Source organism: Eptesicus fuscus, chromosome 7 (genome assembly GCF_027574615.1).
Source record: "Eptesicus fuscus isolate TK198812 chromosome 7, DD_ASM_mEF_20220401, whole genome shotgun sequence".
Lineage (NCBI taxonomy): Eukaryota > Metazoa > Chordata > Mammalia > Chiroptera > Vespertilionidae > Eptesicus > Eptesicus fuscus.
In genome coordinates this window covers 95,962,408-96,034,496 of record NC_072479.1, presented here as the reverse complement: position 1 = coordinate 96,034,496, position 72,089 = coordinate 95,962,408, and positions in this window count along the sequence as shown.

Sequence of the window (72,089 nt, the reverse complement as noted above, 5' to 3'; positions counted from 1 at the left end):
CATTATGCAGATGACAGAGTGAGAATTTCACGGAAACAGCATGAAAGCATGCACCCCACATGCATGAGTACAACCCTTCAAGCTGGTGAAGGCAGTGTTATGGTTTGGGGCATGTTTTCCTGGCATGATTTGGGCCCTTTAATTCATGTGGAACAACGTCTGAATAGCACAACATACCTAAGTATCATTGCTGATCAAGTTCATCCTATCATGTTGATGGCTTATCCCAATGGAGATGGCTTCTTCCAACAATACAATGTGCCATGCCACAGTGCTCGTATTGTGCAGGAGTGGTTTCAAGAACATGAGGGAGACTTTACCTTGCTTAGGTGGCCCCCACCATCACCAGATCTCAATCCAATTGAGCATTTGTGGGACGAAGCTAAAAGAGCCATCAGGCAGCTGGTTCCACAACCATCAAACCTCACAGAACTGGACAGTGTTATTCATCAGGAATGGTATCAGATTCCTCGCATCACCTTTCAACATCTCGTGGAGTCAATGCCAAGAAGAATCGCCGCAGTATTGAAGGCAAAAGGTGGCCCAATGCAGTACTGATGGGGTGGTCATAATAATCTGGCCACACAGTGTGTATCTTCTTTTTATATTTTTTCTTTGTTTATCCTCTTACTCTACTCATTTACTATGTAATATAAGATGTGATAAAAGTGGCATTTAAGTTACAGAATATTAAAACAGAAATATGAGTCAGCTACTAATGAAAGTGAACATAACCCAAAGATGAATAAAGTATATATTCTCTTGGACAGGTTTAGCCTGTTTTCATTTGTGTGAAGGATATTTGCATTATGTTATAAGAAACCATGATTTTGCCATTGTTTTTATTTGGAAGTTAAATACAAAACAGAGAGAGAGAGAGAGAGAGAGAGAGAGAGAGAGAGAGAGAGAGAGAGAGAGAGAGAGAGAGAGACTAAGTTAATAAGGGTTGCACTATTCTGAACTGTTTCATTGTCAACTTGGTTAATCTCAAAATTCTCTTCTTTTCCTGTCCCTAATCTGCATGGTTCCAGGTTAGAGTTGGCCAAAGGAGGAGCTTGTTTAAGACTTTGAAGGCAGAAGTAATGGTGGATAGATAATACAGTATGTATTCAGGTATGGTTCTGGGGAAATGCAGAGGGCCTCACTCATCTTTGCTCAAATCCAGTTCTTATACTTGATTGCTAACCCTCTGAAGTTCTCAGCGATGGGCCCAGAGAGTCGGTAGTACAAAGGCATCAACTTCTATGGACTCCTAGAGGCGTTTCCCCTTTGCTGTCCACTGCAAAGGCTGAATGTACTTGGCTTCTCAGAGCTCCTGCGAGTACCAGATCCGTCATCTGCACCTGAGCTTCAGGTGGACTGGTCGGTGGCTCTTCCTTTGAAGCCCTTTTCATACCTTTAGCTTCCCAGTTTCTCCCACACTTGTGAAAGGTCTAGTTTCCATAATAAACCATTTAGTTTCATAACATTCTCTGTTACTCTGCATCCCTGATTGAACTCTGACTGATAGACCTACAATCTAGAAGGATGCTGGGATTCTTTTCCCAGCCTTACAAAGGGTTCAGCAATCTGGAGAAAGGGGTCCAAGGACGAAAGATAATTTTGAAAGGCATTCAGGGTCAGAGGATCTTCAGCTAAAGGAACTGAAGACTCCCCTCCTTGACTCAGGACCCTGCTTTTATTAACACAATTTGTCCTAAGGCAAGATGGAGATATACACTTCAAAGGGTAAGGTTTCAAAGGGTACAAGAAACATTGTCAGTTTGGGGAACAGCCTACAGCTGTTCAGGTGGTTGGCCAACAGGAGGCAATAAAATGCCCTGAGCTGTATGGCAGCAGACAAGTAAACTACATATGTGGCTCAGCCCTTGTCGAGCCCCCCAAGCTTCACCAACCTTTTGGTGAAACTCTTGTAATTATTACATGCTGGAATTGGTTCTTGGCAGAAGGAATTACAGAAGATGTTCCCATAATAGCAGTCATGTCCCAATATAAGAGAAGCAATGAGGTTCTGAGGTTACCAGTAGCTGTTAGCTATGGGAGTGCAAAAAGAAGTGGCATTTTGTTGGGGCTAAGAGGGTTATCTAGAAATAGACTGAGTCCCTTGAGTCCTCCATTTAAAAATATCAGTTCTTATTTTCACTAAAGTTTTTCATTACTGTTTATCTCCCATCTTATCACTGGCATTTTTTAAATATTAAAACATGCCAATCATGCCCAGCATATCCTAGACAGATACATGATTCCATGATTAAGCTGTGGACTCCGAAGTCAGAATCCTCCAAAGAGCCACTCACGGCCACCTGAAACTGTGGACTTTCCCTCTCCATTCTCATCACAGCCCTTCCAGCATCTGACGATGGTGCTTATATTCTACCTTGGTCTAGTTTACAGCCGATTTTCATGAAGTTCTAGAGCTGTGAAATTCTCATTCATTTCTGGACCCCTTTTAATTCTCTAGTAAAGTGTTACAACTTTTTGTGGCATATTCCACTGATCGCAGTCAAAGAAACTAGATCCCACATGATATAAATAAAAAGCCAACTTTTTCTTAGCAAAAGACTTTATAGGTTTCCAGGCATTCCATGACTGTATCAATCATTTATTTTATGTGTTCAGGATGTAAATGTTGCAATAGTGACATTGGGAATACATTGGACTGCTCTGGGTTTTAACGTAAGGAAAGAGAAGTTCTATGTAGAGCTGGAAATAGTCTTGGGCACATGGCATATAAATTTACTTCTGAGCTTTAATTCCCAGCCTTGTAATTAGTGTCATACTTGCGGACAGACCTGGAGGTCAAGGGGCAATTAATTATGAGTAATTTTTCTGAAGTAGAAGCCTGAATCATCTTGTATCCAACTAATTGCTTCAATCCCCTGGTGTTACACATTCCACTTTTGAGAGCCCTGGATTATGCAAGGGCTCTCACCCCCTAAGGGGGCTTCGGAGGCAGGTGGGCTGGAGGACAGACAGAAGCAGACACATCCCAAGCCTCTGAAAGCATGTTTATGACCTCACTTGGGGTGAACTCATCCCTTGGGGTTCTTTGATTGCAGGCAACAGAAGCAAATCTCATCCAAAGCAAAAGAAGAACTTGGAGGAAGAAAAGGAAGTGGTTCTGAGAACATAAGGTAAAGCTGTGGAAGTGTAGTGGGGGGAGGGGGGGGGGGGCGGGGGCGGGGAGGTGTCTAGGGACCAGACACGAAGGGGCAAGCTCTTCAAAGAGCCACTCACGGTCTACTTGATTGAACTGCAGCCGGTACCTGTGAGTCACTCTGCTCAAGACTCAGACCCAGGGAGGAGGGATCATTAGGCTACCCTGGCCGGAGGCACGTGGCTGTCAGACCCTTAAGACTACACACTGGGAGAGGAATGGTTTCAAAGAGAAATCGGGATGTTCTGACTAGATTAGTGAGGTCACTGTGTCTGACCACTGACACTTTGTACAGGTAATTTGAGCATGTCCAGGGCAAGAGCTAGGGTGGCCCAAGGACAAGCCCCTTCTCTCAGTGCTATGCTTCCATCTCCCCTCACCTTACTCAGCAGCCCTTGGGTGTGGGGATTACCTGACCCAGATGGTATTTGCATTTCCAAGCGCCCCAGCCATTCCATGTCTGACATATGCCACACGAAGAACGTTATGAAACGGAAGCCACGTGACAGTGGGGACAAAATTTTCCAGACATGTCTCTATATCTAGATCCCAGTTACAAGGAGCCCGAAAACTTGCATTATCTAGGCAGAAAAATCACCCCAGGGGAGTTTTCTAAGACGCTCGAATTTCTTTGCTGCCCAACAACTCAATCCCAAATCCCTTATCTCCTGTCAAATGCATCTTTTGGCCCCAATCCGGGCTCTTATTTACATAGCTCCTCATGTTTGGAACAGCCTCACAGCCAAGCCAATGAGGCCATTTTCTGAGTCTCTTCAAATCCCCAGAGATTTCCTTCCAGAAGCTTCCAACAATGCCCCAAGGATACATGAATATGTCTGACTATTTGGTCAAGTGTATGCTCTGGGGGCATTTGCACACAGATTCATTTATCTGCCTCTGTCCCGTCTCCCATTTTAGATCCGAAGAGTCCGGAGGAGAAGGTCACATCTGGTTTGTCCCTCTGCCTCTTCCCACGGCAACACACAGAGTGCATGCTCCATCAGTGGTCACTAACTTACATAAATAATGTGGTGAAAAGGCAACACGTTGGGAGACAGAGAAGCAGCTTTAGCCCCCATTTTATAGCTTGCTAGCTGAGCGACCATGGGCAAGCCCTGCAGCCTCACCCAGCCTCCATCCTCTCATCTTTGCAAAGGTGGCCATGATTCATTCCATGTCTATTGCCACAAGGCTGAGGCCATGCTTGAAGGAGAGAGCCCACGTGAGAGTGGCTTATGCCCAGTTGGTGTTTGAGCATTGAGGGCATCAGTTTGATTCCTGGTCAGGGCACATGCCTGGGTTGCTGGCTTGATCACCAGTAGGCAAGGTGCAGGAGGCAGCCAACCGATGATGTTTCTCTCTCATGGATGTTTCTATCTCTCTATCCCTTACCCTTCCTCTCTCTGAAAAAAATCAATAAAAACATTTTTTTTAAAGACAAAGAAAGTAGCTTGCAATAGCTGTGGACAGGCCACATGGGTGTTAGTCTGCCTGGCATGTCTGCGACAATCAGAATGAAGACCGGCGAAGTTCAGCCAGCCCTGGCGATGCTGGCACTCAGCTCTCCCGGGACAGTGTCCCCCGTTTATGCCTTTTGGGGGAACACTTCAGCTACGAGGCCACAGAGCAGAGGCCCTGATGTTTTATTGCGAGCCCAGGAACAAGAACATTAAAAACAAGGCCTGCTGAATGCTGGCGGCGATGAAATACTTGATCTGAGAACATAAGGCGTCCGGCTCTTCCTTTCTCAGCAGTGTTTCTCTAATGTCCCTTTTGCCATCCGTCCCTACCATGGAGACACTTGTTCTCGCCCGGCCTGTTTCCTGCCTGGATCCCTGCCACCTTCTGCTGCCTGGCTTTCTCTTGCCTCCTGACTCCACTTTAGTGCCAGAAACGATGCCCCTTCTCCATTCAACTTGGAAGGGCTCCTAGGTTTCGCCCTGCCCGCCTTTTGTGTCTGCGGGAAGAGAGAGCTCTAAGATTGCCTTTCATTTCACTCCAGCGGTTCCTGTCATCCTTTCTTCCCCAATTTCAGATTTTGTTTGCTTTGCTTCCCGACATTGCCTCTAAAAGCAAAAGCTCGCAGTGACTTCTTTACGTCCTGCTTTGTTTCTTTCTTTTTTGTGTGTTGAACATAAATCAGTTTCTCTGTCTCTGGAAACTAAAAGCAACATGTAACCCCCCCACCCCCACCCCCTCCCCCCAGCACTGGGAGATGATTCTGAAGCCTTGGCAGAAAGTTCTAGGAGATTAACATGAAAAGGAACTCCCGTCTTGCAAACATTTGCTGGGGAACCCCGTCATTCAGTAATCACCCCCAGTGCTGCGTGTTCTGATCTCTTGGTCAAAAACTATGCAGGAGTTTTGCTCCAAGCTTTTCTCCTCCTAAACCTGGACCCAAATTCCTTTCTTTCGGACCATCTGGTCTCCTCATTTAACTTGGCCAAGCGCAGCGTGAGGACTCTCCCCCACTGTGATGGTACAAAGGGAAGAGAAGGAGACCTGAAATCAGCCTGATGCAGTCTCAGACTTCAATTCCATGCTACTTAAGGTGAAATAAACCATCAAAGTGATATATTAGGGAACGATGTGCAGCAAAGCCGTGTTCATTCAAAACTAAAGGCAGGGAAGAAATGGATTTAGAGTAAATAGTTCTGGTGCTTTGGGAAGAAATGGCTGGGAATTCTATCCTGCTGTGCCTCACTTCGAAGTAATAATGGCCAGCAGCATTTTTTCCTTCTTCTTCACAATCAACAGAGTGCTTTTACAAATGGACAGACATCAAAGAATAGCCTAAAACTAATATATATTGGACTCTTTCTATTTTTAAAGTCCTTTAGGGTTGGATACCTCATTGCATACTTTCCTAAATTTTAGAAGGTGGATAAAGTGGGATTTAGTCCATCGATCATTCACCTACTCAACTCATGTTTATTGGATGCCTTCAGTGTGCCTGCCACTATTCTAGGTTCTGAAGATAGGAAGCGTTGAATAAAACAGATGAAGTCTCTGTCCAATTAGGAGGAAAAGGAAGACAATAAGCAAATGTGGACAAATATGACTATATCAGATGGGATACGGTGGGGATAAAAGCAGGAAATAAAAATAAAGCAAGGTCAGGGGACTAGAGAGTCACAGGGGAGGTGTGTACGGTTTCCTATTGGGTGCTCTCAGATGCAGTGATATTTGAGCAAAGACCTAAGGAACTGAGGTCCCAGAAGAGCAGATGCCTGGTGGGGAAGAGGCTTCCAAGGGCTCCGAGGGAACCTTTGGGCAGGAATGTGCTTGGCTTGTTGGAAAAGCAGCAGGGAGGCCAGCGTGGCTGACGCAGAGTGAGCAAGGCAGAGAGAGGTAGGAAATGAGGTCAGAGAGGTAAGAGGGACAAGACATGTAAGGTCCTGTTGGACCCTGCAAAGGCCTGGGCGCCTAGCCTGAGTGGGTGGGAAGTCTTTTTTAAGCAGAGTAATGTGATCTGACTTACATTTTTAAAGGGTGACTTGGGCAGAAGCGGTGCACCTTCCCCTAGTGTCCATTCCCTCTTCTTTGCATAACAATGGAAAATCCAGCTTTCTTAGCTGGACACAGGACATCTGGAATAAAGACGATATTTTCCAGCATCGCTTGCAGGTAGGTATAGCCATGTGATTAAGGCTAGCCAATGAGCGAGAAGCAGAGTGTGACATAGTGCTTCAAAAAATCATGCCTGAAAGACAGGCAGTTTGTACCTTTTGACCCTTTTCTTCTTTTCTCTGCTCTTCATCCACTGCCTGGAATGCAGATGAGATGGCTGGTACTCTAGCTGCTACTTTGGACAATGAACACAAGGGTCACCCCTATGGATGGGTGAGTGGTGACTTGGAAGAGGCTGAAGTCCCCCAGGACTTGGTGGAGCAGATCCATAACTGCCCACACAGGCTGCCTCCAGGCATTTATTTTGCGTCTCTGTTTCTGGCAGCACAGCCTAGTCATCAATGGTACAATCTTTCTGTCCACTGTGTGAAAAACAAGCTATCAGGCGGACAAGGGCAAACACAGGGACAACCTCTATTTCATGAATGAGAACGCAGAGGCTTGAGAAGTGAATGAAGAACATTAGGATTGTGCTTAAAAGTGTTGGCTTTTAAAAGTCGGCAAAAACCTGCCTGTGTTTAAATCCTGACTCCAACACTATGGAGCCCATAACCTTAAGCAAGTTCCTTAGCCTCTCCGGGCCTTGATTTCCTTGTCTGTCGTATGGGGATGAGAACAATACTGAACGCAGACTGTTATGGTGAGTCTTAAATAAAATAAATTATGTGAAAAGACTACCAGGGCCTGACACACAATTGTACTATGGCCAGGAAATAACAGTCCTTCCAAGATGAGTATATACGTCACACACAATGAAGAGGAAATACTTTTGTTAGCAAGGGAAGGAGAGGGAGAGAGGAGAAAAGAAGCCTCGGCACATGAACAACTAGGATGGGCTCTCAGGTTCTCCGAAGGTCTCAGCTCACAGGAGAAAAATGTCCGTGGCAGCGCTGGACAGGTGCAGGATCTGAGGAGAGAAGGCCAGCAGTTCCTCCTTCAGCCGGGGTCTGTGATATTGTTAGTGCTCCCAGCTGTTCCCTTTCTGACACTCTGCTTCTCGCTGGCCTTCTCTGCCACCTCTTCTCTTCCCTCTTCCAGGACAAAAAATAGGCATAGTGAGAAGTTGGGTCAGTCCTCGGGTTCTCAGGCTGTTTTCCTCGGAGGGCCTGCATTTTTCAGTGGCTGGCAGGAAGCTGCGCGCCCGTGTGGAAAGCCCTCTCCATGTGTTTTTTTATGAGTGCTGGGCTTTGCAATGCCAAGCAGCACTTACATGTTTCCTTTTGGGGTAGTAGATTCTTTTCCTAATTATGTTTTGCTCAGGCTAATATTAAAAGGAATTGGCTTCCTCTGACAGCAGTAAGTGTAATAATAACAGGAAATGGCCCAGAATCACACAATAATAAAAATAGAGCTGGAAGAGAAGCAGTGAGATTCTTGAGAACATTTTTGCTGCCATTCTTTTTCCAGTTCATTCCATCCCAACCCATCCATCTAGCTGTCCATTCATTGTTCAGAATATAATGAGTCGATCCAGAAAACCACATTTATAACAGTTGGAACAAATAGGGAGCCTGAAAAAGTCAGCTTTTGTTATATCAGAAATTTTTGAAACATCAAATTCCAAAAATTAGAAAAGAGATATGCATGCCAGTTGCTATATAAAGACTGGCCTATTTTATACCGAATATAACTGTTTTGTAAGAAAGATTGAGTCAAAATAATACACTTCCTGCCTGGCTGGTATGACTCAGTGGTTGAGCGTTGACCCATGCACCAGGAGATGGTTGGTTCGATTCCCAGTCAGGGCATATGTCTGGATTGTTGGCTCAATCCCCAGTAAGGGCGTCCAGGAGACAGCCAATTGATGCTTCTTGCTCATCGATATTTCTATCTCTCTCTCTCTCTTCCTATCTCTCTAAAAATCTATAAAAACATATTATAAAAGTATAATAATAATAATACATTTCCACTAATGATATTCTACATTGAAGGCTCTGATAAGTCCTATAAAATAAAATAAAAAACTGGCAAAATATGCCTCACCTAGTTGAGGCCCAAATTTATTTAGCCATGGAATTTATTTTGTAATTTTTCAATGACTACTTAGACATTTTGGAATTAGGGTTAAAGAATACAAAGCTTTCATGGTGTTAGTTCTCAATGCAGTGTTATATTTGCATTCTGATTGCTGCCTCCTGGGTATTTCACCTTAACATAATGCTCCTTAGTTCTGTCAGCTTGTTATTTAGGCCTCCAAAAAGGAGGCTATTCTCTTAACAATAGTATATTCTGTTCATCAATATACTTAATTCAGCCAGAAATTTAGAAGGTAAAATGTCTTTCCTTTTTCAAGCTGATAACCATCACCTTGACCTTACCTGGCCAGTGTACATTCAGGAAGAGAGAATGGGGATGTCTGTGCTCCAAAGCACGTTCTTCCCTTCTCTCTCTGCACAGGAAGTCCTTGGTCTCATTTCTACCACAGGAGGAAACCAGTTCCCTTCACACCACACAGCCGTCTTTGTTACAGATAGAGATAAGAACTACTACCATCTCTTCACTTCCCTACATCTGAAGAATGGAGCATCCATTGGAAATCCACCTAGGACTGAGAGGATAAATGCATGGGAAAAGAGTCTAACCTGTGTGTGGATTAAATGAGGTGACAGGAGACAAGGCCTAGGTGAGAGTTCAGGAAAAGTTGATCTGAGCATGCTAGGTTGGCCCAGGTTTATCTAGTCTTTGTACATAGCCAGCAATAATCAATGAGTGTGTTTGATGGATGACAATTGCCAAACGGGATCACGCACAGTACCAAAGCCCAGCTAAACCCCAAAGGGGTCTGCTTATGGACACAAAGGCTTTTTATTAGGTGAGAGGTCCCTTCTGATCTCTGTTGCCAATTAGGTCCTCCTTAGACTCAGTCAGCACTTACTGATAGCAGAGATGCCATTGAGAGGAGACATTAACACCTTGACTGCTAACTGGAAATCAGGGGCTGCTCTGGTTGTCTGAGAGCATCTGCAGAAACACCTCTCTCTTGCTGTTCCAGTTAGGCCTTCTCCTCTGTTCCTGGAATGACACACAGCCTGGGTGACTGTCTAAAAACCCAGGCTCGGTGGGATCAGCCAGAGCTTCCAGGGCAAAGCTAATGAGCTCCATGGAAAGTTTTATACTAAAGCATTTATGTATTTTTTTTTAAATAATAATACACACATGTAGTAGAAAATCTAGAATATGACCTAAGGTTTTGGGCTCGACTGGAAGCCTCTGAGTATAATTGTCCTTCACCAAGGCTCCTTCAGGCTTCCTGTCAAGTTTCCAGAGCCTTGCTCTCAAAGCAGCAGTTCTCAGAAACCATGGTTTGTGGCCTACACTGCATGGACCACACCCTGAGGTGGAACTTCCAGGCCTCGTTAAAACATGGGTGTGCACGATTTCTAGAAGTATCTATGGAGACTTGATCCACCTGTGGATAGATGTGGCCTAAGGCCTTTAATCTTGTAATTAGAGGCCCTCTGAAAGCCTCACATTTGGTATAAAAAAGAACAAAGTTCAGAATTTCTGGGAGCTGGGTCATAATCATGAGTAAACTTATGAACATCATTCCACATCAAACCAGAAGCAAGGATACCTTGTAAAACATACTAGTAGAAGACAACGGCTCTTTATGATGGAGGCGGTCATTCCTGTATTCAGCGAATGTGTATCCATTGCTTGCTATGAGCAAGGCACTCTTCCAGGTGCTGGATGAAACAAAACTCACTGTCCGCATGGAAATTGCAGTCTATATCCAGAAAAGCTTCCTGGTGAAGGGGCATTTGAGCTGGAGCGGCCTTTCTATTGCACAGCTCCAGGGGCCACCATTCACATCACAGTCTATGTAAATGCCACTCCCTGGGTTGTGAAATGTCCAAACTATAGAGTCTTACAGGGTGACCGTGACTTGAGTCTAAAAGGACTAGGATTTTATTAAGTACAGAAGCAGAATGAGTAAGTTTACGGTTGTGACTATGCAAAGGTAAAGGGAAATAGTATGTGCAAAGGTAGCAACAATAATTTATTTAGAGCCTACTGTTTACAGGGCTCTAGGCCCTGGGGCTACTAGGAGGTAAATTCCTGTGACCTGCCATTACAAAACTGCATCACTCCTTCAGACATAGAGTCTTAGAAATAGTTACTGAGCACTTTACCAAGATCCAGGCTCTGCCATGAAACATGGGGATGTAACAGTGAACAAATCGGATATGGTTCAAACCTCATGGAATTCACAATCCAAAGGGGAAGACATTGAATGATTACAAAAAGAATAAGCATTTCAAATGTAAAGTGTTGTTCTTAGGAGCACTTAAAACTGGAAGGATATACCTATTTTGGGTAGTTAGGAGACTTTTGTGATGGAAGAGGATAAAAGAAAGTGACAAAAGCATGAGAGAGGGGAATGGATTTGGGTTATTTTAGAAATCAAATGTCCATGCAAAGACAAATCAGGAGCATCTTTAAGGAAAGTGGATGGCTACCAAAAAAAAAAAAAAAGATTTAATACAATTTAATACACAATCTTCTTGCTAGCTGTAGATATTAAGTGTCCATGGGAATGGGTCGGGTGGGAGGGGAGAGTTGATCTCAGTGTGCATTCTTCAGACAGATGACCTTGACAGGGTGGACATGAGTATAAGAATTACCAAATACTAAGGGAACTAAGGAAGAGCAATGGTCCATGACTACAAACATATGCCATTCCTGAGAGTCTGGCTTCTCTTGGAAACATCCAGGCAGAGAAATCCCACAAACACCCTCTATAAGGAGGGGAAGAGTGGTCCATTGATATACTTGGGAGCTGGGAAGAGGATACAATGTGTTAATGCAGAAATTATGGACTGGGCTGATTTTTGAGGTCAGCCTTCTCTGAGGATGTCTGACATATGATCCAGAAGCCAGCAGAATGCACCACATTATAGTATTCATCTGGGCAAATTAACCTCAAAGTACAGCCTCCCTCTGGAGGTTTGGGGAAGATGTTCCATAGTCAACATAAGTACAGCAACAGTGGCTTGGGTTCAGAGGAAAAGCCCAAACATCTTAGAGTAGTTCTCAAACTCCAGCACACGCCCGAATCACCAGGAGGGCTGGTGGAAACAGGTGGCTGGGCCCCACCCTCAGAGCTCCTGAATCAGCAAGTCTAAGGTGGAGGCAGAGAATTTATTTCCCTTACATGTTCTCAAGTGGTGCAGATACTGCTGGACCTCATTTCCATAACCTGCACATATCATGGGGCTTTTCAGGATCTGGCCCCAAGTCTCTTGTTCACACTTCTTTGCCACAGTTGGTTACCATGATGCACTTGACCATCCCACAAAAATGAGATTTCTTTTTCACGTGCTCAGAACATAAAGGAGGTCTCCTCTATATACAGCGTGGGGCAAAAGTAGGTTTACAGTTGTGAATATGCAAAACAGAGTTTATTCTTGGTATTTTTATTTATTAATGATTCTATTATTTTCCATATGGACAACTGTAGATCTACTTTTACCCACACCTGTATTTGTTTAGCCTGTTCCCTACTTCCTTAATGCTTCATTTCTATCTCATGAAATTCTTTAAACACCAGCTTAAATACTGACTTCTCCATCAAGTTCTCTCTGACCTCTAAACCACAGAATTAAAATTTTTTAATTCATCTAGTGTCCTGTGCACTAAACTCTGTGATAGATTATGATCTCCCCAAAGATAGACACCTTGTCATTCAGCCATCTATTCAATAAATGTGCATGAGGTACCCATTGGGTGCATGTGCCTGGACCCAGCTCGGAGCTGAAGCTGTAATGGGGAAGGATGTAAGCTCTCCGCCTCCCAGAAGCTTATTTCATAGGGAGAAAGACAGGTAAACTGGCAACTACAATACAGAGTGATCAGTACAAAAGTTGCTATGGACGCACTTGGGAAAGACATTTGTACAATGTTGGCTGATTCAGGAAAGACTTCCTGGAAGAAATGATTCCTTCATGACATGTGAAGGATGGATAGGATTTAAGGACAAAGATGTAGGAAGAAAGAATTGGGAAAAAGAAAAGGGTGACTCAGGCCAGAGATGAGAGAGGAGGCATGGCTGAAGAGTCAAATTTGAGGAGAGGAGGGATGAGAGGTGAAGCTGGGGAGAAGCTGGGGATGGTTTGTGAAGGTCCTTACATATCATGGGTAGCAGTTTTCATCCATTTGGGAGATAGAAACTATATGGTGTGTTAAGCAGAGGAAATTTTAGGCCATGAATTGATATCTGACATGCTACATCAGAAAATGTTAAATGAACCATCTCTTCTTCTTCTCAATGCATGCCCAAGAAGAAAAAGTACCACTTTCCCTAGATAATTGCTTTTTAAATTTAATTTTCCATGGGCTCTATTACATATAAAACAACAACAACAAAAACACCAGCACCACACCTAGCACTGAGTTTAGGGCATATTTTCCACCTAAAGCCATATTCCAGATTCAGGACTGGGCAAAGAACAACTGGAAGTTTCTCAAGCCAAGCCTCAAGGAAATCCATCCAACATTCCCAATTGCTACGAAACCCCAAACCTAAAAAAGGCAATTTGCACAGTGCCCATTATGGTTTCATTATGGAAGTTTCTGTACAGCTGCGGTCAGGGTCCTCCCAGTGCGCATGAAGTGATGAGTCACAGCAAATGAGGGAGCATGCATTATTCCAGAAGACTGACCATACAATCCATTTAAATAATACTTAAGAACCTTCCTAGGAAACATATGGTAAATTTAGACATATCTATTTGTATGGAGAAGGTCTTGTGGAATAGTAAACAATCTCTCATTGCCTGTGTTTTAAAGACTTAAAAGAAAACTTAAATGAACTCTATTCTACCCTTTCAAAATACTTATTTTGGTTATAATAGGAATCCAGTGATTTAAAAACTGGGTTCAGAGACTTCAGCCAATAGTTCACTTCCCTTATCTGGCTGAGAAAGAAAGTAGAGGTTGCGAGTAGGGGGAATAAGTCACACAATGCTGATGGTTAAAACCATTGAAATATTTGCAGGACCTTTGGATGTTTGAAAGCTGGCTTCTAACGGCGCTTTCTTTTGCACTTTGGGTCCTCCTCCAACCTGATGGTTCTCCTCCTCCTCCTTACCCTGCACTTCCTCCCTAATGCAGCCGATACTAAGGTTCCAGCTTCAGTCTTGTCCCACACCCTCCTTTTTATCTGCTGTCAAACACATCGATGGCTTCTACCAAATGTGAATGCCCAGCTTTTGAATACCAGTTCTGTATTTTCAGCTGCCTACCTATTGTAACTGAGTTATTCTGCCCAATCCTTTACCTCCTCTCAGTTAGGGAATAATACACCCATGTCCTTTGCCATGTAATCATGCAGGACATGCCTCTAGAGTGAGGAGAGTACATCTCCCACCGCTTTGATGGTAGGCATGGTCATGTGACTTGTGTTGGCCAATGGAATATTAGCGGTCATGAAACAAGGAGAAGTTTTAAATGAGCCTGCACGGCTTGGCTTGGCTTCTAGTGACTCTGCCATCATGAGGACAGGATAATACTTTATGTGGCTGCTGGTCCCAGAATGAGACATCTGAAGCAGAATTGAACCTTACCTGCAGCCTGGGGCCCTGCAGGGTTGCAGGGAGAGATTGTCCAGGTGCATGTGAGAACTTTTGGGGATGACAGATATGTTCACAGGCAATAGTATGGTGGTTACCTGAGGGGAAGAGGAGAAGGTAGTATGGGAAAGAGGGGGTCAAATATATGAAGACAGATCATATTTGACTTTGGGTGGTAAACACACAATGCAATATACAGATGATGAATCATAGAATTGTACACTTGATATCTATATAATTTTATTAACTAATGTCACCCCAATAAATTTAATAACAAATAAAGATTGGAAAAAAGGGGGACATCTTATCCGAATGCTGGAAATTGCCTTTTTCAACTTGGGAGATAGTTATTAGTCAGTGAATTCCTAATGCATCCATTTGGTTGTCTTCTGCTCTCAATAGTATTTCTTCATGATATGTCGGAGCATTTGGATGTGGTTGTAAAATATGACAAATAATATATCATCAGTGGTTATCTTCAACAAGTGAAGAAAATCATAAAGTACTGGGAATGAATCAAATTCCCAGCAATGGATGTGTTTATACCATTTGGATTTCTTAAGTAATCCTAACATCTAATCCTTGACATTAAAATCCATGATATTTTGGAACCAATTCGGAGTATATATCATTGAGACAGTCCGCTTGCACAAGCCACTTGAAACGATATTTTAAAATGGGTATTTTAGTGTCATGGAAAAAGGTTTTATTTCTTTTATCCTTCATTTAAAAAAAATGGTAAGAGCACATTCTCCCTCAAGAGCCAACATATTCTAGTGCCAAAAAGAGGATGTTATACTCACTGCTCAGCTGGTCACAAAGAAAAAGAAAAGGCTCATTTAGACTCATTACACTCATTAGACGTGGTTTGCTTGGACTTGGACTTTTCACCATTGTTTTTCAACCCCGACTCAAGAGCAGGTGGCACAGCGTTGCGCACAGTTGCTGCACAACTTTGGGGAGTAACAGTGCTGTGGTCTCCTGAGCACAATGTCAATACTGCTTCTTGGAGTGGTTCCTGCCAGTTCTCTTTGAATCAAGCAGTGTGTGAGCTGGCACTGGGTTCGAGCCCTTTTATTTGCAGAGTAGTGTCACTGCTACTGATCTAGCCACCTTTTGCAGCCTGCACATGAATCCCCAAAATAACTGTTAACCGCCTAGGAGATGTCTTCTCCCGTGGCAGGGACTTAAACGATTAAATGGAACAAGATGTCATCTTGCACTTCTCCCTCATGCGGTCCTGCCTAAAGGCTGTGAGCCGTTCATACTCTGCATAGCAATAGTCATCCAACAATAAATAACAGCAACTTCTCCACCACGAATAAGAAATCCGAAAGTGTCCTTGGTTGAGGGAACCTTGCCAAAGCCTCAATCTGCTATTTTCCAGGGCATAATATTTTTTATTAACTTGAGGCCAGTCTTAATAACGGTCTTGGCCACAGGGTGACTAAGTTGTTTTGCTTCCAGGAATATGAATTGGGATGATGCTTCAAGAGTTTTGATCTCTTCGCTGCTTTAACTAATTCACCAATTTTGTGTGGAAAGCATTATTTTGTCCTTGTTCTGGGGAAACTCAGTGTTTAACAGTTATACCACGAGGCTTGTCTTTGTTTAAAAATTAAGTTGTAATAGATGGTGACAGGAGTTGATTTGACTTTGGGTGGTGGGCACACGGTCCAATATACAGACGTTGTAACATAGAAACCCTCACCTGAAATCTATATGTTCATATTGGCCAATGTCACCTCAATAAATTTAAATAAATATATATATATATATATATATATATATATATATGATAAAAATTAAGTGAAAATATTTTGGGCTTTATGTTTGTACTCTACCAAATTTCAAAATAGATAATACCCTGGGTATTAGAGATTAATACCTTTTGGATATTTATCTATTTCTTCATTTTGAAAGTTGGAATTCTTTAGGTATAATTTGCTTATAGTAAAATGTACCCTCAGATATTCATTTTGATTCTTCCTGTGCATACATTTAGGGAAGAGGCTATCGAAAACATCACATTAGCACACAAAGCCACTTCCCAACACGTACATATCCACACTTACACTTCAGTACTATTCATTGTTTGTAACATTATTTTGAAACTATACCCTTATTTTCAAAACGAACATCATGCTCAGCAAATCACTTTTGAGCCACTGATCTATTTATGAGAATTGTAGATATAAAGCCATATAATAATGATGGAAAATGAGACTTCCGCAAATGTAAACAGTAATGCACAAATGAGGTGAAAACACATTCATCAAGTTAAGAGGACATTAGAAAAAACAACCTTTGAAAATATAATGAAATCTCTCTGAAAACCACAATTAGTTTTGCATTTCAAATTTGTGAAAAAATATAAATAAATTTAGATCACTTTTTTTTCCTTGAAAACTGTCAAGTCACTTCTAACTGCCAGCAAGACAACACTTTGAGAAACAACCCTAAAGTGACTACCATCATGCTGAATAAATGAGTGAATGAACTGAATTGAATGATTTGGAGAAAGAAGTTGCCAGGTTAATTCATAGTCCCAATGAGTAAACACAATCTTCTATCAAAGGCTAAGAATTTTTCATCCAAAAGGAGAAGCCCATTCCAAACTGATGGAAGGGCCAACAAGGACGAGTAGAGAGCTACCATCAAGGATACAAACAGGAGACATGAGGAGCTCCTTAGTATAAGCTTACTATTTAGGCAGATTTTAAGGAACTCTTCTGGATCATCTGAAAGGTAGAATAAAAGAGCAAAAGGGATGGATGCTCAGGCAGAAAATATATACACCTTTCTTACCTTAAGTGACTGGTGACAGTCCCTATGATTTCTTTGTCAGGCCTCAAAATCTCAATGGGTTGTTGTTGTTTTTTTGAGCAATGACTCTTGGTTTTTTCAAATGCATGAACATCCATTTGTGGACTATCAGGTTTCCACCATGTCTCTGAGTTTTTTCTGTTAATCTGATTGCAGTTTGCAAAACACTGACTTACACTTTCTCTATTAGCAACACTCACAGTCTGTGACTATTTGGGAGAGACAATAGCAAATATAGATATTTATACCTAATTTCACAAGCTAGTGTGTTCTATCTGACTTGGGATTTCAATATCTCCACTCCACAAGATTCAACCTCAACACAAGTGAGAAGGTTATTTTTGTTGCATCACCAAAAGTTGGTTTCCTCAGGTTCCCCCTGAAGCAACTTCTTAGGTCCTTAGCCTTCAGAGGGTTCAGATTGGAGTTATTTCACCTGCAAACAGTGGAAAACGGGATTCACTGTGACTAAGGTCGGTTCAGTGGGCTCGCTATGCTGGGCTGACTATGGTTCTCTTGGCCTCAAGGTTACGACATGACTGCTGCACCTCCAGACAAACATCACATTTCATAATTGATGAAGGCAGATGGGGAATGGGGGAAGACCAGATGCATTTCCCCTTTTTTAAGAAATCAAGAGCTTTCCCAAGCTCTCACTTGTAGCCTCTTTCTGCTGACTCCATTTCTGTTTGCCCAAATTGTGTCACATGGCCAGCCTTGATGTAAAGGATGCTGTGAAATTAAGTACTTAGCCATCTGGCCAGTTAGAAGAGGAAGATTAGGAAGAAAGTGCTTGGGAATGGATGTTTAGAGAGTCAAACTACCATGTCTACCATGGAGTCTACCGCCATTATGCTGTTCAAAAATAAAAAAAAGGAAAGAAAGAGAAGAAAAGAAGGGGCTGCAGATGAGCTGAAGTTTAGTCCCAGCTCTGCCACTTCCTAGCTCAGAGAAAACTGGACTTTGGGAAAGTTATTTAATGCATCTCTGCCTCCATTTTCTCACCTGTGAAGTGAAGATAGTAATAATTACTATCCCATAGAGAAGCTGTGAAAATAAAATATAACTTATGTAAAGAACTAAACCCAACACCTGGCACATAGTGCTCACTCAGGGCCACTACCACCACCTCACTGCTATCATTGCTATTACTACTACTAATAATGACAATGATAATGATACTGATAATCATCATTATTATTATATGTGAAAACATTTCCACTTAGATAAGGAACTGTATAAACAATGAAATTCATAGAATTTTAAAAATCCCCTTCCACTTCTCCCGTTTTAATCATTGGCGACAGGATATTATTGCAAACATTTGAGTAATTGTCTATAGACTTGGGATTTCATTCATTCGCTTGGTCAATGATTTATTGAACACCTGCCATGTGCCAGGCACTCTGCTGAATACTGAGGATATGGGGGGGACAAAAATTAGGCAGAGTCCTGACCTCATAACATATACAATCTAATTGGTGAGACAGACATTAAATAAATAATCATAAACATAAAAGCATAAGTAAAATCTTGGTTATTATAAACACTGGGGATTTCCTCTTTTAAGAACATTAATGCCTTTAAAAAGTCCAGAAGTTGAGTTATTTTCAGACATCTGTGAAGCTCACTCTAGAAATCTGAAACAAATTGAAACTCTTTGCCTGCTTTTGTATTAAGGGCATTTTAAAATTAATTCCTGTACCTTGTTAGGAATGTATTTCTTTGTATGAGAACTGTATTTCCTGCAACTGAAAATTAATGTAAGATGTTGGCTGCCCTGGAATGGAACAACCGACCGTATGAAATCATTTTGTGGTTTGATACTTCATTATTAGCCAAAGGAGTCTCCACTCCCTCCCCTGCCCCCAACCGTATGCCACTGCAAATATCAATTAGTTCAAGTAGAAAAGATTACAGCCAGGTGCACTGTTTGAAGTTTTGGGTGTTTTTTTCTCTTTTAGTTGTGGTGGGGGTGTGTGAGGGAGGAGAAACCTCTTTTGTTAAGTATTTGCAGTCTGTGGGCATCCTGGTAATTCAACAGGCATCTGTGGAATCTTAGGGCATTGGGACCTTTTGTATTTAACCATGAAGCTCTAACCTCCAGGGTGTCTGCTGTGGATTGAAATGGGAGTTGTGAGGCTTATTCACTGATGTGCAAAATGACATGATCCTCTTAAGAGTTAGAACGAGTTTCATCAGATGAAGGGCAAAGACATAGTTGAGCTTAATATCTTATAAAGGAATCCAAGAGATATTTATTAGAAATTGAATTATCATTTTATAAATACATAAGCTGTGACAGATAAAGTCCAAATAAAGCATGTTTGCATAATGGTTCTTTTACATCCCCAAAGAAGCAGATGAACAAATACCTGTAATCTTCTCCTTAATGTTTTTTAAAAATATATTTTATTGATTTTTTTTAACAGAGAGGAAGGGAGAGGGATAGAGAGTTAGAAACATCGATGAGAGAGAAACATCGATCAGCTGCCTCCTGCACACCCCCTACTGGGAATGTGCCCGCAACCAAGGTACATGTCCTTGACCAGAATCGAACCTGGGATCCTTCAGTCTGCAGGCCGACGCTCTATCCACTGAGCCAAACCGATTAGGGCTCCTTAATGTTTTTTAAGGGTTCTTTAGAATTCTAAAATTTTCATAAGTTTAAAATTTACATAAGTTTGAAAATAAGAATTGAATCAAGAGAAATAGATTGAGTGATATTAGAGAGGGTCCCCTAGGATTCCAAAATTCTTTCAGGGTATTATTTATTATAACAATCCCCCCAAACTCCACAGGCAGGACAGAGTGACAGGTTTTGAATCCTGAGTGCAGAATGAAAATTGGTCAGGAGCCTCCAAATGGTTCTGCACAGAGCTAACCCTGGGAGCCTCGGTCTCCTTATTCATTAAATAATGGAATCAGCAGTCCCACTTCAGTCTCAGAGCATCGCGAGGACAACACAAGACAAAGAAAGCACAACTCCTACTATACAGAAACCGGGAGAGCAATGAACATCCCCTCTGCTTGACCCACATATCCTAGGCCTCCTTCTCTGGGCTAACATCTTTAGGGGCAGGGTCTTACCGGTTTCTTGTCTAGCCCAAAATCTTGATCATATGACAAATGCTTGAAAGAAGGTAGAAGGAAGAAGGATCTCATAAAATGTTTAGAAAAATATAAAATCCACAACTCCCAAGTTGGTGGGAAAGCATGAATTCACTCAAAACAGAGGATCATAGCAGAATCTGGAGCCAGACAGTCCATAGGTTCAAACTCAACTCTGCCACTTTGGATTCCTCAACTGTAAAATGGGGACAGTAATACCTAACTCGCGGGGGTATTGTGAAGGTTAACTAAAATATTCTCTATAAAACACCTAAACTCATTAGGAATAGGTCTAGCTGCCTGTAAGAGAAAAATCCCAAATAAGAGCAGCTTAGCTGCACAGGGATTCATGTCCACATGAAAAAGATATTTGTGGATAGCCCACTACAACTAATATGTTGGTCCCAGGAAGTCACGGGGAGCTGGGGGGGCTGCTATCTTTGACTCTGGCATCTCAGAGACAGACTCCACCTTCAAGGCAAGATGGCTCCATTGTAAGAGTCAGGAATGGGGAAAGGGCTTTCCTCAAATGTCTATCCATCTTTTAAGAAGCTCTTCTGGCCCTGGCTGGTGTGGCTCAGTTGGATGTTGTCTCGTGCACTAAAAGGTTAGTGGTTTGGTTCCTGTTAAGGGCACATGCCTGGGTTGTGGGCTTGATCCTGGTAGGGGGTGTGCAGGAGGCAGTCAATCAATGTTTCACTCTCACAATGATTCCCTCTCATCATTGATGTTTCTATCTCTCTCTCCCTCTCCCTTCCTCTCTGAAATCAATAAAAAAAAGTGTATTTTTTAAATGGTAAGTTCAAATCCCAGTTGATCTATCGAGATAACCTTGAGAAAATAACCTCTGAACCCCACTTCTATATTTTAAAAATGTTAAATCTGTAAAATATTCAAAATTTTTGTGAGATTAAATAATATGAGAAGTGTCTGTTTCTTTCTCTAGGAAATCTGAGTTGATGCAGACAGTCACATGATCCTTGTGGCAACATTCTGCGGTGTCCTAAACAGAAATGTGACTTCTCCGATGGACCAGACAGAAATGTCTGATTACTAGAGCTACATAGCTGACTTCAAAACTATACCATTGAGACTTCTTATTCTTTAAGATGAATTCTCTTCTAGGAATGTAAAAATTTATTTTTAAATGAATTTTTTCTCCCAATTCATCCCTACTTAGAAACAAAAATACATTATGAGCGACATATTGGTTGGGGAACTACATATTTTAAATATTCTTCCAGTGTTTTTACCTGACCTTTGCCCCTATGTCTATGGCCTTCAATGGAAATAAAAACAGTGCTCAAAGATTTATTCCTCTATCAAATGTAAGTTACTCATCTGCTCCCTTCCGATTGACACACTCTGAATACTGTGGTTGGAGTGATCAAATGTCCTAGCTTACACCTGTTGTCCCACTGCAATTATTAATAGTGTCTCTTTCACTCTCACACATGCCCTGGTTTAGACAATGAATTATGTTGTCATCCCACTTAGGGTCCATGTCAAATGCATATTTTGACAAGAATAGAGTTCTGGGACTCATTACATGTTTGTTTGTTTGTTTTCTCTCTCTCTCCTTACCTTACTTAGATCTGACCATAATCTTGAAATACTCTTTATAAGTGCCACTTTGCTTGTATTACAAACTGAACTTTAGGGTCTCTTTATTCTTACAATATGTGATGCCTTCCACCCTAATTCCCCCCAACTCCTTTCCCCAATATGATTTTTCTGATTACCTCATTATGTACCTATAGCAACGTTAGATGGCAATAAGTCTCATTCAGACAAATGTATGTTTACTTTCCTGAGATGTCCCACTCTGGGTGACTGAATCTTAACTGCTAGCCACTGGTCCCACTGGCTCAGGACATGACAATGCACAGAGAGGTTCTCAAACATTGAAGACCTGACAAAAAAAAAAAAAAAAAAGATTGACAGTGAATGGAATGTGTAGATAGCATCATGTGTTAACTTTAGTAATACTACCTTTATTTAAATAAGAATATATAAGGTCAGCTATAGGATGATAGGCACATAGACCACCTATACTCAAAGAAGCATTAGATGCCTGTGCGTCTCATCTCTCCATCTTAAAATTAGAGGGGAACAATGCCTACATAAACATGAGTACTTATGCTTTGATGGGAGAGAGGCGGTAGGAGGGCTACCAGAGTAAGGATGGCAAGTGATATTCTACTTGAGTATAACTATTTCATTGGCTACTTCGGTGACATGTTAAAAGGAGCCATGAATCTGAGTCTGGATTTAGAAAAAGGGGTATGATTGATTAGTGAAGTCTGCATTGGGTGCAGGAAGGGAACGTGGCTGCATCAAGGTCAATGAATTAGCCCGCCCTATTCTAGGGCAAGGGGTTTGGCAGAGAGATCAATGACATATTAATTGGTGCTGAATCAATAGGAGCAACTCTCTGGTTCATCAAGGGCACAGATATGCCCCCAAAGAAGAAGTGACTTTCCTAAAGTTCTCCAGCTCAATCAACTACTAGCTCGGCCATTAGTAGCCAAGGATCTAGTCCATTGGGTGTTCATCTATTCAAAGAGCAAAAAAGGGTACAAAGAAAAAGAGTGGTGAAAACACACTTCCTCTACTTCCCAGGTTATGTCTATATATAAAAAAGCAAAACACAAACAAGGCAAAGCAACAAACAAACAAGCAAAAGGTGAATGAGGCTGATTTTTAATGGGCCACATAGATATTTCTAAGTTCGAAAGCTGTGGGCAACAGATAATCCCTTAATGAGGAAAGTTTAACTTAGAATAGCTTGGTGACAGCTTTGTCATTGAATGCAATGACGTTTTTTCTCCAGGGATGAACATTATGATTATACATGTCAGGCAGTATCCATGGACTATGTCCTCTGTGTGGAATTTTCCAGGAGGCGCTGGAATGAACTGGAACAGCTGTGAGTGGCTTTCAGAGAACTCCCTGCTCTTGCTGGTGAAATCAGTTGTATGACCTGAGTAACCAAACTTATGTTACAAAGCAGCATGGTGCTCACTTTGCCATTGAATGCAACTAGCCTCATTCATTAATTTATTTTTGTGTGTCTCCTGCTTCCTGGAAATAAACCAGCCTGGGCTCTATGGGAATTATGGGGTGAGAGCATTCATTGTCACTTCTGCTTACCCTCAAGTGTCATGTTTTCCAAGGTCAGCCATGACAAGCACAAGGTAGCTTAGGAAGAAGAGGGCTCCTATGACAAAGCACTGTGTATATTGCCTGATTCACAGTAAAAAGCTCCAACCCACTGACAGCCCATTTTAGGACCTCACTTAATTCAAATCAAGACTCATCGTCCACCAGGTTCAAACACCAATGCATTTTTTAACCTGGGTCAGAAATCCACAGGAGCTTAATCTCTAAACATTGGACTGCCACTCATAGCCCCCGCTTCTCTAAATATCCCCAATTCCATGATACTTCACCCAAAGGAATTATTCCTCAGTGGTGGAATTTCAGAATCAATGAGATTTATTTTTAACTTTTTAAATCAAACCAGGTAACAAATGGTTACTCTGCCCTCTTATAGAACAAATTGTGTGGTTTTTTAAAAAAATATATAAAGACTAGTAGCCTGGTGCACAAAATTTGTGCATGGGGGGTTTCCCTCAGCCCAGCCTGCACCCTCTCCAATTGGGGACCCCTTGGGGGGTGTCCGACTGCCGGTTTAGGCCCTCTCGCAATCTGGGACCACTGGCTCCTAACTGCTTACCTGCCTGCCTGCCTGCCTGATTGCCCCTAACCCCTCTGCCTGCCTGCCTGATTGCCCCTAACCTCTCTGCCTGCCTGCCTGATCACCTCTAACTGCCTCTGCCTGCCTACCTGATCGCCCCCAACTGCCCTCACCTACTGGCCTGGTTGCCCCCAACTGCCCTCCCCTGCCAGCCTGATCTCGCCCAGTCTCTGTCTCTTTTTGCTTTTCTCAGCAGTCCTCCAGGCCTCCCTGTGTCCCTCTTCCTCTTTCCTAGCTGGGAGGGGGTGGGGCCAGTGGGGGCCACTCCACCCTCTGCCCACCCTCCTTTCCATCCAGGCCTCTTCAGGCCCAGTCTCTTTTGTTTCCTCATTCTGAGAGAGGCTCCGAGAGCAAGCTGGGAGGTTGGGAAAGAAAGGGAGAAAAGGCTGTGAGCTGGTGGGCACTGTGTGTGTCTGTGTGTTTGTGTGGTTGTGAGTGAGTGTGAGTGCTGGCCCTGCCTCTCCCGTCCCCATCTTCGCTGCCACAAGTCCCCACCAACCAGAGCCTGCTGCACTCGCAGCCTGGGCATTAGGTCGAGTCTCCGGTCTGTGAGGGACCCAGGGTTTTTATATATTAGGATAAGAAAAACTGTCCTTCCTCCCATCATTAGGCCATGATCTGAAGCACACTTTTAAATTGGGCTATATTGGGTTGTTAAAAATTCCAAAGCATACAGGGGCCAGGAAGTTAATAAAAATGTGTGAATGGAATGAGTATTAAGGCCATGAACATTAGTGGGGCCTGAGGAACCAGATAGTACCTCTAAGGCCATTTAAATTTATTTTTTAAGACACTGATTATCAATCAAAATACCCCCAAGTTTGCAATAACTGAACTTCAAGATTCAATAACTAAATTAATATTTGTTGGGCACTTTCTAAATGGCAGGCACTCCCCTGAGGTATTCACATATATTGAGTCACTTAATCATTACAAAATCTCTAAAATAGCTACAATTATTATCTCTGTTTTTCAGAAAATGAGACTGAGACACAGAAAATAAAATTAACCATGTAGTCAAAAATAGGCAAAACCGAGATTTGAACCCAAAGCCCATGCATTTAACTAAGAGCAAGAACTAAAGTTGGTATCTTCATCTCTTGAGATTTTGAGACATGAATGAAGAGGTCAGTGAGTCATTTGGAGTCAAAGGGAGTCCAGGAGGGATGGCTACCCTCCCCTAGGCCAAACCAGAGAATACTGAATGGCCTTCATAGATGAAGGTGATACAACTGAATGTAATAAGCTTTGTAAGTGTCTTCTGTGCCCTATTATAGTATTACTTTTTAAAAAGAGTTCTATTCTACTCACTTACCTACCTGCCATCCATCTGTTGTTTTTTATTCCAAACTAAAGCTTCATTTGAACACTGGAGGTGGCTTTCAATTATTCAGATACCACATGATGACCCTCCCTCAATTAAGCTATTGATTGAGTGGTACATTGCTCTGGTGATGATGTTCCTGGCTCCAGGCACATGGCAGATGCTACCTATTGTCTTTTGAAGGACACACAGTACTTATGTGTTCTCATCAATGTCAAAGAAAAACAAACAAACAAGTAACAGGTAGTCATAGGAACCCACTGATGTTCAGCCTAGTGACTGTCCAACCCTCTCCTGAACATTTCTACTTACAGGCTCCAGAGGCACCTAATACTCAACGTGGTTCAAACTGAGCAATTTCTCTCTCCCCTTATCCCCAGACCTGTTCCTTCAGGAGTAATTTTTATGCGGGTTAACAATTCTGCCATTTTACTGGTCTATTTGAACTCTTATACTTCCCCCTTTCTCTCAAACCCCACACCCAATTGATCATTGGGTCTGATTTATTCTTCCTCTGCAACAGCTTTCAAATTTAATTGCCCCGTCTTTGCTATCACTGTCTTGTGCAGGTTCCTGGGTGTGTGTGTTTTTTGTTTTTTGTTTTGTTTTTTTTCCCCCCTCATTTGAGCTATTGAAGTTGCTTCTTCATTATTCTCCATAACTCCTCTCTCTTTCCCTTCCATAAGTCTTCACCCTAGTCTAAATGACTATTCCAACATGCAAGCACCCTTACATCTATTTTATCTATACTTCCATTGACTCTGTTTCTTATAGTCCAATATTCTTAGCAAGACCTTTCACCTCAACCTGCCTCCCATTCCTCATCCACGGCCATCAACCCAACCCAACCCAATATTACTCTAGAACTCTATGTACCTGCCATCCTGACACCTTCAGGCATTTCCATATGCTTTTCTTCTGTTTGGGACGTTTCCCCATTTGGGAAACTGATATTTATCTTTAGAGACACAGCTCAGACATTACATCCTTTGGAAAATCTCTATAGAGTCTTTCTGGGTGGATTTATTTGCTCCCTCCTTTGGCTCCCAAGCTCTATGGCTATCCCTCTGTTATACTCTTCAAATTAAAAGCTTTCAAGTCTATTTTCCCCACTAGAGGGTGAGAGCCTATACATATAAAGAACAATATCTAATTTACATTCACATTCCCAGTCAATGGCATTTTTAATGCTATTAAATAAATCTATCAAATATTTACCATTCAACAAATGGTTATCGAGTACCAGCCATTTGACAAACATTGGCTAAATAATTGAGACACAGTGGTAAAACCACATATGACCTCTAGCCTCATGAAGCTTGCAGTCAATTGTAGAAACAGATATGAACCAAGCAAACACAACAATACCTGTACCATTAAAACTGCACTATGTTCCTAAGGAAGATATATGGCATTATAAGAATGAGGTTTGACCTAGCCAGGGAAATCAGCGAATGATTTGAGCTGGGTTATGCACTCTGAATAGCAGTTACTTGGATGAAGCGCTGAGGGAAGGTCAAGCAGAGGAAATCGTGTGTGCAAAGGTCTTGTGACAGAAGGGAATCTGAAAAATACAGCAAACCAAAAGAAAGCGATGGTGCCTGGAACAGAGAGAACAAAGCGAGCTCGTTGGGGGATGAGGTTGGAGAAGGGGGCAGGGGATAGATCAGGACATACCTTGTAGTTCATGTTGAGAAGTTTTATCTTTCTTAAAAACAATGGAAACTGTGCAGCATAAAGCCAGGGAGAGAAATCATTTTTTATTTTGAGATCACTCTGGTTGCAAGGTAGAGGACAAATGGGGTGTGGGAACACCAAACAGGGAATTAGAGCAAAATCCTAAGCGAGAAAAAAGGGCAGCTTGGACTACCTAGAGAGGTGGTGGTGGAGATGGAGAATAGTGGATGGATTTGTGAGATTTTTTTGGAGTTGAAAGTAACGGGATTTGTGATGGATTAGATATATATGAGAATCAAAGGCAGGATATGTTTGAAACACTAACTGGGCAGTATAAACTAAAGATTTTCAACACTATTCTGCGGTTTCCTACTGCAGATCGCGGGACGGTGGGAAGAAAAAAACATGGTGAAATACAATTAGGATTCTAGCTCTAACCAGAATCTAACAGTGAGGGGTGCAAAGGCAATAAGATTTGCTTGGCCAATATGAGAATTGGTTCAGAAGAGCTGCTAGACACAAGTGTCATGGAAGATCGGAAAAGAAGGTGACCGTCAGAAGGGTATGCTTCCCAGTGAGTCCTGAGCTAAGCCTCGGATGATGAGCAGGTTTCAGACAAGTACAGAGTTGGAGAAAACATTCCTGGCAGGAGAACACGGGACCCGGGCAATGACAAGTGAAGGAAAAGCTGTTGCTTTGCCTCCTGCAATGCTCCTTCATTTCCTTTAAGCAAGGAGACAAGATAAACAAGGTTGGTACAGATGCTAGTTAAGTGATAATGCAAAATCTATGTCGGAGGGAATATCTCAGAGTTTGAGGCTGAGTGCTAGAGATATTTTAAATCACAGCTAAACCTTGGCTCAGGGAGATGTATGAATACACCTGTTGAGATTCTACCGCACTGCAGGTGTGTGCTAAGTTCTGGGACCAGAAAGAAGGATGAGACATAGCCTCTACCTCCCTAGTCTGTCGAGAAATCTAGAGAATGCTATCAAATAAGTTTAAGTATAATATGAACGATACATCTAAGCCTTTCAGTGTATAAAGTCACCAAAATAAAAATTGAAAAATTCTAACTGGACAAAATTGAATAAATATAAGACCAGTGTTTCTTAAAGCGCAATCTCCCTGGGCTAGAAGCATATGAAACACCGTGGAGTGTCTGCTAAAATATAGAATTTGGTAACCAACTCAGCTAATACAGTCAACAACTCTGAGGGGTAGGGTCTGAGAATCAACGTTTAAACAAGCTCCCCAGTGATTTTCGTGCCCACTAAAAAGCACCATTGTATTCAATCAGGAGTGAGTCTGGAAATTAGAAAATTAAAACCTCTCTTCTACTCTTTGGCCCTTTTGGGGAAAAATAAACAAATGCTATATTTAGTTAATAAAAACCCTTCATTTAGGTCCTTTATTTAATAAACATTCAATTTATTTAAACAAAAACCCTGTGTATCCAGCTTTAAGATTAGGGTCCTAAACAGTCAACAGACAGAGAATTCCAAAGTTAAAATTCTTTCCACCCTTTCTTGCCCATACACGAATAGCCTGTGCTCTGGTTTGCCAGTGCCTGTCACAGGCCTTCAGATGTGATTATTTATGTTGCTGTCAAGTACATGACATAAAATATAAGTCACTCTATGTGTGACTCCTTATCAGTATGGAGTATGCACAATTCAACCTCAATGTGAAATCAGCATCGAGTTTGCTTCTGTGTAGTATCTGTGCATATGTAATTTGTAACCCTGTCACTTTTGGTTAAGAGAAGATGTCAATGAAATTCTGCTTTGTTGTGCAGATTCTTTCCTTATTGCTTTTCATCTTAACCACACTTTTTTTTTTTTTTTTTAAAGGTGAATCCATTTCAAAGGGATGAGCTCACTCAAATTTTAAATGAGGACCAAGTAAGATCTACTGAGAAATCCTTGTCCCATGTAGCCTGTAAATAGGAAACTAAAGGTGGGCTTTCATGTGGACAAAGATGTCCAAAAAAGAGGAAGAGAGAAAGAAGTCAAAACCTTCTGTGCTTATCTGCTTCGTCTGTTTCCTGCCTATAATCTACACTGTGGGTTAATTCCTGAGAAGTAGGAGGAAGACACACCTGGCATTAAAGTTAAACCTTGTGGAGAATAAGTAAGATTCCAAACAAATCCCAAGGCAATGTACATGGAAAGAGCAGAGGCCTCCTAAAAATGGTGCCTAGGGATGTTTGAGAAGCCTGGACTCATAGGCTTGGAGCTGAAGAGGTCCAGGGAGAGAAATCGCCTAGCACAGAGGAAGAACATGAACCCCAGATGAGTGCCCTTCCCAAATTCACACAGCGGCAGAATTGCACCAGAAACCACACCTTCACCCCTACTTCCAGCTCCCACCTGTCTGTGTGGCCAATCCCAGCGTTAGACAATTTTGCCCACTACATGGTCCCAACTGAATCTTTTATATACAACGAAAGACCCAATAAGAGCTATCTCATCATTGTCCCTCCTCCCCCCATAACCTGGTGGCCTTATCCTCATGAAGCAATGACTTCATTAGACTTTGTCATTTCATAAGTATAAAAGCCAGCCAACCACTAAGATGACAACACATCCCCTAGCCTACTTTTTCCAGCCATCCTTTCAAAGGGCAAGGCCTGGCTTTGAGGCAGGAGGGTCCGTGTGTGTGTGTGTGTGTGTGTGTGTGTGTGTGTGTGTGTGTTCAAGGGAGTGGGGGTGAGGGGAAAGCCAGTCACAGGTGCCTGGAATGCAGCTTTGATCACATCTTCTACTGCCCAGTAAAACAACTTGTAACTCAGAAAGCATTTGGAGCACCGTTATCTGATCCAGCAGCCATGGGCCCCTTTTCTCAGATGACCAAATGCCTTCACCATGAGACCACTCACTGCACTTGCCCTGAAGGGTAGGTCCCCCATCCCTCGCCTGATGTCATTCCTTTCAGGGGGGCCCAGGACAGTCTAAAGAGCCTTAGCTGAGGGCTCTAATTTGGCCCTTCAGCCTCGTGAGTCAGCCTTCCCAGGTGAAAAGAAGGCAGGTGTAGTTTTGCATTGATGTTTCCTAGCATGGGCTGTGGGGAGAAACTACCAAGGGCCCAAGAGCCCATGAAAAGTTTGCATGGAAGGTGGGGTGGGAAGGCGAGGGGAGAAAAAGCTGGGAGAGCAGTGAAAAAACTCATAAGCAGTATCTTATTCAATTACTTTATAACTCCTTAAAGTCAAGTTCCTTCCAGATCTAAATGGGTCCTCCAGTCCTGTAATTAAACAGGGAAAATGAAGCTATTTCATGCCTTTTGCTCCCTTTGATCATTGTTATTTTTGTGACTAATGTGTAACTGGAGCTGCTTTTTCTGGGGCCTGAGCCTCGCCTGGGCAGCTGCTGGAGAGAGCCCAGGTCCCCTGTTGTCAGTCTGTGGGGACCCACAGCGATGTGGGGCCCACAGCGTCCCAGCAAAGGCAGACCCAAAGAGATGCTCCTGCGCTGACAAGCCTCCCTCTGCATTTTCTTCTGGCATGTTTTTCCATGCGCTGCCTCCTTCTCAAGGACTCTATGTGGGAAATGGTATTGTTTCCCTGGAAGGGAAGAGATGGGGGCATTTCAATGACAGTGCAAAACACTGCCTCTCAAGTCACAAAGGTGACCTCTGAAGGCTCATTATTTTACTTTTCAATCCCTTTGGTCCCTCATCACTCTCTACTCTTCACTAGCCCCCACGTGTGCAACACACACACACACACACACACACACACACACACACACACACACACGGCATGAATAGTCAGGCACACACAGTTGGAGCTCCATGACTCCTTCTAGGCTCAGGAGGCTCAATCAGACTAAAAGGTGCTATGTATTCACCCCTCCTCCCCATTTCCTATGGCCTTTGCTCTTGTTGGTTTGCTAGAGCGCCCTCGTGTGACTCTCTGTTGTAATACCATCCAAGCCTTTTGAAGGATATAAGGATATGTTTAAACGCAGTGTCACCACAATTTAAAGTATCACTTTCCTCTTTGCACCTTTACTTCTTGGGTGGCCCCAGGAAGCTGAGAGCTGCTATTGCACGTGGTCTTGCTCTATCACCAGGCCCTTGTCATCCCCCAAATGTGGGTCTAGGCAAAGCCTGGTAGGTCTGAGACGTAGGGCTGAGTTCAGGTTCTAAGTTAAGGCCCTGAATGCTCTCTCAGCCATAAACTGAGAATATCCTCTGAACTGCAGAGACCATGTCAGACCAGAGGCAGCTCTACCTCCCCTCTGTCTCATCAGAGAAGCGGCCAGCACAGACTGAGCTGACCTCTGGGCCAAGCACCTGATTAACTAATTAAAGCCGAACACAGTGTTTCCAAAAGTGATGCTCAGGGAACTACATCACCAGAACAGCCGGAAGTGTTGTTAAAATTTCACATTTCCAGACCCCACTGTACCTGTCGAATCAGAATCTTTATTACCGACCCTCAAAAATGGGATGCTTCAATACATTTTCAAGTTGAGTTTTAGGCACAGTAAAGTTCGAGAACCCTCCTTATTGTTGTCACACCCCCTCAGATTAGATTTATAGTTTAACAAAAGCTTTTAATCCCATAAACTAATGGGATAACTCGGATACTACTGGCAGGGCAGCAGGCGAGATATTGTTAAGTGAAAGGAGAAGGGTTTTCAGTCCTTCTAGATTTCTCCCCAGAAGCAGCTGCCAATGCATCCACAACAAAGGGCAGGCTTCTCTGTTCTAACCCTGTGCATGCACCCCAAGGGTAGAGCACAGCCTGGTGGAGGGCTGGCCTCTGGGATTAAGGACTCTACCTAGAAATTTGGACATCCACTTGGGAGGGGAGAAGGGCTCAGCTCACCTCTAGAGGGCGCCAACCCAGGTGACAGTAGAGTACACTTCTAGTCTCTTCTGCCTCATCACTTTCTGGTTGAGAAATCTTGTTCAAGTTGCCCCTCTGTTTTCTCTGAGGAAAATGGGGACTGATATTTGTGCCTGACTCAATAAATACATTATTATTATAATTAATTTTTAAGGGTCCTGAGATTTGGGGGAAAGATCCTGTCCTCAGAAATAGTATTGTGAGTAGTGGATATGAAGTTACACAAAAGTCTTCCACGAGCTGGGTCAGCAGTAAGGGAAAGGATGTACATGATGTTTATTAAATACTAGAGGCCTGGTGCATGAAAATTCGTGCACTGCGGGGGGGGGGGGGGGTTCCCTCAGCCTGGCTTGCACCCTCTCACAGTCCAGAGTCCTCAGGGGGATGTCCTACTGATGGCTTAGGCCTGCTCCCCACGCAGGCCTAAGCCACAGTCTGGCCTCCCTCTGCAGGAGGCGACCAGACAGGCCCATCAGGGGACAGTGCCGTCCCCCTCCCCCCCACATCGTGTTCCCTCCCTCTGGCACGTGCCTTGGCTGGCCTGGTGCCGCCTGCTCATTGGCCCTGCCCCCACCAACTGGTCATTCTGCCGTTTGGTCGATTTGCATATTATGCTTTTATTATATAGGATGTTAAATTAAAATAAATCAAATCTATTAAAAGAGCTCTGATCTCTGATCTGCTCCATCTTAGCCCCTACCATCCTTTTTCTCTATTCCATCCAGGAGGCTTCTTTCTGTTGTTTGAAGCCAACAAATATTGCCGGTCCTCATGGGGAAATTGAGGCTGGTCTTGGATGTTTCCATGGCAGGTCGGTCGTATATTGGCTTCTCCTCTGCCTTGAGCACAGAACATTGGGTGGTCATTCTCATTGTCATCCTCGGCAAGGGATGGGATGAAGTGGGGAGGAGGAAGAAGGCAGCTTTCTTTCCAGCAGATGCTCAAGAAGACCCAAGGACGGCCATGAACAGAGCAAGGAGAGCCTGAACCCTGATCAGGCAGACAGGACTTATACCCAACTCTGCTACTTACTAGTTGTACAACTTTAGTTAATATTTCTGAATGCTAAGTTTAAGTCCTAGTTTTCTTATATGTAAAATGACTCTAAATAATAACATCTATCTCATAACTATTCTGACAATTATCAGAGATGAGGTATGTCAAGCAATTCCACTGTGTCTGCTGGATGTAAGTGCTCTATTCATATTAACTATTGTGATTGGACTTTTTGGGATTACACTCCTTAGTGTATAACTTTAAGGTCTGTGTAAGGCCTCTATATTGATTAATTTTATATTATCCCATTTATCCTCCAGTATCACTCCTAGTCCCCTACTCCATCTTCTCCATTCCTGGGATTTATTACAGGTATTTAGATTTTTGTATATACTTGAAAAACACATAGCTTTGTGGTTTGTGTATGTTAAAACTTAATAACCTTAAGTGGTATTGTGCTATAAATTGTTCTCCACCTTTTGCACTCAACACTGGGATTTTTAGAGCTGTCTATAGTACTGTTTGCCAATGGTTCTAAACTTCACTACATAACAGAATCACTTGGGGAGCTCTTGAGAAATACCAATATCTGAATCTCAGGTCCAGGAATACTGATTTAAGCTGTAGAGGTGGGGGCTGAGCCTCAGGTCATGGCAAATGCAGACAGGACTGAGAACCACTGCTATAGATTAAGCTGGCTCCCTGGCCAGGATTTCTCAGGCAGCAGAGGTCCAGGGTCCCACCTTTCTATAGTCTCAGCAAGTTTCTGCAGCCAAATCAAGTAGTAATGACCCTAAGGACAGTGGCAAAAGGAAAAAGAAGAAAGAGAGAGGACAACTTGCAGCCTAACGGGTATATAAGGAAGAGGAGAAAACAGTCCCACCTCTCCACCCCTTTTGTAAGAGTCATGGATCCATATATTATTGATTTGCCTGTTTGTCCATTTAATCACCCAGGATTTATTGAGAATCTCTATTCAACATTTTTATGAAAATCAGGTCCTTTAAGTACATTAGGTAAGTATACTCCATTTCCTCCCTTTAGAATATTCTGAGAAAGCACAATCTCCATTTCCTATATATCTTCACAACAGTTACAGCCTTAGCTGATATGTCATTACACCCCTTCCTCCTACCAGGCACCCCTATGCATAACACCACCAACAATTCATTCATTTGCTGTTCGTCTTCACTGTACAGTTTCTAGAGAGGCATTGTCACATTTAACCCCTGCAAAAATTCTGTGAGGGAGGTCTCGCCTTGCATGTGACTTTCTCCATAATTTAACCCCATCCTCCTTTGATTGGAATAACCACTCATTGATGCTGTTGGATCTTCCAAAGGAAAATAGGATGAGAGGAGACTGTCCTGGTGTTCTAGGGGGGCCACATGCAACATGATGGTGAGGAGCCCAGCTTTTGTGTTGCTTGGGATTCCTGAGACTCCCAGGACAGTCTTCACTCATCCTCTTTCCTTTTGGAAGGCCCAACAGCACTAACAGATGGTTGTTACAATCGGAATCACCCAACCAACTGTTAGCTGGGTGATGCATTCTTTCCATACATGAAGTATACAGAGGACACCCTTTTATCTGGCCATAACTGGCACAAGGAGTAGTTTGGCTCATTGGAAAATCATGGCTAACGCTGGGAATCGTTAAAAGGTGATGTACACACACACATTAAGCATTTTATTTAAACCTAAAACACATCAATGTACATTCATGAACCAGACTTCTGATGTAGAGCCAAGGCCTTTTCTTTGGCTTTAAGTTCTCTAATTGGAGTTCCAACATTATCTCTAACATAACTACGCCCATAACATATGTATTAGGATGTCTAGTTTCTTAAAGTAGAGTTGAACTTCATTGTCCTTCTGAAGAAGTCGAGGTGCAAATTTCCATTTAAATTTTTTAATTGAAATTTTAAATATATAGACAAACTGAAAGAGTAACATGGTAATCACTAAACTAACCCACTGCCCAAATGAAACAAATTGTAACCTATTGCCATATTTACCTTACTTCTAAATACACTGAGTGGCCAGATTATTATGACCTCTGAACGCATAATAATCTGGCCACTCTGTGTGTGTGTGTGTGTGTGTGTGTGTGTGTGTGTGTGTGTATATATATATATATATATATATATATATATATATATATATTTATTTATTTATTAGTGGCCTGGTGTATGAATTCGTGCATGGGTGGGGTCCGGCCACCTGGCCAGGGGGAGGGGACATGGCGGTTGGCCAGCCTGCCTGCTGGTCAAACTCCTGGTTGAGGGGACAATTTGCATATTAGCCTTTTATTATATAGGATATACCCTGAGTGGCCAGATTATTATGCGTTCAGAGATCATAATAATCTGGCCACTCAGTGTATATGTAAAGATGGATGTCTACATCTATTCATTTATCATCTATCTAAACTTCTTTTTGCTAAATACTTGAAAATTAATTGCAGATATCTTAATACTTCTCCCTAAATATAAAAGCATGTACCTCCTCAGGATGAGAATTGCCTCTATGTCATTTCACACAATGAAAATTAACAATAACTTTATAATTTCACGAGCCTTCAAATTCACCAGCTGTCACAGGTTGTCATGTATAGGTGTTTTTCTCAACCATCACCCAGTCCTGGTTTATCTGCTGCATCTTTACGTGGGTTTTTTTTGTTGTTGTTTTTTGTTTGTTTGTTTTTGTGTTGTTGTTTTTTAGAGGGGCTCACATTTGTTTTGTTTTGTCCCTCTTTGACAGAGTTCCTGAACTTTTTAGAGTTCAGGCCATTTTGTACAGTATCCAATATCCTGGGTTTATCTGAGTGTTTTCTTAGGGCATCATGGTTTCTCTTTACCCTGCATTTACTTATAAACTGGAAGTTAGGTTTAACAGCTTGGATAGATTCGGCTTAAATATTTTTGGGTAAAGTTCTTCACTGGCAAAGCTGCGTAAGTCATATGGCATCACATCTTCTGCAGCTATTTTTTGGTGAATGGATAAAAGCACGTAGCTCGGGTACATACCTGGCAATAGAATTGCTGGGTCAAAGATTATAAAAAGGCTCAGTTTTCCCAAGTGGTGGTGCCAATTTACACTCCTACCTGCAGTATATGAATGCCAATGGGGTGCCACATCTTTGTTAACATTTAAAATTGCCATTCTACTTGGTTTGTAATGGTATCAGACTGTGATTTTAATTTGCCTTCTGATGATCTTAAGCACATGTCATGTTGCATTTAGATGTGAAATGCTTCCTTCTTTTGCTCATTTTTAAGTTGCTTTGTCAGTCGTTTTTATAACTGGCAATTTGTGCATCTTAATCCCTTCCCCTCTTTCACCCATCTGCTAATCCCCCTCACTTCTGGCAATTATCAATTTGTTCTCTGTGTCTATAAGTTTGTTTCTATTTTGTTTGTTCATTTATTTGTTTTTTTAGATTCCACATACTGTATAAGTAAAATCATATGATATTTGTCTTTCTCTGTTTGACTTACTTCTCTTAGCATAATACTCTCTAGGTACATCCATGTTGTCACAAATGGCAAAATTTCCTTATTTTTAATGAGTGAGTAAAACTCCATTGTATATATGTACCACATTTCTTTATCCATTATCTATCAGAGGACACTTAGGTTGCTTCCATATCTTGTCTATTGTAAATAACCCTGCAATGAACATAGGGTGCATCTGTCTTTCCAAATTAGCATTTTGGATTTTTTTGGATAAATACTCAGAAGAAGTGAAATTGCTGGGTCCTATGATAGTTCTATTTTTAATTTTTGAGGAACCTCCATACTATTTCCCATAGTGGCTGCACCAATTTGCAATCCCACCAACAGTTTGCAGGAGTTCCCTTTTCTCTACATTCTCACCAACACTTGTTGGATTTGTTGATTTATTGATGATAGCCATTCTGACAGGCATGAGGCGATCTCTCACTGCGGTCTGAATTTGCATTTTCCTGATGATTAGTGATGCTGAGCATCTTTTTATTATGTCTCTTGGCCATCTGTGTGTATCATAGGAGAAATGTCTATCCAGGTCTTCTGCCCATATGGTTTGTCTTTTTAAAAATTGATTTGTAACAGTGGATGTGAGTCTTTCGTTGATTCTCTGTGTACAAACCATTTCTCACTGTGTGGGTTGCATTTTCACTCCCTGAATTGTGTCTTTTGAGAAACATAAGTTCTTAATTAGAATATACTCCAGTTTATCAACCAATGCCATTATGTGTAGTGATTTTATATCCTGTTTCAGAAATCTTTGTCTAACCTAATACCATGTAGATATTCTCTACATTATCTTCCATAAACTAAATTGTTTTTGTTCTTTTACATGAAGACCCACAGTCCATCTGGAATTATTATTTTTTTCAGTATGGTATAAAATGGGGATCAGTATAATTTTTCCACTTGACCAGACATTTTATTGAAAAGATAATTCTCTCTTCACTGCTTTACTATGCTCCCTTTGTCATGAATCAAGTGTTCATATATGTTTGGTTCTTTATCTGGACTATATTTTGCTCAGTTGGTTTGTCTATTGTTGTGCCAATAATACCATGCTGTTTTAATTACTATAGCTATATAATTCTAATATCCAGTAGTATATGAGGTCCAAGTTTGTTCTTCCTCTTCAAGATTGTCTTTGCAATTGGAAGGCTTTTATATTTCTGTAAAAATTTTAAAATCAACTTGATAATGTCCAATAAAAGCTACTAAATTTTAAGATTGCATTGGATCTAAGTAGATCAATTTGGGGAGAAACCATGGTATATTTCTCTTTTTATTTAGATCTTGTTTAGTTTCTTCTCATAATATTTTTTAGTTTTGCTTAAGTCACTTATTTATCCTAATGCATTATTTGTAGATTATTTTGGATGGTTTAAGTATGCAATCATATCATATATGAATAATGGTAATTTCTTCCTTTCAATTCTTATGCACATTTAAAAAAAGTTTTTTATGGATTTCAGAGCGAGGGGAACGGAGAGGGAGATAGAAACATCAATGATGAGAGAGAATCATCAGTTGGCTGCCTCCTGCATGCCCCCTACTGGAGATCAAGCCCACTACCTGGGCATGTACCCTGACCAGGAAGCAAATTGTTAATTCCTGGTTCATAGGTAGATGATCAACCACTGAGCCATGCCGGCCAGATTCTTATTTATTTATTTACTAGAGGCCCGGTGCATGAAATTCGTGCACAGAGGGGTTTGTCCCTCAGCCCAGCCTGTACCCTCTCCAATATGGGACCCCTTGAGGGATGTCCAACTGCCCGTTTAGGCCCGATCCCAGTGGGATTGGGCCTAAACGGGCAGTCGGTCATCCCTCTCACAATCCAGGACTGCTGGCTCCCAACTGCTTGCCTGCCTGCCTTCCTGATTGCCCCTAACTGCTTCTGCCTGCCAGCCTGATCACCCCCTAACCACTCTGCTGCCAGCCTGTTTGCCCCCAACTTCCCTCCTCTGCCGGCCTGGTCACCCCTAACTGCCCTCTCCTGCAGGGTTGATCACCTCCAACTGCCCTCCCTTGCAGGCTTGGTCCCTCTCAACTGCCCTCCTTTGCAGGCCGGGTGCCTCCCAACTGCCCTCTCCTGCTGGCCATTTGTGGTGGCCATCTTGTGTCCACATGGGGGCAGCTATATTGTGTGTTGCAGTGATGATCAATCTGCATATTACTCTTTTATTAGATAGGATAGAGGCCTGGTACAGGGGTGGGGGCCAGCTGGTTTGCCCTGAAGGGCATCCTGGATCAGGTGGGGGTTCCCTTGGGGTGTGGGGCGGCCTGAGCGAGGGGCCTCTGGTGGTTTGCAGGCCGGCCACACCCCCTGGCAACCCAAGTGGAGGCCCTGGTATCTGGAATTTATTTTCCTTCTACAATTGAAACTTTGTAGCCTGGAGCAGAGCCAAGCCTGGGGCTCCCTCCGAGGCTGGCAGCCATTTGTGTTGGGGTTATAATTGAAACTTTGTTGCCTTAAGCAGGTGGGCCCGGCCAGGGTGTTCGGAAAGCTTTGCTTCCCCTGTTGCTGGCGGCAACCCTGGCCTGCTCTCTCAAGCTCCATTCTGCTGCCATTTGTTTGAATTTGTTTACCTTCTATAATTGAAACTTTGTAGCTTGAGTGGAGGCTTAGGTCTGGCAAGGGCAGGCGGAAAGCTTTGCTTCCTCTGTTACCTAGGAAACCTTGCTCTCTGTGGCTATAGCCATCTTGGTTTGGGTTAATTTGCATACTTGCTCTGATTGGATGGCGGGCATGGCTTGTGGGTGTGTCGGAGGTATGGTCAATTTGCATATTTGTCTATTATTAGGTAGAATTTATTTTTATTGATTTCAGAGAGGAAGGGAGAGGGAGAGACAGAAACATCAATGATGAGAGAGAATCATTGATTGGCTGCCTCCTGCACGCCCCCCAGGGGATCAAGACCGCAACCTGGGCATGTGCCCCCTGACTGGAATCGAACCCAGGACCCTTCAGTCCACAGGCCAATGCTCTATCCACTAAGCCAAACCAGCCAGGGCCAACCAGATTCTTAGGCACATTTTATTCCCTTTTTTCCTAATTGCAAATGCTAGGCCCTCCAATACAATGTTGATGGTGGTAATAAAATGGTGAGTGCCAGCATTTTTTTCTCAAACCCAATCTCAGGGGGAAAAATTTATAATAGTTTATCATTAAATATAAAGTTTGCTATTTTTATAAATATTTTTTAAATTAAAGAAGTTCCTATTTCTAGTTTGCCATGATTATTTTAAGTAATGTATGGATATTAAATGTTATTAACTGTTTTTCTATCTGTCAATATGATCACCTAATTTTTCTTTTCTAGCAATGAACTGAATTAGAGTGGTGCTTTTCTAATGTTAAATCAACTGTGCTTTGTTGCGGGGGAACCTCACTTGGTCATAATGTATACTGTTTTTGTATACCTAGTTTACATATATTTTATTTAAAATAGCATGAATATTCATAAAAAAGACTGAATCCTTTTTTGTAATATCTTTGTCAGGTATCCAGGTTTGCTGGCCTAGTAAGAGTTACAAAGCATCCCTACTGCTTATATTCTCTGAGGAAGTGTGTGGATAGTGTTATTTTTTTCTTAAAATTTTGGAAGAATTCATTAGTGAAACCATCTGGGCCTGGATTTTTTTTCATGGGAAGATTTTAATTATGGATTTACTGTTTTTAATAGATATGAAATTATTTAAATGTTTATAACCCCATGTGTTTTTCTAGGAATTTATCCATTTTATCTCAGTTGACAAGTTTACTCATAAAAAATGTTTATAATAATCTATAATTATCTCTTTAATGTCTGTCCTCTTGTTTATACTGGTTATTTGTGCTTTCTCTTTCTCTTTCTTTCAATTATTTTTTCTGGGGGTTATTAATTTTATTAGTCTTTTCAAGGAAACAAATTTTGGTTATGCTGATTACTTTCTTTTGAATGTTTATTTTTTTTCATTTCATTAATTTCTGCTCTTATCTTTATTATTTCCTTCCTTCTACTTTCTTTGGATTTAATTTGCTGCTCTTTTGCCAACCTTTTTGATAGATATTTAATCACAGATTTTTGGCCGTTCTTCTTTTGTATGTATTTAAGGCCTTTAACTTTTCTCCATTGCAGCATCCCACTTTTTTTTTCTTAGAGAGAAGGGTGAGGAAGTATCCTTCTCGTGGTGGAAATGTTCTCAGAGCTCCGCTCCCCACAGCCCCTCAGCCACTGACGCCCTGCTGCAGAGTCCCACCAGTCCCCTCTGTTCCCTCCCTGACATTCTGAGTTGAGGGCCTTCATGTAAATGTGATTTCTGGATCTAGCTGGCCCAGTCCTTCTCTGGGTTGCAGATTTTGAAAGTCAGTTGGGGAAACATCCAATGAACAAATGAGGGACAGGTGGACATCCATGCCTCATTATTTAATTTGAAATGTTTTGTAAATCCCAACCTCATTTTCTTAAAGTTTGACTCATGGGTTATTTTGAAGTATACCAGGTACCTTGAAATTTCTACCTTAATTCTACGGTGGTCAGAAAACAGTCTCTGGATAATTTGAATTCGTTCCAATTTGTGAGCCATGCTTTACAGCTCAGCAGATGGTAAATGTTCCACGTATATTTGAAAACATTGTGCTTTTGTTTCTTCTACATCATACTGACTTCTTTTTGTGTGTGTGTCTTCTGTCAATTACTATGAGAGATGTTCAACTCTCTAATTATGATGGTAGATTAATCTATTTCTACTTCTAGGTCTGACAACATTCGCTTTATTTTTTTGATACTCTGTTATTAAATACACTTAAGTTAGAATTACTATATATTTCAGTGAAATGAACCTTTTATTATTACAAAATGTTCTTTTTTTATATCTAGTAATGCTATTTGTCTTAAGGCCTCCTTTAAGTTAGTATTTAGATGATGTATATTTTTCTACCCTTTTCCTTTTAAATTTCCTGTATTCTTGCAACAGCCTGACAGTCTTCCCAATGCTGTGTAATCGCTAATGATGTTTATTCCTATTTCCATTGGTCAATAACAAGAAAAATAAAATAGCCTTTGGAACAAAGAAAATGACCAGGGACAGAGAGGGACATTACATAATGATAAGAGGGTCACTCCACAAAGAAGACGGAGAGATCCTAAATGCATATTCACCCAACTGATTTATGACAAAGATACAAAAACAATTCAGTGGAGGAATGACTGACTTTAAAACATGGTGCTAGAGCAATTGGAGATCCACAAGCAAACATGAAGCTCAGCCTAAGCCTCACAGACCATATATATATATACATAATATGTTAAAAGTATATTTCTATTGAATTCAGAGAGGAAGGGAGAGGGAGAACGAGATAGAAACATCAATGATGAGAGAGAATCATCGATTGGCTGCCTTCTGCACTCCCCACATTGGGGATCAAGCCCACAACCTGGGCATGTGCCCTGACTGGGAATTGAACCATGACCTCCTGGTTCATAGGTCGACACTCAACCACTGAGCCACACTAGCTGGGCAGCCTCACAGATTATAGAAAAATTAACCCAAAAAAGATCACAGACATAAGTGTAAAAAGTAAAAGTATAAAACTTTCAGAAGAATACATAGGAGAAAGTCTTCAGGACGTAGGGCTTGGAGAAGTGCCCTTAGACATGACACCAAAAGCATGACCCATAAAAGAAAAATTACTTCATCAAAATTAAAAACTTTTGCTCTGTGGAAGACCACACAGCTGATGCTGAATAACTCAGCCACTGGCCCACAAATAAGAGTGCAGCATGGAGGGGAGAGTGGTAATGCATGTTGTGTAGCTCAGCAGACAGTATGTACAGGTAAAGGATGAAGAATGATGAAAGGGCTCCAATAAATTCTGGATGGTGTGTCATTTTAGCTATGGCCAGAAATCCATTGGTTCCTTAGTACAGATTGACATTAAGAAACATAACAAATAAAGAAAGTGGAAAAGGGACCGCTTTGGAATTACACCATTGAATATCATTTCAGAGAGCCAAAGTGAGTGTAAGTTTTCAGGATAGAAAAAAAAAAAAGGAGGCATGAAATTCCATGTGACCTTTGAGATATGAGCACAGACACTCACAAACATTCCTGTCCCCAAATTTCTGCTTGGAATGCAGGGTCCTGGGAGGAACTGGTCCACAGAGGATGTCTTAGATGAAGTCTATAAAAGGAAACCCTTCAGAAGCTGACATTGTTAAAACCAGTTCAGAAGGTTGTGGGGAGAAAGAAAGCATACCCTGTAGTTAGCTTTTCTGTAGGAACTCATGTTCCTTTTTCTCTGTAAATATTGGTTACCATATTTATACATGTGTAATTAAGTTACATTTTAATCTTAAACTTACTGACTGTACAGAGACTACTTAACTAGACTACTTCTTCACACAAAACAAGTGTCCAACAGGACTTATACATGGATTTAAGGGCAGAGTGGGTAGAGAAAGGACAGGCCTATTGTTGCTCTAATTTTGAATCTTTCCCTCTCTCTGTCCTTCCCACCTCCCTCCTTCTCCTCTTTCCTCCTTCTTCTCTTCCTTCCTCAACTGAAAAATCAGTTATTCAAGATGATATTGTATAAAATATTTCTTTTCAAAATAAAGTGAGAACTTTTCTATTAATTATTACCTTTTCTTATTTTTAAAGAAATTAGACCCCTATGGTCAAGAATAATAATCATCAGTTGCTTGATGCTTGTACATGCCTGGCACAGTCCTGGGCCCTTTTCATTGGATCACCTACTAGCTCAGCCTGGGTTAGTGGGAAGTACACTGAATTTGGAGTCAGTCACTTGAAATGAAGAACCAAGCCACAGTTCCATTGCTCACTGCTGTGGAGCATGGTCGATGAACCTTAGACTCTAGAACCACACTGCCTTGGTTCAAATCCCACTCACAGCTTACCCTTCTGCCTCTCTGTGACTCAGTTTCTTTATGTGTAAAAGATAAAGGGTGATAATAATTGAGTGCTTATCTCTCTGATTGTAAAAATGTAAGGAAATTACATTTTTTCCCTGTCCCAGGGAAAGTGTCTGCACTGGTCCCACCTCCAGCCTCTGTATGGCCCCTGGGTAGCAGCACTGGCCAGTAGGCATTTCTAAAGTGCAGGAGTTCACTGTAGCCTGTTTCTTCGTTGATTAAAGAGTAACTATTTCCATCTTCCTCCTGCAACTGGCCTTTGAGGATTGCCTCAATTCATAGATATAAAAGCACCCGGACCCTTACCTGGCTCACGGTTGGTACCCAATAAGCATTATTATTATCCACCTATGATCTGATCCTTGGCTTACTTCTCAGACTAATGGGTAGCCTCAGGAAGCCTCCTGGTATGATCATTAGGTCAAAATGCTGCAAAAGCTGTGAAATGCTGTTCAAAGGTAAGTTGCTATGACCAACCTGTGGGCTTCCTCAGTCTCCAGTCACTCCCTTCCTCCTATTCCCTCTGCCTCCTGGCTTCTTCTATCCCTTGTTATTTCCCAGCTGCGCTAGGACTCCACCCCTTCCCCCAGACAGGTCCTCTCCCTGCACACATGTCCTCCGCTCTCTGGGCCCAGTGTGGCCTTCATGCTCCTCTTCCTTGCCCACTGGGCTGCTGGCAGGAAGCCCTTCCCTTCTCCCTCCACCCTGTTCCCTTCGGTAACACCCTCTACACATGGGATTATTTCTCTTGGCAGCAGGTGTCCAGCTGTCAAAGAGACAGATCCATCTTGGCCAGAAGGAGGCAGGAAGGGAGGTGGGGAAATGAGACCCAAATGGAAAAGGCCCCCCTGAGCCAGGAACTCTAAGAAATGGGAAGGGTATGCCCAGGTGCCACTGAATCTGGAAGGGTGCAAGGAAGCAAATCACAGAGAAATTGACCCCAAAACAACCTTGAGCCTCAGCTCCCCAGTCTGTGAAATTACAGTCTTGCCACTATGGACTGAATTGCATCTCCCCCAAATTCATATCCTGAAGCATAGTGAAGCCCCCAGTATTAGAGATGGAGCTTGTAGGGGGTGATTAAGATTACGTGAGGTCATAAGGGTGAAGCCTGACCCTATAGGATGGTGGCCTTATAAAAAGATGAAAAGGAAAAGATTACACACACACACACACACACACACACACACACACGCACCCTGTGAAAAGCAAGAAGGGGGCATGCTGATCTCAGACTTCCAGTCTCCAAAACTCTGCGATCAGTGCCCATTGTTTAAGCCACCCGGTCTATGATATCCTACCTAATAAAATAGTAATATGCAAATTGACCGCACCTTCGCTATGCCCAAACCACGCCCACCAGCCAAAGCCACGCCCACCAGCCAATCAGGGTGACTATGCAAATTACCCAACAAAGATGGCGGTTAATTTGCATACGCTGAGGGAGGGAGGAGTGAAGACTGAAGACAACTTAGAAGGAAGAGGAAGGAAAGCAACGTGGCTGCCAGAGGGAAAGCCCAGGTGGGGCGGGGCAGGGCGGAGTGGGGGTGGGCAGCAGCCACGTGAGGGTACAGGCGCTGCGGCTGAAATGGTGGTGGCAGCGGCAGCACACACGGCTGCAGCAGCCGCTTGCAGGATTCTTCCTGCAAATGGGCTACTAGTTTTGTCATAACAGACCAAGCTGACTAAGACACTGGACATAAATGGCAACAGAGAGGTCTGTCCTCTCTGTATTTCCAAGCTAAGGAAATAAAATGAGAGATGAGAACAGGCGACATTATGTTCTACAGTGATGTTCCTTCCCATCAGTTGGAGTTTGTGAGAGCCCAGCGTCATTTCAGGGTCATCAGCCATCTTTCCCCAGTGGGGATAAAGAGAGAGAGAAGGCTGGCTGTCAGAGAGACGGGTAAAACAGGGGCAGTGGGCGTGCGGTGTTGCCTCTGTTTCTGACTTTGGAGTCAGAATATCTTGTTCAAAACCAGCTCTGCCATTTACAAGTGTGTGACTTTGGGCAAATTATTTCATCTCTTTGAGAATCCATATTTTGGGATGAATCAAATGAGTAATATATAGAAGCCTGAAGAATTTGTTAAGATTCTCCTATTTGCAAGGGACAGAAGCAAACTCAAACAATCTTACAAAAAAGAAGGGAATACGATGGCACAAGCAATAGTCTGAGTTCCTGAAATGCAGGTTCTCTCTAACCTCTCGACTGCTCCTTTCCTCTCTGTTCTAACTAATTTCTCCTTTACCACCTTGACTTTATATTCCTTCAACCTTTATTTCTATTTCAGTCCTGAATTGTTGCCTTTAGAGTTGACCTGATTTCCTTTCACCTAAGCTCTGTTTACTTTCGAAAATGCGTGTTTTCATACCACAGCTCCCCACCACCATGCACTTGGTTCCATGAAAAAGACAGGCCATGGAAATCAAAACCTCATAAACCCCTTGACTGGGACTTTAACAGACTCGCTTAGAGGTTTTGAACCCTAACCTCCAGTCATTTCCAAAGTTTATTCTCCAAGAAGGTCAAGCTACATACAGTGAATGTATATTTTGAGTCCAAATTCCTCAGGGCACCGGTGACTAAGCATTTAAACATCAGCTTTTTGAGAAGTTTTTAGAAGGAGAGTCAGATCCAGGCTAAAAAAGTATGGCAATCCACTTCCAGCCCTGTATTCCATTCTGGAAACTCGGCCTCAGTATCCCTGTTTAGTTTTTCTTCACTTTTACTTCCTGTGCAATGCCTGACCCCACTCCAACCCCAGACACACACTCATGTGAATAAACGGCTACATAGCTGGGTTCTTCAAACACACCAGGCACTCCCTCGCCATCTCCAATGGGAAACCCTGATTCATCGTCATGTCCTGGCTTAAACAAAAGGTATGCAGCTCATCTCCCAAGAAATGTGTTCCTTTTCTTTCATCTCAGTTTGCTTTAACATATTATCATATGGCCATTTGTTTAATTGCTTTTCTTTCTTATTATAAACCCCTCAATGTCAGAAACTATCTTAGTCACATACTCCCCCTAGTACCTGACACATAGTAGGTGCTCAATGAATGTGTGAAAAATGAAACAGTGGAATGTCTGGAAGGTTATTACATGGGAATGAGCCTTGTCCCTTACATATGACCTGCTGGTAGAGCCATCTTATTCCATTTATTTACTGTATAATAAAAATCGCCAATACATAGAAGCTTAAAACAACAACAATTATTGTAATACCTCTCACAGTGTCTGTGAGTCAGGAAATACTTGGCTGGGAAGCTCTGGGTCAGGATCTCTCACTTGGTAGCACTCTGAGAGTACTTGAGTTGGAACAGTGTGGATTTATAGCAACTGTAGGTCAGGAGGCTGGAGTATAGCTGAGCATCTCTGTCTATGTAGTTTCAAGGTCTCTCCAAGTGGCCTGTCTGCATGGCTGGTTGGGCTCCCTCCCAACATGGCAGGCTCAAGACAGGTGGACTGCTTATACGAAGTCTAGAGGATTCAAGATGAATCCCCACTTATAATCTAGACTTGGCAAGTCATGTATCATCACTTCTTTTGTACTTTATTAGCCAAAACGGTCACCAAAGCCTGTCCAGTTTCAAGGTAAGGAGACATAGATCCCACTTTCCATGGGAGGAGTAATGAAACATTTGCGAATGCATTTTAAAACCACTAAACTTAAGTGCAATGTGAAAAACTGGTGAAATTAAATAAAATCTAGAGTTTGCTTAATACTGGTGTACCAAATGGTAATTTCTTAGTTTTGACAAAAGTACCAAGGCAATGTAAGATATTCGGAGAAACTGGATGATGGCTATATGGGAACTCTTTGTACAACTTTACAACTTTTCTACAAACCTAAAATTATTCAAAAATAAAAAGTTGAGTTATAAAAGTATACTACATGCCTCCTTCTCCCTGCTCTAATTGCTGGTGGAGAGTAACTAGTCTTAAGCAAAGAAGCTCATGCGATAACTAAGAATTGACATGGTAATCTTTTCTATACCAGATAAGCAAGATTTTCCACATCCTCTACAATTACACTATTCACAAAGTTCTGGAATCATCTACTTAAATGCCCATCTCCCTTATGGATGCTGTGTTCCTTAAAGGACCTTTTCTTAGTGTTGTTTTCAGTACCCAGCACACTGCTAAAATGATGAAGTAGATGGAACCATATGAAACTGCCAGTTTTGTAGCTCAAAAATAGTTGAATAGTGGCAATTAATCTACAAACAAAAGTGAATGAATGGACTTTGTGTATATTATTCCATGCTTTTGCTCAAAGAGAATAACAGAGTCCAACCTTCCTGAAAGAGTAACTCAGAAAAATAAATATTGACCCACATTTTTCACTGGGAGCTCCACAAAGACCTTGAATTCCTTACCCATTGGTTTCTTGCGTCCTCTCTGAGTTCTGGTCTCCAGAGCCAACGCCTTTGCAGGGCTGAGAAAGTCCGCCTTGCTCTAGTAGGCCAACAGCCAGAGGCCGCGGGGGCCTCCAGCTGCAGACACGAACGTGCAGGGTGGGGTGCACGATAGCAGAGTGTCCAGGCCCAGCTGGAAGGCAGCCATGGGCGCTGCTGGAGCGGGAGGCTGCAGGAAGTGGAGGAAGGAGGAAGCTATCTTGTTGGCAAGCCCCACCCCTCTTCCATTTCCCAGGAGGTCAGGCAGATGTCATCAGATGAATTTTGCCAGACTTGAATGGAAGCTCTAATAGGATTCTAGCAGGAGACAGGGATGGAGGGGTTCAGGGAGGGTTACATTTTTATCACTTTCTTCCTTTTTCTCTTTTTAAATCCACACTTAGGAGCAGTAACAGCTGCCCTGATAGCGTGTTAGCTTGTGCATCACTCTGCAAAGCTCTCCATAAGCAAGAAATGGTCACCAAAAGGACCGAGGTGACTTGACAAACAGCCTCACGCACGCTGCTTGGCTTCCTCCAGGATGGGATTGAGACATATCTGAGGGGAGAAGGTAGGGAAGGATGCTTCGGCCAAAGACTTCTGCCAGCATGATGGCTTCCAGCTAGTTGCTCAGCCAGATCCAAAAATGCATTGCCTGTTTCTCTGTTTATGAATTATCCTTCCCCAAACAGAGCAGCTGGAGCGTTCTGTTCTCCATTCTTTGAATATGGCTGGGCTTTCCAATTTCTTGTTCTCCATAGTTTAACACACACGGTAATAAAACAGAGAGGCATTTTCTGTCGTATTTCTTTCATGATGCAGTATCTGGCAGCCTCTCCTCCTTTACGAAGCCATCCTTGGGAAAGTTCTCATTCAAACACTCCAAAAGTTGTTTTTAACCAGCAAGTCCCAAGACTTAGACATTTTTTTTGGGGGGGGGGAGAGGGAGTACAAATCTGGTTCTTATTTCAGCTGAAACTAGTTTATTCTCCTCAGAACAAAAGAATGCCAACAATTTGGAGGTCCCTTGCCCTGCTACGTCACCAGCCAGAGCTTTCCTGCACTCTGAGAAACAGCACGGCGTGGCTTCAGGAGGCTAGAAATAGAGAGAAGTCCTGATGGTGGAGTGGACCATCTGTTTTTCATTGGTCTCATTCTTTATTTTCATGGGACCATGCAGGCAGTCAGGAGTATGCTGAGACCCAGTGTACATCACAACTGAGAGCCTCCGGGGCCAGACGTGATCACCAAGATGAGAACATGGACATAGTCCATGCAGGGCTAGCAAGGAAGAAGGCATTTTCATTCAAGATTATGAATGCATATGGATCAAGGGCCTAGATGAAAAATTATCTTTTTGAAAGAGCATCCCTGCAAGCTGTCCTTCTCAGGAGACCACACACCAAGGGGGATTGATAACACTACACTCAGGGATTTACCTGACAACCACCTAAAAAATGATAGGATGCCCTGAGCTCCTGGATCCCATCAGTAATCTAAAATGTGCCTGCCCTTTATAGTTACATCTCAGTCTTCTGGTAGCTTAATAAAGTCTTTATTTCTCTAGATGGAAAAATTTTATTTAGAATTTTATTGTTTTAGGTCATCATCCTAGACAAGATGAACCATTATGAGTCGTTAGCCTCATCCTAATTCTCTCTGCCAATTTTGCTCCCCTCTTCTTCCCACCCTTATTTTCTTCTTTCCCTCATTCAGTGGTCAACATATAACTATTGATTATTTAATTGTGCCTAATTATCCTTGGGCACTGGAAGACGGAGCAATGCATCTGTCTGAATGGGCTACATCATGTTGCATTAAAACATAATCCCGAGAACTTCATGCCTTAAATAACAAAAGCCATTCTGCTCCTGAGGGTTGGTGGAGTGCCCTGATCACCAAGTCCTTAGTCAGGAACCCAGGCTGAGAGGAGTTTCAGACTGCCATGGAGGACAGGAAGTTTTCAGAGAAAGCACTATGAGAATACAGAGAGAAACTGGTGAGGCATGACTCTGATTGGGTGGCCTCTCTGAGGTGACTGTTTTTGTTTTTTTTTTTAAATATATTTTTATTGATTTCAGAGAGGAAGGGAGAGGAAAAGAGAGATAGAAACATCAATGATGAGAGAGAATCATTGATTAGCTGCCTCCTGCACACCCCCTACTAGGGATGGAGCCTGCAACCCGGGCATATGCCCTTGACTGGAATCAAACCCAGGACCCTTGAGTCCACAGGCCAATGCTTTATCCACTGAGCAAAACCAGCTAGGGCAGGAGGTGACTGTTGAGCTAAGACATGCAGAAGGAGATAGCATTGGGGAGATCTGATGGCAGGCACTCTGGGAAGGACCAGCCAAGTCAACACCTTTTATTAGAAACAGTCTCGGTATCCAAGGAACTAGAAAAGGGCCAGTATATGGATCGTGGTGAGTGAGGAAGAGAGTGATGGAGGAAGTGTCCAGACCCTATTGCATCTTATAGGCCAATGCAAAGAGTTATTTTATCTTGGTTCATTTTATCTCTAAATTTATCTTAGCAAACAAAGCCCACATAAGCTTCAGAGATGTTAAGCTCTTTCAGAGTTTGGACCTTTGTTGAGATGCTCTCCCTCATCTCCCAACTCAACTCACTCAACTGTCATCTCCTCCAGGAAACCTTCTCTAACACCCCACTCTGATTAAATATCTCAGATCACTGACCTATCAATTATGCACTTGCTTTGCAGAATCCTCACTACTACAAGCTCCTTGAGGGCAGAGATTGAGTCCCTAGCATGGTACTGGACAACAGTAGATCCTGAGTTGAGGATGATCAATTAATGAATATGCTCCTTGTACTTTGTGACATGAGGCAGTATATGGGACAGAGCTTGATGAAATGCTACATACATATTGTTATCATTACCACATATTTTCCACATGACCTAAACAAGTGCTTACCATAGATAAAGTGATTAATGAAGACATTCTGAATTGATTCACAAGAGGCCTAGCTTACTCCAAGAAGATAGGCAAAAGTAGGAAAATAAAAAGGCTGTATTGATTATATTTATATACCAATCAATCATCAGCTCCTTTGGCCACTTTATCTCATTTAATTTTCACAACAGCCCTACAAGATGTAACACTGGGGCTCAGAGAAATATTAGTAACTTAAATAAGTTGAGACCTATAGCATAATAGGTGCTATATAAACATTAGCTGTTATTATTATCATTGTTAGTATTATTATTACTGAAAATAAGAGAGAGGGGTTTGGGGCAGTATATTCCACCCAAGGGGAACAGTATGTTCAAAGCAGAGAAGAGGGCCCAAGTTAGGAGAGCTCCAAAAATAGGAAGAGATGCCCTCGGGCAGAGAGCCTTTTACTCTCTGGAGGTCTGGGACTCCTTTGAAATTGATGAATATCATGGACCCCAGAAATATGTACATACACACAAAGTTTGCATAATTCTCCAGATTTACAGACACACAAAAGCCCATCCATGGATTCCAGAATACTAAATAATAATGGTGACCATATAATGCTAACTGTATGCCAGGCCCTAGTCTATACACTTCACACAAATTCTCATTTAATCTTTAGAGCAACCCTAAGAGTGAGAAGAATACGATTATAGCCTTCTTTGTAGATGAAGAAACTGAGACCAAGGAGTTAACTAACTTGCCAAAGGTCACACTAAAGTGTGAGAGTTAAGTGACAATGCCTGGGATTTGAACCAAACTGGCTCTAGAGGAAGTACACCTACCCACCACACCCACTGCCTCTTAAGACCCTGCTCCCCAGAGAGTTCTGAGCTCCCTCCTGCATTCAAAGGAGAGGCTTGCTCTTGTAAGAGCAGACTCTTTGACCAATCAAACAAAAGCATAAGCCACCTGTTCCTCTTACCTGGCACCTTCAGACCAAGACCTTTTCTCTGCATGACCATGAAAGTAAAAGCCATTTGACTCTATGGCCATCCTCACTGAGAAATAACTGGTTCCAGAGGCGTACTGAGAACCATGCAAATCCTTTGAAATAATGAGCTGCCTTACTCAAGCAGAAACTCCCTCCCCAGCAGTCTCCTTATCCCCTCTCCAGGGGAGTGTGCAAAAATTCCTTTCCACCTCAGAGTATCAGACGTATTGATGGCTTCAGCTCTTACCCACAGTACACCTTCAAGTTTACTACCATTCCTACTCCATTAAGCCCAGCAGTGTAACAGAGAGGAGAGGCCAAGAACTGTGGGAAGGTCTCAACTAGTAGAGACAGGTAGCACACCCACAATTAATTATACATTTATTGGAGAGCTGGTAAGCAAATCAATGTCATCGATGATTTATTCCCTAATTTGCTTTGAGTATGCACCTCATAAATCAATAACAGAAAATGGCATTAAAGCATTGGTGTTAACTGTCAGCAGAAGGCAGTGTACTGATTCTTTTAATTAAAAGAATGTGTGTGGTGAATATGTCCATGTGTTATATTAGATATGTAACATTTTAAAATTGCTTTTTCACATCAAAAGAAATGCTTGGAGTTTGGGAGAAGATGAAGAACTGTAAATTCACAGTAAGTGGCAAGAGTCCTGGAGTTCCTGGGTAATGAATGGTAATTTGACATGTAGCCTCATCCAAGAGCATTCTGGGAATGGAGATAATGTTCTCTGGTTCCAGGCCAGGCTAAATGAATCCAAAATGAGCCATTGCTGACACATTGTCAGAAAGTCATAAAGGACAATGAGATGTGGCATCATACCTTTTTTGGGTACCAAATAAAATTGACTCTATCTTTCCCAAGGAAGTATATATGGACATTAAGTGGTTATTCAAGATTAAGACAGTCAAGATTAGCAATGCTTTCTTCCTCCTTCAAAGTTCTGAGGATAACATTTTTAGAAAAGAAGCCAACAAAAATTCATATTAAAAGTTACACTATTCGCCTGGGTGGAGAAGAAAAGAAGCCATTACAGCAAAGCATGAATTTTCATTTCAGTCTTGCCCCAAAATGACAGCTGTTGTTAAAATATGCTTTTAAAAGAGGAAGCCTGTTACTAGTATGAGGGACACCCATGTCTCAAGGAGAAGAAAAACTGCCAGTCAATGAATGCTTCTAGCCTGAGAGCAATCAGGCTTCCACAGGGCAGAAGCTGTGGGTAAGAGGCATTGTAGCTGATTGGATATGAGCTCAGAGTCAGGTAGACATGAATTAAAATCCTGGCTCAACAAAATACCAACTGTGCGAGCCAGAGAAGAGCACTTTTTAAAAAAATATATATTTTTATTGATTTCAGAGAGGAAGAGAGAGGGAGAGAAAGTTAGAAACATCAATGATGATAGAGAATCATTGATCAGTTGCCTCCTGCACACACCCCACTGGGGATTGAGCCTGATGTGCCCAAACCTGGAATCAAACTATGACCTCCTGGTTCATAGGTCGATGTTCAACTACTGAGCCAACTGGCCAGACATGAGAGAGAGAGAAAAACACTTTAATCTCCCATTATCTCCATTTTTGCATCTCTAAAAAGAACACAAAGATACCGATACAGGCTGGTGGTAGCATTACAAATGATAAGACATAGAAATCAATTGGTAGAGTCTCTTGGCCCATAATAATGCTCAATAAATGGTCAATAACAAAATAAAATACAAAAAAAAAAAGCATACAAAAACTAAAGGTAGAGGACAAGGTAGAGAGAATGAGATGCACATTACAAAGCCACACCTTGAGGTCATGAATTCGTGTTTATGCCTAAGGGTAGAGAAATGTATTGGAGCTATTTGGATGGTAAGGAGGGGGAAAGAAACTGGGAGAGGGAATAAAACTCCAGAATAAAGAGCTACATGACTTTGGGGTGGTCACTTCTCAATTTGAGTTTCAATTCATAGGAAGTAAAGTGAGAGCTTTGGGTTGGTGATCTTTTGGGTCCCTTCCTACTCTAAAGAGCTCAGAGTATGTTAGTTAAAGATCACAGTGGGGGAAAAAATAAAGATCACAGTAGGCTGAGGATTTCCTGACTTTCAGGGGATAATATATACATTCTATACTGGCCTATGGATTAGTGTTAGGCACCCATTTTTTAAATTTCTTTCCAAAATCTCATTTCTCAAAGTAAGACTAGGAATGGGGCAGGAGGCCAGTGGAGACACACTGGTCCCATGTTAGGATAAATGTTGAATATGTTTCTTTGCTACTCCAGGACTGTAAAAATGGAGGCCCAAGTGAATATTCAATAACTAGCTACAATTCTGTGTGTGCCTACATGCCTGCAAGAGCACTGCGTGCTGTTGAGGATGTCTGGGGAAAATTGGCAATTCCCTGGCTTGCTGTGGCTCAGTTGGTTGGAGTGTCATCCTATGCACCAAAAGGTCGCACGTTCAACCCATGCCCAGGTTGCGGGTTCGATTCCCAGACATACAGGAGGCAATGCTCACATTGATGTCTCTCTCTCTCTCTCTCTCTTTCCCTGTCTCTCTCTCTAAAATCAATTTGAAAATTTTTTAATTGGCAAGGCAGGAGAAGGAACTGGCATGGTCCCCTTAAGTAAGCCCTCTGCCTCTGCTAACACGTTGCTCTAAATATTTTTCTCTCTGCCTGGGATGCTCTTTTTACCCTGGATCTCTCTCTCTCCCTGCAGAAACTCTTCCATATTTCTTTCAGAGTCTAAAGAAAATGGCACCCTCCCCATGAAGTCATTTATGTTTCTCTCAAATAGATCAAGTCTCTCCCTAATCTTCCCCTGCAGCACACTGTGCTTCTCTGCGGGCATTCATTCATTGCATTCTCATTTGTGTTACAGCTCCTGCCCAGATGCCTCCTGTGGGCTTATCTATCCAACTATGGCTCCATGGCAAAGGGAGTTGTGACATTTCCCTGCAGAGCAGAGTGGTTAAGAGCTCTGGAGAGAGAGGATCTGGCTGGACCATGCCTTACTGGGTGATCTGGAGCACATTACTTAATCCCCCATGTGGTTTGTCATCCATAAAATGAAGACACTAGTACCCCAATTTGGTTATCTCCCCTGTCAATGCTCTCGTGGTATCCTGTACTTCTTTCCTTTATGGTGTTACCAGAACCCCAATCTTTTTCCTTGAGCTCATCTGCTAAAGTCTCTACTCCACAATGATGTGTAGGTTACAGATTATATAAGGCAAAATTACAAGACACTGTGGGAAAGGAGTTCAGGGCTGCGGGGTAGTGTTGGGAGCTGATTGGTCAGAGGTGAAGTACAGATAATGAATCATTTTTTGAGGTCTTAAGAACAGTTCTAAGTTCTTTTCAGGTGTCCTTCTGTCCTCTGTCCAGTCTCATGGGAAAATAGCCAGGGGATCATTCCACCTTAGGGCTCAGGAGCTGAATCTAACATAAGTCAAGATATGATCTTCAGCCTGCCAGAGGTTTGGACCATGTGACCATTAGTCAGGTCCAGGCTACTGTATTCTGCTGCCTTGAGGGTTGCTAATTATCAGAGGAAAAAGGCTATTTCTATGAGGGGGGAGGAGAGAGACAGAGAAAGAGAGAGAGTGAGGGGGATTTCTAGAGCTAGGATTTAAAGCTAAATTTAATTGAAGTGATACCTCCTTTTCAATGGTACATATCACAAATGTAGTTAAGTCATTGATTAGGTAGTTAACGTTTAATATATGTCCTCTCTATTAGAATACAAACTCTATTGAGGCAGAGTCCACATCTACATTATTCACTGATTTATTTCAAGTTTCTAAAAATTGGTTGAATGAATGAATGAGTGAAAGAAGGAATGAATGAACATATGAATGTATGGATGGATGAGTTATATCTTTGTCATATTCTCCTATTAGAAGATTAGTCTTTTGAGGAAAGATTGCATATTTCTCATCTTTATATCCCTCATAGTGTCAAACATGGAATAGGTCTTGAATATTAAGAAGACCTGAATTGAAGGGCCAGTTCTGTGGAGAGGCAGGTACACTCTGAGGAGCACTGAAAACTTTCCCCATAAATACTTAGTGTCCTTCTAAGGTAGACCATTGTCTTCCTGCTGTGGTTTTTTTTTTTTTTTTTCAGAGTCTCCACCTGTAAAAGCAGAGTAATTGGCCCATGCCATACCAACACTACATAACTGTAACAGTACCCCAGGCTGTCAGCTCAGAACCCAGGGCAAACCATGTCCAGTTCCCATGACCTCACTGAACGAAATCATGGGGCAGGGGGGACCACACCCTCACTTTAGCTCACTAGCATGAGCTCAGAGCAGACATCAGGGCTTCGATCGTCCTTGCTCATTCAGTGGAGTTTACAGCCTCAGCCACACTCTTAGGGTTTTATTTTTAAAAAACATTTGTGTTGAGTTATATTATAGGCCATTGCTTCAAGTAAACCCACCTCAGACATACTGACTCTGAGACTCTGGATCTTAGAATTGGGATTCTTTTAAATTTTTTGGATCTGTCATATCCAAACATTTAGAAGTAAGTTGGTATTTATTATTCTCTCTATATAACTGTATAAAGCACTAAACCTGAGACCTATAAAAAAAATCTAAAAGATCATATACATACAACAGTATAAACATATGGCTGTAGATACATTTTCATTACCTACTCTACAACAAACATAGTACTGTGCCAAATATAAACATGACCATGAAATAGACTCAACTCCCACTGATCTCACTGATAAGTAGGGGAAATGATACCATAAGAATAATTCATATCAATTATAGAGTCTTTGGATTCAAATAACAAAAAATGCTAATTAAAACTGGCCTTAATAATTTGGAAATGTAGCAGCAAGTCCAATGGTGGGGTAAAATTTAGAGTTGAGTGAGTTCATGGATGACAAGATCATCAAGAACCCAGATCCTTTCCATTTCTCTGCTCTGCATCTTCAGTGCTTCCCTCTTCCTCAGTTTAGGAAGTTACTTAATTCCTTTAAGACAGTTTCAGATGTAACATCTAGACATGATCATTTCCACAGGCAAAAATGAGGTGATCTCTTCTGTTGTCCTCTTTATAGAAGAAAGGATACCTTTCCCATAACTTCATCTCTCATCTCATTGTTCAGATCTGGGTCTCATTCCCGTCCCTACTCTAAATACAGGCAAAATGTGTATGGGACCATCAAAGTGAGGAATAACTCTTGAGGCTATGAATGTGGTCCATGTGGGAGACATAGACAATAAACCATAATTCAGGCTCAGGAAAAAGGGAGACTAGGTGGCAGGAGGGCAACCAACAACATCTGTAGAATAATGTTAACTTGGCATTTGATGATATTCAAATTCTTTTCATACTCATTATCACTTGAATTTAAACTCCGTGAACTCAGGGATCTTTTATAAGTTCATTCCAGAATATGTCATGAACATGTAGAAAATACCAGTCACATAATAAATATTCAAGCAGTATTTGTTGAATAAATGAAATATTGACCTAATTATTGCACCCTCACTTTACAAATGTGGAAACAGAAGTTGAGAGTGGTTTTGTGGGTTATCCAGTTACTAGTGACACAATGTTCTAAGAAGGATTTGAACTGTATTTGCTAGATTTCAAATTCAGTGTTTATGTGACTCATTTTGGCTTAGATGCTTTGTTTATTAGAGAGGTACAGATAAAGTATTCTGGAATTTCCAAGGACATAGGTATTCTTAGTGAGAAAGTTAGGAGGTTTCATGTAGAAGGCACACATAATTTCTGCATGGAAATTATAAACTCTTTCTAGCTGGGATCAAGTCCAGAATTCTAATTTTTCACATAATAGCCACAATCACATGATCTGTATCTGAGCATAACAAAAACATTTTTATTATATTTTTCTTCTAAATTTTTCGTGCTATTTTCAGCTACTGGTTGGATTTTTATCAGCTTCTATCCCATTATGTCAACATTTACCTTAAAGTTATAATGTGAGGTTGGCTTCATACTCTAGACAGGTGTGCCTGGACCATTTCATTCAGCAATATAGTCATTCAACAACTATTTACTGAGTGCATCATGGGCCACACAGTGTTTTAAATGCAGAGGACATAACAGGAAACAACACTGGCCAAGCATCTGTTTGTGTACTACGCCAGGTGGTGGTGAAAGCTATGAAGAGGAATGAAGCAGCAGAAAGGGTAGAGGTCCATGGTGGTGGGGGAAGAAGAGGATTTTTTTTTTAAATACACAGTCATTAGACACAGCCTCTAAGCTTAGGTGATATTTGAGCAGACTTAAGTGAAATGAGGGCGTGAACTCAGCAGTTATTAGGGTGAAGAACATTCCAGAATGCAGACCAGGAAGCACAAAGTCCCTGAGCCAGGGGAATGCTTGATGTGTTTGAGGAACAGTGAGGAGACCAGAACAGGTGTGCGGGGTAGAATGATGGCGGGAGGTGTGGTCAGAGGTCCCCACAGTATGCTGATGAAGGTTCATAGAGTGACAGGCACAGCCCAAGACAGAGGAGTTAGAGGAGTGTGCACACCCCTCAAATCAACTCACTCAATTCCATACAGGGGAGAGGACACATCAGCAAGGGCTTCATATGTCATATAACGTCCTCGGGTACAGATGAAATTATTCCAGCTCAGCATCTGAGGGAAGCCACATGACATAGTAGTGATGAGGCTGGACTGGAGAGTCAGAAAGGCCCGTGATAAAATTCAGGTTCACTCATCTGCTCATCATTATACTTTGTCCCTGGGCAAAGGTGCAGAGAATTGAGCCTCCAACCCCATATCTCAGGCTAGCCTCACTCGTCAGAACTGCACCTGAGTCTGAATTTTTCATCGTAAGGTGTGATGGTCATACCTACCTCATATTGCTATGAGGCCTAAGTGACATAATACATGCGATGCAATGAAAACAGTGTCTGGCATGTAGCAGGTGTTTGATTAAAGCTCACCATTGCTATTACCGTCATTACAACTGCAATTATCCACTGGCATACAGTTAGCATCACAGACACACTCAGTCAGTTAGGCTCTTTCCAAGCCAGGCTGACTATTCAAAACTGAAAGGAGTCTTCCAAAAAGCATAAACCATGCACACGTGCAGAAACAACAATGATGTCCCTTAGCGAAAGTCTGGCAGCTGCACAAGGCAGCTAAGAAACTGACATCCCTGCAAGTGAATGAGCAAAGGACAGCCACCAGAGGCTGGGGGGCGTGGCGAGGGACGAACAAAGCGCCCTCTTGGATAGCTGAGGTTGCTGCCTGGGCTTCTGCACCTAACAAGCCTTTTCAGGGCACTCTCTCCGCATCCTGAGAGCAGACTGTTGTCCTTACATGCTCTCTAAAGAGCCTAATGTGACTCATCCAGACCAAACACCTGCGCCTGTGGTTTGGGCCAAGGTGGAGGGCAAAGGGGCTGGGAGCTACCGTAAGGCCTGGGATGGATGCAGGTGACTTCGATGTAGGTGATCCTAAGGCTGCCTGACTGCAAAGCCATCCTGTCTCCCTGCACTGTCTCCAGTAAGGATAAAGGGGACCCATTTGTTTTTTCTTCAGCTGGGTCCAAGGAGCTTCCCGTTAGGGGTTGGAAGATGACTTGTACCTGAAGCAACCAGGGTGTCAGGCAGAGGGAAGGGAGGTGACACAGGAGTGAAAGACACAGAAGGGGCCGGGCCCTGAAGGGCTGCTGTTTGCAACGTGGGGCAACATGGAGGCAGAGAAAGGCATCTTATTCTATTCCCCGGTCCCAGCTCGTTCTTTCTGACCAAAACAAGGGAAAACAATATATTTTATTATTGTGGCAGTATGCAGTTTAAAGCATATTTTGGGACAACCTTTTATTAAAAACTGTGTTATCAGTCCCCTGGCCTCTCTCCAGCCAGGACTCCTACTCCTACTACATAAAGGCTCAGCCCTCCCCTGACTTCTGGAGGGTTCCTTTAATGCATTTTAACCAATATCTGAAACCTTCTGTGACGGGCAGGCACAGGTCCAGGCAGCAAGATGCAAAGGTGCAGAGAACCGAGCCTACAACCCCACCTCTGTCTAGCCTTACTCGTCAGAGCTGCACCTGCTCCCCCCCATCCACAAACACATACCTCCTGGCTCAGTGGGCTTCCTAACAAGCTCTGAGTTCAACCTGATGCATCCACTCACCAGCTCTGTGACCTCAGGCAGGCAATGCATTCTCTTAGACCCTGTTTTCTCATCTGCAGAATGAGAATAATCACTCCTGTCCCGCCCACCTCAGCATGGTTGCTATGGATCCTTGAGACAACAGTCACAGAATATTTTCAAGGAATTAATCATCATATGAACCCCAAACTCTAAAAAGGGCTTCCCATTTCTTGGGCGGCATGCATAGCAAATATGGAGGATTTAGGACAATGGGATGGCATCAATGGTGAGGTTCTAGAAGCCTGCAGTCTCCTTCTCAGCTCTATCCCAAAGTGTTGATTAAATCCATTGGCCACACATAAGGGACTAAAAGACCATCCAGAACCAAAGCAAGTAGCCTGAGCACCCACACAACTTCCTTCCTGTCTCTCCTCAAGTGACTTGTTTTTACTGGAAGCAGGTTTCCTCTTCCTGTCTGGGAAAACCTGTTTACAAAAACTAGCCCATAAGGAAAGCAAAAAAAGAACATTTTTTCCACCAACTAGTCTTGGAATTTCACCAGGTTATCCTTCTAACCTGAATCAAAATAGGCCGTGACTCATCATGTGTGCTTGGGGGTTCCATTCCCCATGTATCTTCCAGGAGATCACATCCTGTGTGATTACCAGTAAAACAACAATGACAACAACAAAAAAAACAAGCTGTAGAGATGCCTCCATGGGGAAAAAAAAGAAAAAAAAAAGTGAGGGAAAATTTTATTTGGGAACACTCCATCCTCAACACATTTTCAATACCTAAGCTCCCTTCCAGGCGATTTCCTACCATCTTATCCTTGTCCAGCACGTTGTGCTCCCCCTGCTGTGTCTGCTCAATTCTTTCACCTTCACTCAAGTCTACAAATTCCTGGCTATGGGGCCCTAGTTGCAGCTCTTCAAGCTTTAGTTTTCTGACCAGTAATATGGGGCTACTAAAGATAGTAATAGCCTACCTATATCAACAGAGTACATTGTATTTGTCACATATTCATTCATTCCATCCCCCATGATCTTCCCCTCAGGCAGCCCAGAACAGGCTGCTTGAAGGTTATTCATGAAAAAGTTGAAGTGCTCAATTTCTGAGTAATGTGAAGCATTGAGGTGGGATCTGCCATTTTCCAGATGGTGCTTTAGTTCAAAGGCACTCAGCCATGGGCACAAGTACCATTAATACAACTCAGAGTTTCTATAACAGCTGCTAAGACACCATGGTTCTTGGTGAGAAAGCAGGGTTGTTATTTTCACAGAGTTAATATTCCTGCCCTTACCCATCATCCTCTTCTTTATCTCTTTTCATCAAGGAATGAGAGGTCTCTCTGACAATGAGAATGAGAGAACAAGTAGGTGTGCTATCTCAGCCTATGGATTCTCCATTTTCTGATCTGCCTGTGGAGAGAAGATGTCCTGGTCCCCTAGCATCCTGGGGAAAGAGGGCTATAGTTGTCCAGCTAGCCCGTCAGTGACTATGAGGATAAGTATCTAATTCAAGGGAAGTATTGAATGCTTACTGTATCTCAATATCTAAAGAGGGCCAGTCCAAGTTGTATCAATAATAAAAATGTATCTTGACCTCTGTGGTAGACATTAGTGCTATATACCAAATATTTCCTCTTTTTCCCCTTCTGGGCACAGGCTTGGAGGACACTTCATGGACCTCTTGTGATAGGCAGTCATGTGACTAGATATAGTCAATGTGTGGATTGTGGGATAAAAATTCAAAATTCAATGCAGACTCCTGGTTTCTGGTCCAGTGTGTAAGGAGCTTACCAGTCTTTGCTCCATCCTAACAATCAGCAAAAAGCTGAACAAACTGAAAAACCAACATCTTCTTAGATCTGTCAGAGAAATGAAGTCACAAGGCAAAGCACCGCCCCAAAATTAGAGAGGCAGACAGTCAGACAGGCAGATACTTGCTGAAGTAGAAGCCTCTGTGGGAAACAGTGCCTGGAAAGAAAACCTGATCTGCAATTGACCAATTGCTGGAGGCTCAGTGTAGACAACCCTCAGAGATAAAAACTGCAGGGCAACCCAGTTACAGAAGAGCCCTCACACTTTGGTGAGTTTTACCTCCAGGAACTCTATCAGGTCTTCCCAGGGAATATTGGAGAAACATGTCCTGTGGGGGAAAGAACCATTTTGCATATGCCAGAGCATTTTTTTCTTCTTAACAAGATCTACCCTCAGGAAAAACTGTTCACCAGAGCCTAACCTGCTGGGGTGATATCAAAGCCTAGCCTACCTGGGTGAAGGGATACTCAACTCCAGTCCCCACCAGTCATCTTGTCCCACCTAAAGGGGGAAAAAAGATGAGAAGCATGGGTGATGTTCACAATCCAATCCAGGGGTGCAGGCTCACCCAGAGACTGAGACTTTAATCAGAAGACTATGGAATGCATCTCTTCCCCCCATGCCTTATCACTACATTAGCAAAGGCCTATTTACGATCGTGGTTTTTTTTTCACCCTGTACATTATGTCACAATTTCAACAGAAAATGATAAAGCATACTCAAAGGCAAACACACACACACACACACACACACACACACACAAAAAACACACACACAACAACAAAAAACACACAACACACATTTGAATACTGAATAAGGAATGAATATCAGAACCAGAATCAAATATGGCAGTGACGTTGGAATTAACAGACCAGGAATTTAAAACAATTATGATTAATATGTTAAGAGCTTTTTATATATATAAAAGGCTAAGTGACTGTCCGACCTTCAGACTGGCTGGTACATATGGCAAAGCACTGACCACCGGGGGGCAGATGCTCAACGCAGGAGCTGCTGAGCTGCGGTGACTTGGCAGCAGTGGTTCTCGGTGACTGACGCATCCCGGAACCAGAGAGGAGGGAGCCCGATTCCTCGTGGGGCCGTGCAATTCCACCTTCAGCCTTGGTTTCCATATGCATGAATCCATGCACCAGGCCACTAGGAATTGATAAAGTAGACAGTATGTAAGAACAGATGGGCAATGTAAGCAGAGAGATGGAAATTATAAGAAAGAATCAAAAAGAAATGCTAGAGATAAAAACACTATTACAGAAATAAAGCATGCCTTTGATGGCCCCATGAGTAGACTGAACACAGCTGAGGAAGGAATCTGTGAGTTTGAGGATACATCAATAGAAACTTCCAAGAACTGAAAGCAAAGAGAAAAAAGACTGAAAAACACTGAAGAGAATATCCAAAGAACTGTGCGACAACTACAAAAGTATAACATGTGTAATGGGAATACTTGAAAGAGATCACCTATAACAAGGAGAGGTTACAAACTAGTTCCAGGTTCTAGCCTAATTTGATCACAGCATATACCTGGTGTATCTAGCCCTTGCTTCTATCACATCCGTGGTTCCACGTGTGTGTCTCTGTGTGTGTAAATATGCACATTGGGGCTTGGAAAGGGTTGTAGGATATCAATGCAATTTTGTAACCTACATTGTGACATGTGCCAAATTACTTAAAATGCATGACTTTTAATCCTCACCAGTACCCTGAAAACCAAATGCAGTTTTTATGCTCATTTTACAGAACTTGAGTTCAATGGCAAGTTTCTCAAGGTCATGCAGTGGATCTGTGATGAAGCCAAGTTTGAACACATATTCGTCTCTCTTCAAAGCCTCAGTGTCCTTAACCACTGTGTTCGTCTGGCTTTTAATTTATCACTTCCTGCACTGCCTAGAGAGATGGTCAACACATGGCTGGGCCTCAATAAATACTTTTGCATTTACTGAATCTTAAGAGAAATTACTGTTAAAGCTATTTTTAAAGCACTTGTTGTGTTATCAGCACTTAATCACAGTGCCTAGCACATAGTAAATGTTTAATAAATAACTTTTGTTTTTAAAATATGCAATATTACATCTAAGTGGGACATTGTGCTATAGACTGTGAAGACTCATGTTTAACAACAGATGTCATTTTGTGTCCCTATTTTATTTGCAATTATTCTTTGTCTATTTTAATATTGTGTAATGTTTTTATTTTATAAGGAAAGATAAAGCATAGCTGAGTGGGAAAGAATACTTCCTTTGACCAAGTCTTTCTTCTTAACCAGGAAAGTCTATTTACTCAGCCCAAGAGGCACTAGCTTCAATACCACTTATTTCCTCCTAGCACAGGTAGAATATACAATAATTTTGAGAGAACAAACAGCCTCCTGAGTATTGACAAACCTGGGACAAGTAGAAAGGAGAAGGGAAGTGAATACTCAGTGGTCAAGAGCATTCAGATTGTTTTATAGAGAACTAACCCTGCTCCACTCTCAGTATATGTGCTCCTGAAGGTTCACCCATCCTATCTAATCCCCCCCACCAAGCTCCAGGAGGAGGCATATCTCCTCAACTTGACCTTCTGACCTATTGTCCGGCTTTACGGCACAGTGATTTGTACCATTGGATGTTTCATCAGAGCTAGCTAGACCAACGTCACTTAATTCTGGATCTTTCATTGAAAATATTGGATACGAATGGTTTTCTCTGTTCTAGACTGGAACCTTATAGGATAGAAGCCTTGAGCTACTAACAGCTCATCGTGTCACACCAAGAGGGAGCTGGCCTACGAATGTCACCTATGCAGAAGAAAGCTATCATTTCTAATGCTAACACTTGGGCCTATAGAACCAGCCTCTCTTGAACCAAAATCTACTCAACATCATACTGGTGTCCCAACAAATGCCCTTTTATGCTCAAACCAGTCTGAGTTTCTATCATTTGCAAACCAAGAGTCCTAAAAAGAAGGGGACCAAGCAATTACTGTGTCCCACTTGCCTGGGGAATATCATTTCACTAAACTGTCACAACATCCTTAGGAAGTATGTATTAGTCTTCCCTACTTGATAAATAGGAAAACTAAAACCCAGAGAAGGTAAGAAACTAGGCACACATGATCAAGAAGTAATTGAACTTGGATTGACTCCTGCTTCGCCTGGCTCTAAAACCCACGTTCTTTCCACTACTGAATATAGCAGGAGCAAATTTATAAATTTCTGTGATAAATCACCCTTTCTAGTGGGGTGTGTTGAAAGCACACTAAACAATATCCTGGCTTTTTTTTTTTTTTGGTCTGGCTCACCATACCTTTCACATGACCTTGGGCACTTTTCCTCTCTAAATTTCATTGGGTTTTGTTTTTGTGTTTGTGTTTGGTCTATAAAACCATGGGGTTTGGATAAGACAGTGATGGTTTAAGTTCTTTCCAGCCCCCCCAAAATGCATAATGTCAATTCTTGACTATTTTCTTGAAATTCCCAAGTTAAGTACTAGAATAACCAGACGTTGAAGCAAGCCAACAGGCAAAGGGTCCCTCCTTAAACCTTCTGTCCTAATTTGGGCAAATGAATGAGGTATGTGTAATTAAAACTGCAAAAATAACAAGCTTCTAGCCAAGTTCTACCCTTACTTAACCATACTCTTGGGGGTTGATTTCAGGGGTGGGGAGTGGAGCAGCGGATGTTGAACCCAGAGTGGAATTTGGCCTGATATGTGGATTCTTATAATTTCCAAATGATGTCAGTGCACTTATTTGAAAAACTGAGAAAGTGCTGAGTTTAGTCTATTCACCTCCATAAAGAAAAACTGGAAACCGCTGGGCTAGGGCCAGTGTCGACCAACGTTATAAAGCTAAGAACACTTTTGGCAGGACAAAGTCATTCAGGGAAGATTGTACCCAATTTATGTCGATTTATGGTTGTGGCCTTTCTTTTTGATTAATGGTTTGTTCTCAGATAGGGAATACCATCAACTGGCTCAGAGAAAATGGATCTGGTAAAACGTTTCATCATCTGTTGATCCCGGAACCACTGAGGTTATAGAAATTTCGACAGCAGCTAAGAGGGACCAGAGTTAAATGCTCATTCAGAAGAGAGTCAGCAAGCTATTGGAAAATATTTGTCCAGTTAATGCAACTCAAAATAGAGTTGTGGTTCTAATTAGCCAGATAATGCCTTTGCATTCCTGGGTCCTTTTGCCTTCAAATTGGCCTCTATTGAGGTTCTAGGCAGTTTTGATGATACGTAGATGGTGTATATGCAGGGGACCCTAGAACTCCAACATCCCCTTGATTGTCCATCCCCTTCCCCAGACAGTTTCTAAGTATAGTGGGTAAGAGTAGACTCCGAAGGATGAGGTATGTGTAGTTCAAAGCCTAGGTTCAAATCTTGCTTACTCACTAGTGAGAACACCTTGGGAAATTTTTTCTTCTGAAAAAAAAAGAAAGAAAGAAAGAAAAGGAATAATGACAGTACCTTTCCACAGAGCTGTTATAAAGATTATACGAGCTGCTTTGTGCATAACACTCACTCTTTTGCACATGGTATGCATTCAATATTAATCCCGAAGATCCTATACATATAGGAAACAAGACCAAATATATGCAATGTAAAACTTCACTTTTATTGGGACCCATGCTAACATATCCAAAGTGAAACTCTGGGAAGACTGAGGGCAACTTGCAACCTAGTTGAATTGCCTACAAAGGCTCTTCCCTCCCAACTGAAAAATGTCACCTTCTGGCTGGGCTGTAGGATACAGGGAACTAGAATTTTCATGACAACATTTTGGAAAGCATGCAAAACAAACAAACAAAAAAAAACCCAAAAAAGACAGGATAAAGTAGTCAGGAACGAAGGGGTCTTCGCTCTGCTCACTGATGTCACATCACAACAGCAGTGAGAAGCAGAAAAGAAGGTAAAAAATACAACTACTTGACATTGAAAATATAATGATCATGTTCATTAGTAAATATAGCCTGATTTATGTCCCAGAACTGGCCAATCATATAAGCAACTCCTCATCTACAGGACAGTGGGAGAGGGGCAGGAAAGGAAACAGAAAGGGACTTAGACATCCTTCCCCCTTACTTCAGTGATTCTCAAAACGTGGTGGGTGAGCCATCCACATCAGACTCACCAGGGATATTTGCTACAATGCAGATTCCTGGCAAACATGCTGTATGGTTCATCTTCTATGTCAACTTGACAGGGCCATGGATGCCCAGAGAGCTGGATCTCTGAGTGTGGCTGGGAAGGTGTTTCTGGAACAGACTAGCATTTGGATCACTGCACAAAGCAGATGGTCCTTTCCAGTGCGCATGGCATCATCTAATACTTTGAGGGCCTGAATAGAATAAAAAGGTGGAGGAAGAGAGAATTCTCTTTCTCTGCCTGACTGGGACATCAGTGTCTCCCACCCTCACACTGGGATGTACTCCTTTGGGGCTCCTGGTTCTCAGGCCTTTGGACTCTGACCAGAACTGTGTGCCATTTGTTTCCTGGGTCTCCAGCTTATAGATGGTAAATTGTGGGACTTTTCCGCCTCCTCCATAACCAAGTGAGCCAATTCCTCATTATATATCCCCAAACCAATAAATCTCTTTATATGTGAATAAAGAGATCAATAGGAAACATAGTTTTTTCTACTGCTTCTGTTTCTCTGGAGAACTCTAATGCACATACTGAAACTGGATCTTTTGGGGTGAGGCTCAAAAATCTGGATCTTACAAGCTCCCCGAGTGAACTGACATTTAAGAATCACTTATTTAATTCACTATGAAATCATTGAAGAGTGGAGGTGGTATTATAAAATGCTTTGAAGCTCCATACTGGATGGGAGGGGTACTTTAATAGGAGAGAGGAGCTGAAAGGCCTGAAGTCACTCCCAGCCTCGGCCAGCTGGTTCTGGTTCTGGTCTCCATCATGGGCTCAGTCAGTCCAGAGTCTGAACATGTCAGGACTCTCCCACATCACTCTTTTCTCATTTATTAACATTGAAGAGAAGCTCTCTCTTGCTTTCTGCATAGGGTTCTTGTGAACATCAAATGAGCTGATTGTGAGAAAGCCTTTAAAACTTAAATAACCCAAGGAAACATGTATTCCTGTGAAATCAGAACTAACCACCCTTCCCCACTTCCCCTGCAGTTATGGGGAACTAGAGGTTTGTTTTCCCCTCCATGGACTCTCCACAAAGATCATATTCACCGGATAATTGCAGACTTGATTTTCTTCAATTTGTGGAATCAGTTTATCCACAGGATGGATGCCCATAACTAATAGAAAAGTACTGCACCATTTCAGGAAAAAACTTAATAAAAAAAAAAACTATAGCCCTGGATTTGCTCAGTGGTTAGAGCATCAGCCTGCTGACTAAAGGGTGGAGGGTTCGATCCCAGTCAAGGGCATGTGCCTCGGTTGCAGGCTCCATTCCTGGCCCCGGTCAGGACACGTGTGGGAGGCAACCAATCGATGCGTTTCTCTCACATCGATGTTTCTCTTTCTGTCCCCCTCCCTTCCACTCTCTCCAAAAATCAATGGAAAAAATATCCTCGGGTGAGGAGTAAAAAAAAAAAAAACAAAAAAAAAACACCTATATTATCATTACATAGTTACTGTATTTTAACTCTGTCTCTTGAGCTCTATGCCTGGATTTCCAGCTGTACCCTAGACATCTCCCCTGGATATGCCTCTATTCAACCTCAGACCTTCTGTGTGTCCCAAACTAAACTTCTCAGATTCCTCTTCTTGACTTCCTCATTCCGATTCATGGTTTCCCCACCATCCCAGCACCTCCAACTGAAGAACCCATCGTCAACTTGGACACCTGCCCCCGCACATCCAATCGCTCTCCACCAGGAAAGGGTGTCTCACTCACAGATTCTTTCTTCTCTAATCCCACCACCACTGCCCTCATTCTGGCCCCCATCTATCACCGCTCAGGGTCATGGCTGTGCAGTAGTAAAACATTGTGAAATAAAGTCTAGGGCGTCCACTCACCACTGAATCATTCTTAAATAAGTGAGCATAACAACAATACAAGGCATTATTTATGTTGTTGCATATGTGTTTGCCAGTTGACAAGACGCAGGAGAGGATTTTGGAGGTCTTCCCCCTTGGAACCTCTTCTTTGGAACACACTGAGAGAAGCTTCTAGCTAAAACTTTGAGCAGCATCTCTCCTGGGAATCCTGAGATACACTGAGTGATTTTGCTTGTTTATCTCACCATGGCTTATATCCTTTCCTGAAAATAAACTACATTCCATCGAGATTTTTGGGGTTATGTTTTTGTCCCATAACAACCCCCTAAGGATGCAGAACCGGAAGCTGAAAGGAACTGGTCCACAATGGCATCCCTGAGCCATGGGGATGGCCCTGGCCTGCCTCCTTCTGGAATTCTGGTCATGTAAGATGAATAACTAGGTCCTCACTTGAGCCATCATCGGCCATCTTTTCTGTTGCTTTCAACCAAATGCAATCTGGATTGAGAGTGAAAAGATGAAGTTGGAACTCAAGCTCAAATCTATCAAACTTCAACACCTATTCTCTTAACTGATATTTTCTAGTATCTATGGCTTATCTGAGACAAGAGCTATGCAAATGGACAAGAAATGTGTCCTAACTTGGCCGGAGAAGGCCCAGCTAGCAGCTGATATTCTGCAGCCCCTGCTTCAAGATTTCCAACCTGGACAACCACTCTGAAAGGTGCCAATTCCAACTTCAGTGCAACTATAAGCATGCTAGGAGCTAATTCAGTTGTGTCTCAGGGATGAGGTGGGAGTAAGACACTGATTTGGTTTTCAAAACTTTCCAGGGCCAATTCCTTACCATTGACTGTTCCCCGGGGCTTCAAACCTCCACCTCTGCCTTGGGAAATTTTGTGAAATCAGGATCTTAATCATCAAAGGCACAGTCTCCATCAGCATTTGAAGCAGATGGTCCTGCCACTCTGTGTGACAGAAAGGGATCGTCTTTGCCTCCTGTTTTAGGATATAAGTGGCCCTCATCTAGTTTGATCAGTATCTGAATCCTGCGGCCTGGCACCAAACTGGAAACATGGATGAAAATAAAAACATAAGGTGGGCAGTTTTGTACTAATCAGAACCTTGCTTCCAGGGCATGCCTAAGGGGTCAGGATGAAAGAAACTATCATAGTACAAAAGGCTGGAAGGAGTTGGAGAGAGAGAGAGAGAGAGAGAGAGAGAGAGAGAGAGAGAGAGAGCAGCCAGCTGACTCACTACAGAAGAATGCACCATCAGCTTTTATCAAGTCTGACATGGCATCTGTCCTCTGTAGCAGGTTCCATTCTCCTGTGTTTACACTTGTCACATCTCTTTTCCTTCCAAAGAAAAGGTTTTTGACAGTCTGAATGGATAATTTGTAAGGTGCCAGGGTTTCTCAGCCATCCATGCATATACATTTTTGGATGGGGAGAGGTCAAGTGTAGGGCAGCAGCTACATTGGGAGGCAATGAGGCCATGATACCCATGAAATATGCCTAATGCAAACTAACAAATGGGGAGCCATTATTTCCATCATGAAAAACTAAGTTAATGACTCTCACCCACGACACAAGCCAGTGTTTATCAGAGCCCAAGACGTCAAGAATGAGGCTCAAAACATATCTACAGGAAATTTTAGTGATGTTGACTTTCTGCCCAGACTAATAAACTTCATGTTGGCAAAGGGCTCATTTCAGTTTTGGTTGTCCTAGCCCCATCTATTGCATGAAAAATCAGTTTACATTGCTCCCCTTGGGTATTTAGAGTTAGGGATTTGCCTTCATTTTTGCACGAGAAGTGAGAGGGGTATACTAGTATGTTTGCCGAATGAGCATGAGGTATAAAGCCCTTTTGAACCTTGCATTCTTGATTAGTTTGGGTCACAATAGCTGGGCCTGATCCAGTTTATTTTCAGTTTTGCAAATAATCTCTACCTGTTGATCAGCTACTTGTTTGTTTTCAATCAGACCCACCATAGGAATGCCAAACTTCCTTTGTTCAGCCAATCAGCATATTTGTTAGAGTTATTGTTCAGACACTAGACATGACTAAGACAGGAACCAGGCCTTTAAGGGAGGACAGGAGAGACAGGGAAAAAAAAGAAAATGCAGTTTTATGTGGAAGTTCATGTGTGAATTTTACTTGGAAATGACTCATTTGCACAAGATTTGCAAAGGGATCTGGATGCAGTGAAATGCTTTAAAACAGAGTATTGCCTAGTGGGCTTTGGCGATGACTGAGATGCTTGGGCGAGGGCAGAATCTCCATGAATCTTGGTTTCCTTCTTTGTGAAGTGGAGATGACAAGGTGGACTTGTTATGAGGATTCAACAAAATAATTCATATAAGCATTTAGCATGGTGCTTCGAATACATCAATACATTTTCGCTATTATGCCAAAGGAGAGAGAAGAAGAAAGAGGAGGAGGAAGAAGAGATGGAGGGAGAGGAAAAGGGAAGGGGCAGAAGGAGGAGGGGAAAGTGGAGAAGGAGGAGGAGGAGGAGAAGGTGAGAAGAAGGCATTGGTGTAGGGAATTTTCTGAGAAAGAACCACATTTGGTGAGCCCCATGGGCCATTCTCTCCTTTATCCTACCTACTCTTGGAAACAAGACCTGACTATAAAGTACTTAATTTTCATTGAATTTACAGTAGCTTTAAAATGAGATGAGCTACCTCTTCTTTACATGAAAAGATTGGATACTATTAAAAGGGACCTAGCATGAGAGAAATTTTAGTCTAATGGAATTTTGCTGAAAACCAGCAAAACAAATAATGTTAAAACCATGTGAAAATTTATTTCTTCAGTTACCAAGAAGAAAAACAAATGTGCATGGAGCCATTTTTATTTGTATCGGAAAGCACTTAATAAACACCAATTCATGCATAACAATTTTCTAAATCAATTGGTCTTATACATGGGAGTACCAGGGACAAAGAGGTAAATATGGAATGTGGTAATTGAAACATATTCACGGAATAATACATTTGTAAATCTCTGTGCAAGTTTTCCAAATGTACTTATATGTGTTCTCATTTGATCTGCCAATGTTTTTTGTGAGGAGTATGTAAAATCTATTACTGTGATTAAATCTACTTTATACATTTAAAGCTTGGATATAAATAGTCTAGCACTCAGGTCACCATGACCTGCACATCCATGGCTGACCTTGCTCACTGACCATGGCCCTCTTCCCCACTGAGCTTGATACAATCCCAGTGCTCCTCAAAACTGTGCTCCAAGCAGCCTTTGCTATAAGATCAGAGGCAGCGCCTAAAAAACCTTCTCAGCACTGCCATAGGAAATGCTCATTGACACTATTCTCAGGAGTATTTTTAATTGGACATGGCAAACCGTAAGGACCTCTCATTGAGATTCATTCATTCCATTAATCATGGAGTAGCCAATATGCCCTGCCTAAAGCTAAATCCAGTTTCTTTGGCTCTCCACTTAGATGCCACATCCTCAGGAAAACATCCTCTGGAACGCTCTATATAATATAATAGTCCTCCCATTTCTTTA